Genomic DNA, 65,035 nt, shown 5'->3' with positions numbered 1-65,035 from the left:
TTTCAAAACTTGAGCCTCAATTTTTGTTTAACTGGTGTTGCTCACAATATCACACATGGAGAAAGTATATTAGTATGTGTATGGCAAGTATTTCTTAGAAGAAATTAATATAACAGAATCAAAGTATATTTTGATTGGTCAATTCACTAGCTGAACTGTCATGCAAATTTAATCTTCATTTTACTTTAATGGGTGCATCTAATTGAAAGCGATGTAACATATAACATTGCTAAATTTATCAAAACTTGAAGTTCCCAAATTAGGTTAGCCGGGGTGAACATTATGGAATCCTTTCTGTCATTTAGTGTTTGTTTGGATTGCATGAACTTGTTGATCTCTTGCTGGTCAGTGAGCGTTTGCATTTATGTCGTTTATATTGTTTTGATAGTAATTATAAAAATCATTTTTGGACGTGTAACTAAAGAAGGGGTGTTTGGTTTAGTATGATTGGTTTAAATAGTGTTTTTGTAAAATATACGCCAAAACATAATTGTCTAGAAGAACAACATTTGAAACATAGAACGTTGAGTGGTTAAACTTTATGAATTTTTTTGACTTTTCTGTTTAGTGTACATGAATCTCCAACAATAATATATGTTTTGGTATTGGCGATATGACAAGTACGGGTCCTTTATCTCAACTGTAAATTTAAATCAGCAAAGTTTGAAATTCCCGCCACGATTTCATTGTAATCCTTAAAATTACAAGAGAGTGAAAAAAAACTGGGCATGAATTGTACTGAATAACAACACTTGGATGAATAATTAGAGAAATTTTATAATAAAATAGATTTATTTTGACTAAAACCAATTTTGTAAAATTTGATTTTAGTTAAAAAGTAAATAAATTTATATTTGGATACTTTTATTTATTTAAAAGCAAGTTTGCTATAAAATTTGGGGTAAATTTTTTGAGCTAATGCAAAAGCTACTTTTAATTACTTCTAGTCAAACTGATTTTTGAAGCAAAATTAATTTTATCTAGTTATAACCAAACATTTATAATTTTATAAAATCAAATTTGATTGCAACCAAAATCAATTCTCATTATTCCCACTATGAAATCTAACATACTCTTGCAACATGCTTGGATACATGGTGGAGTGGCAAAAATTGCATAAAAAACATGAAAAAGTATAAGTGATACAATGTAGAAAGATAATTAATTTGCTTTTTATGCACTCCCACTCCAAAGACACACTTAAAAGTTAAAACCTTAGAGATCAGATGATCCTTTATCTCAATTCTCAACTATCAGTTCCCCACTCTCCCAAATGCATGACAAGAAGTAAGCCAAAGTGGCAGCAAAAAACTTAATTTTAACTTGGCAATTCATGTCAGTGTGCATCAAAGTAAACTTGATTGGATGAAGCTCTTTGGTATTCCATCCAAGTTAGACTCAAATTTTTGGCATGAGAGATAAGTGTTCATCAGGTATCTTAAAAAGTCGTGGTCATCACTCATCACTGACGTAATCTGTAAGACTGAGAAGAATCTGGCAAGAGGGGGTGAAAGAGTTAAATATTTTATTATATATATTGAGTTCTGTTTTGTGATATATTTGGAATTGGGTTTCCCAATCTTTGCTCAGAGCAACATTCCAAAAGGGTTGTATCTGGCTACCAGAAACCCGTACTATGATATCACCATATCACATTGTTTGTTTCTCCATGTTTTAACAGGTCCTACTGTTTTTATCTTTTCTCTCTGGTTAGTGGTTGGGTACTTGAAGGATCGTGTGCCAGCTGATTGGTGGAACAGTGAAGTACCATTTTCATTAGTCCATCACAAAGATAAGCTGATAGGCTAGCTAGCTCTTTCACTTTGTTTTTCATTATAAATCACATTCTGCGAATAACCTATATATATTCATTAATCATTAATCAATAGAGTTAATGTAGTAATATGAAGAGCAATTGTGCAGTACGTCGTTTCCTATTGCCGTGATGTTAGCCATGATTTGTTCAAGTCTTATGTACGGTTAGATGCAAAATCATTCATATCTCTTCAACCTTTTGGATTAATTGATTCATGACTTGAATTCATGCACATGGCATATTAAATAAGATTGTGTGGTCACTTCTAAGAAAAAAATTCAATTGAATAGTGTATCTTAGTCCCATTTATTTCTTTCAAAACAAAAAAAAAATCATTCTTTAAAATATGATTATATTTTTAAATGTTAAGAGAAAAATAAAAGCAAAGCAAGAGATAAAACAAAAAAGACGACCTGATCTGGCCTTGGGAATGATATTCTACTGATATCAATACATGTAAGTATAGAAATATTCAGGTTTTACCTTTCCTCAGCAACAACTGATATAACAATATTTATAGTATCAATAATTAATACAAGGGGAAGTGGATGTTTAACAATTATATATTGTAATTGATTCCTTCGAAGTTATTACAATACATTCAATTTCACCTTCCTTTTGAGTACAAATAAAATGGAAGCAAAAAAATAGAGATAAAAAATTAGAAAAGAAAATGGAAGCAAAAAAATAGAGATAAAAAATTAGAAAAGAAAGAAGTTATGTTCATAGAACTCATTAGAAATACACATATATTTCTCAAATTGGCATGAAATGAGAGAGAAATTATACATTTTTTCATTTTTTAATTTCCTAAAAAATCAAATATTTTTTTAACATATTTTATTTTTAAAATAATAAAAATTTTACATCTAAGAAAAATAATGAAGTAAAAGGTTAAATTTTTAATTAATATAATAATATTTTCATATAATTTGTTTATTTTTTTATTCTTCTTTTCACTCATCCAAATAGTAGAATTTTCTTTTACTTATCTTTATGCATTAAAACAACATTTTTATTACTATATTTCTCTTCTTGTTTATATTATAAATATTTTTTATTATTTCTTGACTTCTTATTTTGTCCATCTCTAATTCACTCCTAATAAAAAAAATATATAATATTGACTCTGCAGTCTGCAATGCATAATGTGGAGTAAATCATTTGTTGACGTTCAAATTGTTGGGTCGGGTAGGCAAAAAATACTGAAAAAAAAAAAAAAAAACTCCAGTGTGTAAAACACATGCAAGAGAAATATGGATTCAATGGACTAGTAAGAAATCATACAGTAGCTTTCAGAACACCTAGAGCTGAGTCATTAGGTCTGTGTTTTGCTCTTGCTTTGTCTATTTGTTTTCAACATGAAACTTATTCATCATATAGCAATCATGTGTGATTAAGTTATGTAAATTGCTATTGTATCGGAATATGGGGAGAGTTTTCTCTCATTTTTATATATTTTATATTAGTCAAATGTGATATGATTAGTAGATGCAAGATTTTTACACATACATTCATGCAAGATTAGATATATTATCTTAAAATTTAAGAATTGTCTCGCACTTATGTGAGAAAATTACATGTAAATATTTTTATTTTATATATTTTGTCTCATCTAATTTTGTATATTAATTTAAACCTCTTATTTTTAATTTTTGACACATCTTTATATGTAATATATATATTTAAATAGACTATCCCCTCCTTCGAATCTTGATTCTTGAATCCGCCAGTGTCACTGGTACACTTGGGATCTCCAACAATGTAAGAAATTCTCTATATTTTTTTTATTAATTCAAAAAATAATAAGGTTTCCTCTTTCCTGTTCTTAGCCATAGCACGAGTGCACGACCAGAAAGTACTTCAGAAAGATACCATTCTGCCTATGGTTCATGGTTAAGAGTTGTCCACATTTTTGCAAAGGCAATTAGAGTTTTAGTCTTTAAGCAAACATCGATTCAAACACAAGTTGATGATGTAGCTAGATAATTTACTCTTTTTAATTCTGAAGGAGTGAAAAGGGTTGATTCACTCAACCTTTTCTTTTTTCGTGTTTTCTAAATCCTCTAATCATCGCCACCTCACCTGGCACTTTTTGTGACATAAACGTTGGAAAAGTTCTATTCATGAATTATTAATCTTTCCCTTTAATGGAACTATATAATACGGTGGAGTGGTCCTGACTCTCAAGGTCTAAAATTTGTATAATATGTAGGTTAAGTGAATCGTGAGTGTGTACATTACTCACCAAAAACTAAGGTCCCAGATTCTTGGGGGGTATTAATTATTAAACGTCACAAAAAGGGACTTAGTAATTCACCACTCATACCTGATCCCTGCAATCTCTTGCAAAATTTTCAAAGAGAATCTTAAAGAGATATATAGAGTAAATGCAAAGTAGAGACAATGTTCTTTATACCAAGAGGGCGTAATGGTGATAAGTAGATAAAGGTTCCAATTTTGGGAACCAACCAATTAGAATCATATATATCGACTCACATAGCTCTTGCTTAATAGGTGAAAAATATTTTTCTATGCTAAAAGGGTAGTGGGAAAAGAGGAGCGAGGGAGGTAGTTGTCAAATAAAAAGGTATATAAAGGTGTGTAGGCGTTGATAATGTATTTGGGGCTCAAATTGATTCCTCAAGATATGGTGCTTTTCCACAAGATGCGAGGGTTGAGACATGAAAGTTCAGTCATGCCACTTCATTTGGATGCAAGCACTAGGTGTTGACATTTCAATGCAAGGGCCGGGACTAACGCTACAGTAAAAACTAAAAAGCTCACTATCTTTCCTTTTTTAAAAATATATATATATGATAATGTTTTTTTTTACCTAGATTAAGAAAATTAATTATTCTAAAATAATATATTTATTAGGGACCAATTTTACTAAAACATTTTACTCTATTTTTTAATTTTTATAAATATATTATTAAGTATTTCAAGACAATATTATTTGTTAGGGAGTAAAATTGGAATATAATTTTAATAATCTATTCAAATCTTAAAACATCAATCAATATGATTTTTTTGGTCAATTTGAAATGGGAGGAGGGATATTTTATTTTTTTGTTTTGTTTTGAAAGAAGGATAATTATATTAAATCAAACAGGATCAAAGAGTCCATACATGTAAGACTCTGATCAACTGCGGACAAACAAAAGATCTTGATGTCCTGATTTGTTAATGAACAACTTGATTGTCTTATATATCTGCTCACAAACTGAGCATAACAGTTTTGAAAACAAGATAATTTAGCAACACATCTCCTAATAATGTCTCCACCTTCGTTATTCCTGAACTTTCTTGCAGTGATGGTGTCCACGAGATACTTGCTATGCTGCTGTGATCTCCAGATGATAACCAGTTCAAGGCAAGATGGAGAGTGCTCTGGGCTCTATCTAGCTTCTGCTTCCAAAGGAGATGGGATACCATCGAAACAAGATGGAGAGGAGGGATATTTTTAAGAGATTAATTTAACAATAGTTTTTTAGAAAAAAATTCTTATTATCTCTTTAAGCTATAATTTTATCTTTATTTTTAAATTAAATTTTAATATTTTAAAGATGAATTATCAATAATTTAAAGTAATTTTGTATCATAATATAGATTATTTATTATAAATCTAAAAGCTAATTTATATTTTCAAAAATATTTATTTATTATAAATTATAGTTATATAAATTAAATATTTATTTTGTGTATTGCTGAAACTAAAATACTATAATAGTAGTACTAGTTAATAAAATTGGTATTTAAGGATACTACCAAGTCTAGTCGTGAACTGGTGGATCTTCAAAGAGTAGTATCAAGAAGTCAACTTTAACCAAACCATTATGACAAGTACACTTTCATAATAGGATCCAATGATTTTGTTTGGCCTAATATCGAAAAAAAAGAAGAAAAAAAAAGGTTTTGTTTAGCCCCAATGTAGAAATACTCTCATGCATGAAAAGGATCTCAGTTGCAGCTTGTTTTGTTTTAGTGGGACAAGCATGGGTTCCATTCTTGAGTTGAACTAAGATCTGTCTCAAACCTATCTAAAATGGGCTTTTACTTTAACTTCTTTAGTCCATTAACAACTTTTCTACCACACAATTGTGGCAATTACTTCCTGCACCTCCGTAAATTTTAATTTTTCTTACAAAATCCCGAAACTACCTTTCAGCACATAATATAACTATTATTTAGTTGTTTTTTGGAATAATACAGAATGCTTAAAAATTGTGAAAATTAATTTTTGATAATTATTAATTAAGCAATTCAAAAAACAATATTTTAGTACTAACTGTTGGAGTACAAGGATGAGATGAAGCTCTATATCGAGTAGAAGTGAAAAGGTTGAATATAAGTGAGGAAAAGATCCATAAACATAAGCATTAAGATTTTGGATTAAAGTGTGGTATTAAGTTCTCTTATGTGGTTGCTCATGGCTCATATATTCAATCTTTTTTAAGGTTTTTTTTTTTTTTCTGCTTCACGTAGCTAAGCCATTAAATTAATTAGTGGGAGTAACTTGAAACGTATAGACTCACCAAAGCTCAATTTCTTGACATTCCTCCTAATTTATCAGCTCCTTTGGTTTTGATTTGTCAATAGTAGTGTTACATACAAAGATTATAAAATAACCTTATTAATGTTTCAGAGACAATGAATGATGAACAATAAAGTTGAGTTATCAACAATAAAACACAATTGAAAATATTGAAATTGAAGATAAGATTTTTCTGCTAAAACAACATGAACTTTGAAACTGAGATATTAGTGTAATAAGCAATGATTTAGAGTTTATATTTTATAAATCCTGATCTTCGACTAAGCATATTTTAAATTAATTATAAATTATTTAATATATTATGGGTATTCACAATTTAGATTATGTTGGGTTTGACTAAATTCCTTATCTAACTTGATAAAAAAAAATTGAGTTGGCCTTATGTAAATTTTTTTTACATACCCGATCCAATAGAATCTGATCATAAATAAGTTTGGTTGATCAAATCTCAATATTTAAAAATTATTTTTTATTTTAAAAAATTAAATGTTTTTAGAATATTAATTGATGTTCGTCTAAAGTTTTGTAAGTATATAATGACTAAATGTCTTTAAAAGAGATCAAATTATGATAATATTTGATTAAAAAATTAATGATTTCAATATTAATATGATATTTTATTTTATATAAAAATAAAGTATTATATTAGCATGAGAAAACATAGATAAAATCAAGAAAGAGATAAAAATAACAACTTAAAAAAGAAATAAAAATCATGGGTGATTTAATTTAATAAATTATGTAAACTAAAAATTCATGTATTTTATATTTAATAATTAATTTATATATAATAATAAATTTAATTATATGATATGGGATGAGTCGAGTTGGATTTGATTAAAAAGAATAAAAGCTATTACTTAACCAACATATGATCAAGTCTTAATTGGGTTGGATCAAATTTGATCTAGACACTTAAAAAATTCAATTCAATATAATTGTGTTGGATTGGATCACGGATTGACTTAGATCTATAGACACTCCTAATTTATATGAATATTTTAAATTTAAATAAAATTTATAAATAAAAATGAATAGTAATTTTTTTCATTATTAATAGTTAATATTTTATTTTTATTAAAAATGAATAAATCAAATATATAAAATTTAATATTAAATTATGAAAATAAATCATTTGAATCAGGGTACATCATCTTTATTAAGAATTAAGAATTAAAGACGTCAATTTTAAAAGAATATAAAACTGTCTAATTTAATATACAAAAAAATGCAATCCATAATGTTGCATCTTAAGATAATTTAAGTTAGAATTTCCTTATTTGAACATAAAAATTGATATTATGTATAATGCTATATACAATTATCTCTATTTCTTATTTATTTATTTATGCGTACGCTCTAAAATAAAAGGAGGACATCATTTCGTTGTCATTGTTCACGAAACATTTACCTTTAAGTTATCGTTTTCTGAAATGCTCTAGGTAATGTTTTTATACGTCTTTGTATTACTTCAATTTAAACTCAAAATAGTAGTTTATAATAATATAAAGGAATTGGGAGCGTTCCTTTAAAAAAAAATATTCTTCAAAACGAAACAAACAATAGGACAGAGATAGAGTGACCCCTGCAAGAAGTATCTGATTATTGCACTAGTTCAGTCTGCTGCAATACTGGGCAAATGGAAGATGTCAAAGTAGAAATCTAGTCATGTTAGATTCACTTTGATGCCTAGCTTAGCTAATAGCTAGTGTGAACCAGAGAGGATGGGAGATAGGATATATACCTTTCTATGCCTTAATCATTTCATGCTCCTCAAAAAATTCATTAAAGCCTTCTGGACTCTGATATCCAATGTACACATGACCTTTCCATCGTCTTTTCTAACAATCACTTCAAAAATGAATAAGCATCTAATATCTAATATTGAGAACAATTCCAACATTGGGAGTGGTGTACAGACCCTATCTATCTATTCCCATATGTTACAATATTAATATACTTGATAAAATTAAATGTTCAACACCAAAGTACAGCTGGCCCTCGGAAAATCATATTGCCTTTGCTTACAGCTAACCAGGCGTAATCATATTATTGAATGACTTTATTTATTCCCCCACCATCTTTTACTCTCAAGTACACATATTTCAATAGTTCCTTCCCACATCCTCAATAATGTGTCCTAGAGGGTTCTCGGCAGCAGAATTCTACATAACCTTAAAAATTTTGGGGGGTACTACTATTGTGTCATGAACGTGAATTTTGCATTTTCAATTTCAATTTATCATATCAATCCAAGTCATCATTTAATTGTAACTCAAGGGGAGGATGTCGTTTCTCTTACACGGTAACACCTACACTGTGTGGACCCCACACACACACATACACATATATATGGATATCGATCATATCACTGATTTATTTATTTATCTATCCTTGGCTCTGAGGACTATCAACTTAATTACTTGTTGTCGTCCAATTACTCAAGGTACATAGTTGAGACAACGGTTTTGGAAGGGAAATGGAACATTACATGTGTGTTTGTTGGAGATGGGGTCCAATAGAAGGAAGGGAGTTGCGATCTAACAACAGCAAAAGTAAAAAAAATTGAGGAAATCGATTAATGAATGACTTGAAGGGAGACATGCTTAACAATCATAAGTCAATTAACCATTCGGGTTTGATTATGATGGCTGGCCAGCTTACATGTGCATCTTCGTGACGTTTTCGATAGGGGGTGATTGGTCTCAGCATGATGTTCTTTTTCAAACATTAGAATATGGAACAAAAAGAAGTTCGATAAAGTAGCTCGCTCGATCACTTCGAACTGCTACTTGTCCATTTATTTAATCCACACGGAACATTTGCTAACATAGTAGATAACAATAATATATAACAACAATAACTGGTCATCATTTATGTTAGTGCATTTATATTGAGAGAAACAAAGTCTCATATAGCTTGGAACCTATTAACATATCCCTTTAGTAGGTAGACTAGGGGTTTTGAGAGAAACAAACGCATAATGAGTTGGTTCGCATATAAAAACTAGTCGAAATACAACGAAACGGGCAAAGTTTTGTGCCTACAAGAGATGGGAACAAGCCCATATGCCATGTTAATTTAATGTAGCAAAGATACTGTATACACATCCTTGAGATCTCATGGTCCCTCCAGTCCCAGTCACAATTGTTGCTATTTGGTCCATTATCTTCTCAAGAGTCCCTCCCTCATTTTCCTGACTAAAAAACTCTATCTTTTCAAACATATGGCATACTCCTCGGACTTTCATGTCTTTGTTCTCAATGATTCATCCAAAACCTTCATGTGGTATTGTCTCTATTCCTCCATTCATATATCCGTATATTTCTCCAGTTGTGTTCTCAAGCTATATGGGTTTCCTTCTTCCATGTATCTGATTTTGGAAGCATTAATACATTAAAGTAGTATATATATGATAAGAGTGTCACTCTAGAATATGTGAATTTGAAAGAGGTTGATATGAGAAATGTCATTGTTAATTAATATGGAAACATCTTTTGAGATAATAAAAAATTGGGATATGAGTGTCTTTTTCAAGGTTCCACGTATCAACTAAGCCACTTTAAGTGATGTTAATTAACTGGGAGGTCAACTCCCTGGCTAGCTAGAATAATTGGAATCTAAGGATGAATTATGCATTCTATGATAAAAGCCAAAGCAATTTCTTTATTGCAAGTCGATATACCAATGCATCTTAGAGATGTTAAGATTTGAATAATGAAGATATACTATATGCAAAGGCAAAACTGAAAATATCTGACGGTCGTCAAATCTTGTCACCATCATGCCTTGAACTGTTAATGTATATGTTCTGAAACTGTTTATTTATTGAATCCAGCATGCATTCATTATACACAAAGCTTAATTTACTGCTTTGCAGTGACCCTTTTCAGTTTGGTTCAGCCTCCTCCCTCAGATAGCAGACATTGTGCCAGGTATATCACGTTGAAGCTGCAGCAACACTGCTATAGCAATTGATTGTTTGGGATTTCTCCACTTGAAAATTGTAAATTGAATTAGTCTCTAAAATAGTTATAACATAGGAATGCCCAATTAGCATTACAGTTAAAAAGACTATCGAAAGGGACAACAATATAACTAAGTTGTCGGAACTTGGCTTGGTGATTCGGCTAGGATCTGCATTCAGCACATTGAACAGTTTAAATGTGGTCCAATACTGAACCTCGTTGAAACATTTTTGCCAGTATTCTACCAACAGATTCTCTGATATACTATTTATTAGTAGAATAAATTTGTATAAATTTGCTAAATAATAAATGAAACTCGTTAAATAAAAATGAGACAAGTTATTGAATAGTAGGTGTTACTAAAATTTTATTCAATATATTGTTGAAAAAAGTGTACTAAAAAATGTGTGTGTGAGGATATATCTATGAAATGACATGGTGAATCCATGTAGCGTCCTTATAGGATTATGCCCTGCAGGTGGAACTGAACTCCTGGACAGAACTAGATTTATAAGGTACCATAACAAATCCAATGGGCCCTGTTGAAGCACAGGTTGATGATCTTTCTTGCAGAGTAATTCAAATGTTAGTTAATTCTATTAGCCAGGTAGTTAATTCTGTTAGAGTTCTTAGCGAGAGATGTATCTGTTTTTGTTTTATTATTCATAGGAATCAAACTGTATATTTATAATAATCTTGCATATTATTTAACCTGAGTTAGACCTTTTTATAGTGGATTGTTGCATATATGACAGAGTTGGGGGGAAGGGGTGTATGAATGACTTCGAATTGCAAGGCATGACATGAGGTGGTGGTTAAGAGTGTCAATTGATGCGACAGGAGTTTCTTCCCTACATTTAATTTTTTTGTAATTATGTTTCTTTGGGCTTAGGCCCCTTTGAATAAAAAAGAAGAAGAAGAAGCACTTGGTGGATGGCAGTTTACTACTTTATAATTATTCGACAAGTTAGGCATTTTTAATTTGCATGCACCAACTTGGGAAGAGGGTAATGAAATAATTATGGTCACAAGCCATATCAGTTCACATTATCCACATTTAAGTTATAGCATCAATGAGATAAGAGAAATTTTAGTAATATACTTTTTGACAAACTTTTTGTATATTATTTTTATTGGTTAATATTTATTAAAGTTTAAAAAATTATGAGTAAAATTCATTAAATAAGAAATAAAATCCACAAAAATTTAATTATAATTTATAATAATTTCAGTCAATAATAAAGAGTCTAATAAAAAAATGTTACATGCTGTGTTGCTATCATTTCTTTCTCGTGAGATAATTACCATATTTGTCCATATCAGTCCAAATTTTCAAAAATAATTTCAACTTGATTATATCTGCACAAATATACTTTGATTATTTTATATAATTTTTAAGCACATTTGTAAAAACATTTTATGAGTTAATTGGTGGAACCTTTATATATTTTAATGCAACATAAATTTTCACATGTGTATTAATTTTTATATGAATCAATTAGTAAAAATGGTAAGGACAATATCAGGGTAGTGTATATGAATTTTGGGACCCTAGGCACCATTTTTAAAGAGACTTAATATTACATAAATATATTAACTTTCTACTTTTTTAATTTTAAAATTATTTATTAAAATTTTATAATCTAGTAATTCTATTATTTTATTCTCAATAGATACAATAACTAATTCATTCAATTTTATCTTATAATATTATCAATTTTAGATAAGAGTTAAATAATTTCAAAAAAAATCATTTAATTAATTTTTTTGCCGTGGTAACAATGGTTACAGGTGAAAAAAGTTTTCAAGTCTATAAGAAATTATTTTAAACATTATTGTTACTATTTATACATTTACTTGCATGTGAAACAAAATGGCACGCACAAAATCACAACATTAAACACAGACAATAGGAAGATAAATTAGGTTAGTTTTTTTATTCTATCATTTTTTATTAATGAATAACTTTCATCATGTAAAAAATTAAATTGATATTGGATATTTTTAACAATATAAATAAATTAACAAAATTTCCAATATAACTTTTTATGTATGAAAAAGTTTATTATCTAATTATATATAAAACAAACAATTAAAAAATTTGAAACCTGCAGCCACCTAGATGGCCTAACCTTGTACACGGTCTAGACAATAACGGTCAAATTTAAATTTACACGCAAGGCAGCAACACCAACACAGAAAGCTTTAAAAATATCTATGAATCCAAAACTGACTGTTGTACAAGTTACTTTTGGTGAAATTATGGTTTTTTAATTGGTGGGTGTTTTTATATATTCCATGTGTAATGGGTCAAAAGGAAAAAAAGATGGAAATATATAATAGAATGGCTTCCAAACGCGTGTGAGATATATTGTGTTCGAATGCTTTGCTATCACAAAGAAAGATACCTTTCCATCATTTTCATTGCTCCTACTAGCTGGGGACACTGATTGTGCCTACTTCAACTTCTCACATCAGAAATAAATAAAGGGATTGAGACCCTCTTCACCATGCATAACACATTATGTATGTCTTAATTTAATTAACTCCCTTCTAGTCTCCACTGGTAATTAAATTGGACTCCAAATAAGCATACCTGTTATCTTATTTTCTTTTTAATTATGACTTACAAGTCTTATTACACTTCTATTTTGAGTATAGTATAATGGGGTGAAATGAAAGCTAAAAATAAGCAATTCCAGTAATTAAGGAAATCATGCTATACATAATAGATAGGACTATCAATATTTAAACATTATATGCAGTAAAAAAATTAAACATTATCTTAAATATCTAACTAAATTGAGTCGAGATGAGTAAAACAACTATGAGAACTAAAGTTTTTCTTTTAATTTTTTTATTACAAATGTGATTGAAACTCAAAAACCTTAATTAAACTAAAACAATCTCCCGTTCATTAGTCTATGTGCTTGGTGGTCCACGTGATGTACATACATAAAGGTGACAAAAATTAACGAAGCAAAAAGTTTAATTCTATCCTTAAAATATTTCATAATTTTCTTTTATTGCAAACTAAAAGGAGGACTCAAGACGCACGAGTTTGGAATTGAGGAAGAGTCAATTTTTTTTCATTTTTATTACTGATTTATTTATTCAGTGGAGATAATAAAATTATAACTTCCAAGTCAAGGATATTATTTTCACTCACGCAGATGAGATATTACTCTTTTTTTTTATATAAGGCTTGAAATTTAGTTAATTAACCTTTAATTATCGTCATTGAATAAATACAATGACACTGACACAAGTGATGATTTTATAATAGTTTTTGCAATTCATTTAAATCCATCTAATAATGTAAACATTTCATCTAAAAAATGAAGATATTTTATGAAAATAACGTGTAACTATTCTATATACTTATTGAATTAAATGCTTATGATAGAAGTTATTATATTATATTTTTTATCAAATAAAAACTTAATTAAAGTAATTTACCAAACGCACTTTAAAGAACTTGCTGGTTTTATTACAAGGTCCCAATGTCCAACCATTTCAGATGTCAAGCTAGAAACACTTTAACTAATAAATTTGAATTACTTACACAATCTTAAATCCATAACTTTTAATTTTTTTTCTTATATAAAATTGAATTATGGTTCGTATCATTGTCAGATATTTATGATAAAAAGTAAGATCAAGTCATTTTAATGAGTAGAGAGGGATTGTTTGGTGAAGGCGTTGAGCATGTTTGTGCATTAAATAAGAGAAGGAAGCCCATAGCACCCATCTGTATGATGATTATTTCAAGCTTGCAAGTGGACTAATGGAGTACTAAAACATAAAAATACTTATTTTTTTTCATCTAAAAAATAAAAAGATATTTTAAAAAAATTAAATTATTGTATATTTAATAGGGAGGAGGGGCCTGCATGCAAGAACTAGGATTCCCTGTACATTGGATCTGCTGCTCTCTTCCATTGCTTCCTCCCTCAATTATTAATTTGATTCGTATAGTATATACATACATATCAGCTGGATAAGATAAGAAGCTATCCTTTCCAATTATTTTCCCAATATATTAGCAGGTGCCAGGTGAGACATTTTATGAATATTTTTAAATATGCGTGAGCCATGAAAGGGGCAAAAACAATAAAAGATGCATATAGAGATACTTATTATTCTACAGTAGAAAACGAAATGAGTAGAAAAACAACTTCTACATTAATATACCTCAAACTGTCATGCTGTATTGTTATATTGTTGCATGAAATTACACAACTTAAGGCAGTGATATCTTCATCATTTGCATAACAACTTCTTACACTAAAATACTAATGAATTGTAGTTAAACTAAAATTTTAAGTTAAAATAAAAGTAGAATTATGCAAAATTTTAGAGATTAATGATGAATGACATTTTGAGGGGAAAAAAGCGGGAGAAAGAATCAGTCCAAGAATAAAGCAATTAAAATTTAACCTTAGGCCCATCAATAAAAAAAATATTTTTTTTATTAATTTTTATAAAGTAAAAAACCAATAAGGCCTCATATCTAGACAAAAAGTTTATGTATGTTGGCAAAAAAAGACCTATTTTATATATAATAATCTCATTTAAAGTAAAATATTTTTAAAAAAAATTATTTTAGGTTACACTGTCATGCATGAAGAATATGGCATTTGCCAAATTGACTATAAAGTTTAGACAGGGTGTAAGGTACTACTACATGCCTTGATGATAAATGCACTCAGTCTATAGTGTGTACAGAGAGTTAGTCAAAGAGAATATAGGATGGAAAGCACTTGAGAAACCAAAAAGAAAGACTCACTAGAAAAACAGAGGGAGGGGGGGACATAGTTTTTGTGTTGATGTATACCACAAAGAAAGTGATAGAGGAAATGAGATCGAGAAAGGAGGGCCCATTTTGCCTTTAGCTATGGTATTGGGTCATTTTGAAGTGTATATATGCAACTGGGTAGATAGGAAGAGGGGACCTAGAGAGAGATAGAGTTGAAAGTGACTTGAACTAAAAATAAAGTTAGAGAGAGAGAGAGATTGGGAAGTCTAGTGAGGGCCCATTTTGGTGATAATGGAAGTTGCCTTCATCCTCTCTGGACTTGTTCCTACCAATCTCAAAATTATATATATTTGGTCACCTTTTACCTTCCGATATTGCTTCAAGCTTCAAATCGCAGCACAATTTTGCAAGCAAAGCATGATTTAGACAACAGTGTTAATGTCAAGTGGCTGCTGCATCGTGGAAATTATGACACTCTTGCTAAGCCTTGTCCTAATACTTGGGATTTTACCCAACAACAAAATTGTATCATTAAGATTGCATCAACATATTATTATAGCATAAGGTGTGGTTTCTTGACTGCTTAATTTGTCCCATTACAATAACTAATTAATATCCCTGATAAGTCACTAAAACCAAAAAATCTGTTTTGTTTAGCAACTAAGTAGAAGGTCAATTATGTTATGTAGACAGGCTATTCTTTGTAACCTTGTTAATCCATCAATCCCTTTCTTTAAAGTCTAACCTCAAATGTATATGTAGACTTCGTGGTTGCTTAATCAAACATGAGTAACTTGTTGGAATAGACCTTTATATTCATAATTCAACATTAGTATGTCCTAGAACTTTCTCATCTGTTGGAATGAAAAACAAGCACATCATTTAGGTGTTTCTATAGCTAATTTCACTTGAGTTATGCTATTCATATAATAATTTTTGTAATATTATTTTTCTCAATCACATCAATTATTTTATCATACATTTCTCTTTTTATTGTACACTTTTTTGTAAAAGAATTTTATAAATACAAACTTTTATTTTACTTACCTTTGACGTGAGATGCAAATAAAATATGAAAGCTAGGCACAAAGATTAATTGACTCTGGACAAATCAATACATTCTTTGACGATACTAACACCAAAAGTATTTGTATGAAGAATAACAGAGATTAGAAAGCAACAATCATTATGAAAGTACTATTATTATAGAATTCTATTAATTAGAAAGTTGATTGAGAAGGTTAGTTCAAGGAAGAAAGGGATTGCTACATTTAGAAGGGGCCGAGGACAAGACCTTGAACCATTATAGAAGAGAATCTTAGGCTAATAATATATTTAATAGCATAACATATATGCTTTAATTTTAGAATATTTATTTTTTAATGATTTCAATTTGTTCATATCTTAAGATTCTAGGAAATCCTAGAATCCCTTCAGAACTCAAGAAATCCTAAAAAAGACCTTAAAAAAATCTTAAAGCCAGATTAGAACCCAATAAATCCTAAAAACCTCTATTAAGTGCAATTTGGTGTAACCTAAGGGTCACACTTGTAATTAGGTTCAGAGGTTAAAAGCTCACCCATTTTAAGTAGTCATCAATCGAGTAATTTATAGTCCCTAAAACATTGATCAACAGAAAGACATGAATACCCTATTATACTTGGTCAGTCTATCCAATCAAGTTTCTTTCATTATTATTACCCTTTCAAAAAACATGCTTTGTATTTTTTAAATTACTTATCACCTCAATTCACCACAAGTTAATACATGTTTTAATTATCCAAACCATTACTACCTTAATTGGTTAGACAGCCTATTTTGATTTTCACACCTTTATTTTAGGGTGCCACAGCCAATGGCCCAATACCAACCAATGCAATAAGCAAAATAAAAAAAAAAAAGAAAAAGAAAAAGAAAAGTAAAAGTAAAACGCTGCCGTTTTTGAAGTGTTGGACACGCCCACGTGGCGGTCATATCAGTGGGGCCCAAAGCCCACAGCCTTGGTTATGGAGGGCCCTCTCTCTCTCTCTCTCTCTCTCTTAATTATTCCGGCCAGATTCCGTCGATCTGCGGCCATATTTATTTATTATTATTCAAAACGAAACAAATATAATATAATCTTCCCACGTTTATATATACCCACTCCTATCCCTCTCCTCATCCTTAACAACATTTCACGCTTCCTCCTCCTCTGTTTCTCTCGCACACTCTGACCCTACGTCGTTTTTTCTTTTTGTTTTCCAAACACACACACACCGCGTACTACAACTACAACAACGCCGTGCCTAATCCTTAAGAATAACAAACAACAGCCAACCATGTTGCATTGTCTCAACACTTCGGGGAATCTAGGAGCCACCTGTTCGGACATGACAGTGTTGGAAAGACAACGGGAAGCAACCATCAAGTGGCAGCAACACCTCCAGAACAACCAACCACCCTACTTAACGGACTTTAACGTTAACGTTAACGCCGTCTTCTCTTCTTCTTCTTCTTCTTCTCAGAGTCAGGGCCTGGTCATGAATATTTGCGCTGATTCCGCGCTCGGCGAGGTCCTAACTCACTCCGTCAAACCCGACCCGGGTGTCTGGCCCGAATTCGACGCCGGATTCGGATCCTCTTCCGGTTTTCTACCCACCATTTCGCCAACTTGTAGCAGAGGCGGAGACTTGGTTTCACCCAAGGAAAACATGGCCAGTGCGAAAGAAAACACTAAGAAGAGAAAACCTCAGAACTCCAAGGTAGTAGTACTTTTTTTTTTATTTTAGATGTCAATGTTAGCTGTTACTTTTCCAGATAAAAAAAAAAATGCTAACCATCGAGGTTATGTTATGAGTATGCTATGGACTACGGTAAAGTAACGGTGAGGTTTTGTTTTGTTTAGGTTGTTGCGGCGAGTGATAATAAACAGGACAAGAGAGTCAAAGCAAGTGGTGAAGAAGGAGAATCCAAAGTAACAGAGCAAACCAGCAACAAGAATGGCAAATCCAACGCAAATAAAAACAACAACAGAGAAACAACCTCTGCGGAGACTTCCAAGGATAATTCGAAAGGCTCCGAGGTTCAAAATCAGAAGCCAGAGTACATTCATGTCCGAGCGCGTCGTGGACAAGCCACGGATAGTCATAGCTTAGCTGAAAGAGTGAGTAAAAATTAATTAATATACTATAGCTTATTTCTTATAAAAAGGAATGGAGATAGTATATTGTATAATTTTCTTAAAGCGTTTTTGTTTTGTTTTGATTCTCTCTACTTAATGCAAATGTTTTGTTTGGTGCAGGTTAGGAGGGAGAAGATTAGTGAGAGAATGAAGTATTTGCAAGATTTAGTACCGGGTTGCAACAAAGTTGCAGGGAAAGCTGGAATGCTTGATGAAATTATTAACTATGTTCAGTCTCTTCAACGCCAAGTTGAGGTTAGAGTTAGTTAGTTACTCCCTCCAACTTCATTCCTATTCGTTAGTTAAATATTATTGCTCCATACCAAATTAATTTACTAGTCTACTGTTGGAATATGCTTTCAACTTTTGAAGTTCACGTGACTTATTTTATTGTATTTATTGGCACATACAGTTCTTGTCAATGAAATTAGCGGCTGTAAACCCAAGGCTTGACTTCAACCTTGACGAACTATTTACCAAAGAGGTAAGGTCATTGCTGATAACACAATTTTTTCACTTTTTTCTTCTATTAGTCCGATTAAATAATGGTTGTGGTTTCCTAGTGTCCTTTGATATTATGAGAAATTACGGATAAATGCTGCCAGTATAATTATAATTAAAAAAAAAAGCCTTGATGTTACAACAAAAAAAAAAAAATACTGGGTGGTGGATTGTTTTTTAAAACCTTGGTCGAATTATATTCAAATAGTGAAAAGATTAGAATTTTGAACTTGTTTATGCATTCTTGTTATTTTTAATGACATAACTCTTATGTTTGATTTGATTCAATTCCCACAGGTGTTTCCTTCTTGTGCTCAAAGTTTTCCAAACATTGGGATGCCATTAGATATGAGTATGAGTAACAACCCTTCGTATCTACCATTTAATTCAGCGCAGCAACTTGTATCGTGCTGTGGTGGACTAATAAACAACATGGGGATAAGCCCTCCAAACATGGGACTCCGAAGGAACATTAGTACTAGCCCTGTACCTTTGCCCGAAACGTTTCTTGACTCGTCCTGTTTCACTGTAGGTTTTTTTACCCTCTCTTGTGTATGTAATGTTCTTCTAATGATTAGTCTTGTCCAAATATTGATCTGAATTTTTTTGCACTGCAGCAAATTCTACCCTCCTCAAATTGGGAAGGTGGTGATTTCCAAAGCCTTTACAACGTTGCTTTTGATCAAGGGCGAACAGCATCTTTTCCTTCTCAGCCATTTACAGGTAGCTACAAATTTGTGACTTGTCAAAATCACTTTTTTCCTTAGCCTGATATCCTAAAAGTAGAAAGTAGAAGCAAAGCAGAGTGGATTTTCATGGGTGATAGAGACCCGAGAGCCCCACAGATTACTGATAAGTCCTTTTTCCATCAAAATGAAGGAATTTTTTTTAAAAGGGATCTTTTAATCATTCACCCATCAAGCCAGTTGTCTATTTTATTTGCTTCTTATTACGTCCCTTTCTTTCCCCCAACTTTCACTCCTACAAAGTGGCGGTAAAGGTTTTAGCTGCTTGACTCAATGCATCATTCACGGACATATATCATATAACAAAAATAATAATAAAAAAAAATAAACGGTTCGAATTGCTATATATAACAAGTTGTTAAGTTGTTTGTGATACAAGACAAATTTTACTTGTGAGGTTGGAAATGTATTTAGTGAAATAAAATAGGTATAAAGAGCAGGAAGCTTCTCTTTTTGAAATTCTTCTAATTAAGGTCTTTGGATGATGAGCCAAGGATCAATCGTTTTCTTGAGACTTTTTGGCCATTACTACACAATCACCCTTAATTTAAGCAATACAAAAATATTGGTGATATAGAAAGTTGTTGAACTGGGCTACTTCTGAATGTGAATTCTAAAACAATGTGTTGTTTTATGTCTCTTGCAGGTCTAGTTGAAGCTAGCAATCTAAAGATGGAGATGTAAACCAGATCGATCATCCATTATAATTTGTTGGTGGATTAGGTCACTCGGAGTGCCTTTGTCATGATTTTTTCTTTTTTCTTTTTTCGAGTACATAACATATATTGGTTGTATACTGCTCCGTAGAATAAATAAGATCATATTAATACCTGTTAACTTCAATCACCTGCATTTGCACGTTTAAAGTACTATATAGATGATAATAAAAAGAAAAATAAAATAAAAATGAAAAGGTTGATCGCGATGGTCACATGTGTGACCAGCCACCTAATCCAATGGGCATAAGGGTGTTGATGGCAACCTACCACTGCTTTTTCCCCTCTCTCTATAATACGATTTTTGGTAAAACAAACGAAACACTAACTGGAATAATAATAATAATAATAATAATAATAATAATAATAATAATAATAATAATAATAATAATAATCACGTAATTCTTCGGTTGTCAATTTTTTACAAATAATGTTGGGGGTATCTTTTATCCATAGTTGGTTGATAGAATTGGGGTGACTAACAGTAATGTTTTAATTCTTTTTTGAGGAAAATAGATGCTAATAAATTTTTAAGTAGGCAACCTAACTCAAACCAACTTCGCTGCAGCAATGGTGGTAAATTAAATAAAATGTTGAGATTAATATCAACCTTTAGGTTAAATAATCTTCTTTTTTTACTGATAAGATTAAATAGAAATAGATAAATAGGATTTGGTATCAAAGTTTATTGAAACAGCTGGATGATAATAAAATCAATGAGCGTAAAACTTTTAGAGTTGGACTTACATTAGTGTAATTTAAAATGGTGTTTGTATTATTCTCCAATTATAATTGGAGTTTTATCTTGATAATCTAAGTAGTTAAATTTTTTTGTAAATTATCGAGATGAAATTTCATTAGTTCTAGTTGAAGAAACAACAAAAACAACACATGAGATATTATATTTGTTTTTTAATCAAATAATTTTCACAAGTAATTCACGTTTAACTAGTAGATTTAAAGGAAGTGAAAGGTGAGATTGAAGATTAACTTATACATAAAATAAGGACTTTACTTTTCTAAGGTGACCATCTATCTAAACATAACATCTATGAAATGGGTCTTCGAAAGCATCCTTCTCCTTACCAGATGAACATGTCATTCGTCAGGATTGTAGAACTCAACTCTTAAGTAATAGAATCTAAATTCCGAAATATACTGGGCAAAAGTACGTTCTGGAAAGGGGTATTTTTGGAAGAAAAAAATATCAAATATATCAGCAGGGTATTTAGTGTTTTAGGGAGATCCAGTTAGCAATTTGCCTCTTCTTCGGTACGAGGTTCGTGAGGCCTGGTGACCCAATCTGGCCAAACCTATTCGCTTTGTGTTGGACTTGGGTCCTTCACTCCTTAAAACTACCGGACCCAGGAAGACACAGTTCCTCTTACAACTTGGATCAAATCTGAATTAAAATTACATTATTGTATAGCTAAGTGATTGATGCATTTGTTTAAAACTTTGGTACTTCATGTATTTACTTTAAAGATATTTATTTAGTTTAAATATTATTTAAATTTAACTAGAATAAAAAAAAAAATAGTAGAAACAGTCCTGAAGATACTAAGGAGATTGTGAAGTCTATCCTAGGAGTTTCTGAGTGCCTTGGAACAGGCAAGTATCTGGGGATGCCCTCTATGGTTGGGAGGAGGAAGCGGGCTGTCTTCAACTATCTAAAAGACAGAGTTTGGAGTAAGATAAATCATTGGTCAGTATAGGAAATTCAGATAATGATCAACTCATTTTGGTGGGGCAGTAACAGGAGTTCAGGAAAGTGGATAAATTGGTTGGGGTGGGATCGGTTAGCAGTGCAGAAAGAAAATGGAAATTTGTTTTTGATCAAGATGCTATGGTGTCTAGAGTCTTCAAAGCCAAATATTTACCCAAAAGGGGTCTTTTTGGATGCCAATTTAGGCCATAATCCAAGTCTTGTGTGGCATAGCATCCACGCTTCTCAGGTACTGAACATTTTTGTGTAGCTGATCTTGTTGATGATAGGACCAAACATTGGAATCTGGAGCTTGCTGGTAATTTGCTTCAGCAGCGTGATCTGGGGGATGATGCTCTAGTGTGGAGTTTGGCCAAGGATGGGAGATTCTCAGTAAGGTCAGCATATTTTTATATTATGGAAGTTCTTATGGAAATTGCACATCCCGAATAAAGTAAAGGTAAGTTTGTAGCAGGCCTTTACTTGAGGGATGATTCTAGTTGTTTTATTAGTGCAAAGTCAGCACTTTTCCTAAGTTCTCTAAAACCAGTAGAGGCAGAAGCAATGGCTTTTCTTGAAGCTATTAATTGGCTGACTGAAATGGGGTATGACAAAGCTATTTTAGAGTCTGATTGTCAAGATATGGTAGAAGGAATCCTAGCAAATTGTATAGCAAACATTGAATTAGGGGCCATTATCAGGTTGTGCAAACACAGGTTATATTTTTGTCCAAACTTTGAAATAAGTTTCGTTAGGAGGCAAGCTAATTAATTATATTGTTCATCCTTTAGCAAAGGCGGCACAATTTATTATCAATGAAACGAATTGAACTGTTTTACTAAAACAAAAAAGTTAGAATTGTTATAATTAAAAATTAACTTTTATAATAATTAGTTAAAACATATATTTAGAGTGTTTTTTAATTAGTTGATAATATGAAAATCTCTATATTGATGGTAAATCGAACATTAAACCCACACTTAAGAAACTAGTGATATATTGTCATTTTTATAGTGTGCAGTTTTAGTATAGATGTAACACATACATGTAGAGTTATTATTATTATTATTATTTTACTTCATTAAATCAGTGTTCACCATTAAAGTCAGCTAGATTTACTAACAGGTAATTAGTTTAAGTAGTACATACAACATTTTCCTCAGACAGTTTTCGATTTAAGCTATGAAAAAGACTTTATTATATTATGAATTTTTTTACTTAAATATAATTGTCTCACTTGAAAAATATGTGGTCCTAAACTTAAAATAATTATTTTCTCACATATTTTTAGAAAGATGGAAAAAATATTTTTTTCAAAATAAAGTCTGCAATCTAAATACACATTAATTTTTATAATAAATAGGTTTTTTTACATGCTCTTAGATATGTAAATTACACATATCTTTTTCTTTTCTTTTTTCTTTTTGAAAATGCGAATTTCTTGAAACTGCATTTCTTTCCGGTGCAATTAGTCATTACTTAATATAGTACATGGTAAATATCTCAACAACCAAAGTGCAGAAAACAACCAGCTCCATGCTAAATTTCTATCCTGCTCCACTATTGTACAATGTAAGATTCTAGCTAATTTTGTGCCAACCAGTCTGACACTTGTAGCCAATTTCAGGATAATAAGGAAGTCAAGAAGCAGGCAAGAAACCGAGCAGGGTATTGCATTATTAATTTGTTCAACACAGTCATACATTCTTAAGTTGTGTTTAGAAAAATATAAAGGAAACACAACATAGAAAGAATGCAAATTCTCAACTCAAGAATATGTGCACTGCGCACTTCCCCGACATTCCCAAACAAAGTCTAAACTAGTGTGTCTAAGAATTCGCTTATTGTGGTATATTTCAGATGTGGATACAGTTGTGTACCATTCACGCCAGAGGATGACTCAATATCAAAGTATGTGTGATCTCCCTTTACGAAAGCAGAATATATAAAGAGCATTTCAAAGTTGGCAGGGAAAGATGTCCCTGCAATGCCATAAAAGAAATGCAGGCGTATATGTTAGCATTTTTCCTCACTTTTTCTTTTTAAAATGAGATGTTGTATACATATATTTAAGAAAAGACATTCATATCCACAGAAACTATTATATATAGTGATTACTATGGTTCTGACCAGTCTCCACTTAACATGTAATCAAATGTTATTAACTCTTTTCCGTAATTCCGTAAATTGAAAATCTCAATTATATGTCATGTAAAGATTGGTCAAGACTATAGACATGTGATGATCCCATACCATATAATAATAATTATTGTACGAGATGATTGTTCAAGCCTCCTATATTCTTGACAATAAGTTGTGAAGTTGCCGATACTACTATAATACCTTTGATTTTCTGGAGCAACTCTCCTTCAGAGACATGCAATTTCTCAAGCTTCTTGCCAATCTTAATCTCCCACATCTATACCAGCTCATTCAAAGAACAAACATTTCCTGGGGGTCTCAAATACAACACTTTGTTTAACGTGCGAGGGTCGTCAACTGCATTGATAGTGAATGCAGAACATCACTTTCCTTCATGAAGACACCTGCAAAGAAACCATTCGTGAATAAGCAAAAGAGCACCAAGTGAAAGAATAACAAACAATGGTCTTGATTGATAATGATGGAGCAGACCCTTTGTATTCCCATCACCAAAAATGTTGACATTGTCCCTTGGAGGAGCATCTGAGCCTGGCTGAGCAAGAGAAGGAAGCAAAACTCTCATAAAGAAATTGCATGAAATGAAAGTGTATGGAATGCCTTCAGCCTCCACAAGTCTACGAATTTCAACTTTGGGTGCATAGAAATTATAGCCATCTCCAAGCTCAGATACTCGAACCTTGGTAGGATCTGATCCAAATTCAGATGGAATGAACCTCTGAGAACCACAATTAATTAATAACAGATTATTGAACACATTTAACAACTCAAATAACTTAAGGAAATGATGCTTCACCAATACACAGATGGATAGTGAGAACACTGGCTACATATATCTTAATGATGCTACGAGGGATGAAGGATAATCCTTCTCAACAACAGTTCATCTATCAACAAGGTCGGAAATCAACATTTTAAAGAAATTATTTTATGATCCGAGACCGTCTGAGCTAATCCTCACTTAGTCCAGGTTTTATTAACTTTTTCTTGTAGATTAAAAAATTTGATTACATTTCAAGTGAAGATTAACCAAAATCATGAGTACTTAGTAATCCCAAACCATATAATAATTTCTATGTTTGAAGGCAAGGTCAGCAGTTAAAGTATTTATTTTAATTAATATAATTAGCATTTATTTCACTAATAAGCTTCGTTAGTTTATTATTGATTAAAAAAAATAGATTGAATTAGGTTGAATTCGTCTAGGTAGAGTTAAAAAATCCAACACAAATTTGGTGAGTTGCGGGTTGGGTTGAAACAAAAAAAAAAAAAGACTTACCAGATCCACCAAATAAAAAAGAATAAAGAAATGTATATATATATATATATATATATATATATATATATATATAATCTAAATATAATGTCACAATTATAAGAATAATATCCTAGTAAATTGTCTTAGCTCAAATATTCTTTAAAAGCTATCACCATAAGTTAAATAATTTAGTAAGAAGTAACAAAATAACATTAAATTCAAAGTCCACAAAACATTATGCTCAACAAAACAAAATTCAACTAATAATAAATCACAAGATCCAAAGAGAGAATTACTCAATCCAACTCACTCCTTAACATGTTAGGATGGCGGTTATGTGGGTTGGATTATACAGATTAAATCACATAACCAAATCTAACATATTTTAGCAGGTTAAATAATTATATATCCTCTTAGAGTGGTCACATGTCAATATGTCACATCATTATTAGGTTGAATGATTAATTTGGTCCCTAAAAATGTATGTGGTATCAAGTTAATCCCTCAATTCAAATAAATCAAAAAGAGTCCTTAAAAGTATCTTTTATCTTTTATATTTATCTTATTTTTATTTATAGGAATCAAAGAATAAATCAGAAAATTTATAACTTTCAATGACATTTTTTAGTTTATTAACTTTCAATGACCAACTTGGAACAGTTGTATACTTTTAGGGACCAAATTCATCAAATAAGAAGTGAGACAAAAAAATGTGACTTCTAATATATTTCAATTGTGTTAAAAAAACATGTTAGAGAATATTGTTAAAAGTTAAAAAATGTAAGCAGGCACAAAAGTGCTCTCTTTCCACTATAATTTTAAAAGCCTTCTTTGAAATAAACCATAGGGATTTGATGGGTTATGCTTCCAAGGTTCACCACTAAAAGGGTGGGAAAAAAATTCCCATTCCCATTCCCATTTGACATTGACCAAACCCTCTTGTAATTTATTCTCAAAAAACAAGGTTTAACGCAAAAAGACAAGAAAGAAATAGAGAAACAAAATTGCATGGATGACCTTGATAGAGCCAGCTTGTTTGATAACTCGGATAAGAAGCTTTTGATGCAGAGTCTGTTTGGCTGAAACGGCACAAATGACCACATCTACTAACCTCACAGCCTCAGCAATGCTGGCCTCGTCTTCCAGCGAACCCTGACCATGAACAAAATTTGAACCATAAGAATAAGAACTTGAAACAATAAATTAAATTACAGAAAAATGAAGAGAGAGAGATGAAGTACTTTGAGAATGGTAGCTCCGGCTTGAGAAAGTGAATGAAGCTTTTGTGCTTTGATGGGGTCAGAGAAAGAAGAGTCTCTAACAAGAGCAAATGTTGGATGACAAAACATGAGGCTTGCTTCCGCTAAATTGTATCCCAGGTTTCCTGTCGCCCCAATTACCAAAATTTTGCTCTTTTCCATATCTCACACTTTTCACTCATTACTCATTATGTAACTGTTGAAATAATTTAATGAATGAAAATATACGAAAAATAAATATCAATCGAAGAAATAATAACTCAATTGATTCAACAGCAACTCTAAATTTTTGTTATTATAAAAATAAATAAATTTATTACATATAATTTGTGTTTAGTTATAACTGTAAAAAAAATTACAATGTCAATATATTTAAATTAAATCCACATTTTAATCCCATATATTTTAATATTTTTAAGATCATCAACTTAATAATTTCATGTATTTAGCAATTAAAAATGCTTATTGGCTCTCCTACTACCTTTAATTTTACATATAAATTATAATTGTAGGTTTATATTTCATATTATTATAATTATGAATATGTTAATTTTACTTTTTGTTATAAATACAAACGAACTAAAATTATCGATAAAATTAAGTTTCAACCATTGATAAATAATGTATTAAAAATTAACTTTTTTATTCATAGAAATCAAATATTAAAAAATTCACTTAAACTGCTAAAAAGTGTTACAAATATTTCTCATAAAAATTTATGAAGTAGAGATGGACTAAATTCTCCAAACACTAACAAATAATCAAAGAACTTGTCACGTTTCAGTTTATACCCATGACAATTATTATTTTGATTACAACACATGTTCTCTTGAACTTGAAAGGGTCATTTAAACTATTGTAAGATAATATACTTTTCTCGTATGTGATAAAGACATCAAATTTAAACCACCACTAAGTTTCCATAGTGGGTTAAGGATAATCTACTTCCAAACACTTAAAAAAAATATAAAAAAAAAAAGCCACTGCAACAAGCCTACAGCGAAAGATAAAATTCACGTACGTATGACATACATTTTGACGTAAAAAAAATAACAAACACGTTTTAGTTTATATTTATAATTCAACCAAGTTTATATACGTACGTGAATCACATCTAATGATTTAAAACCAATTTTATAAAATTAATTCTACAGAACTCTAATCGAGCACTGAAAGATACCGTTGTCCATAATCAATTTCTAAATTAACTTTATTAGCTGCTGATTAAGACAAAATTCATTTAAACTAAGATTTGCCTCTGAAGAACAAAACAGATCAATTCAATAATTTCTAATATCAATTGCACAATAAAAAGCCGGAAAAAAAATGAACAAACAAAATTCGGGCACAGAAAATAAGAAAAAGCCCATGATTTTGAACTTCGACGATCTTCACGTATCAACCTATTTTCATTTAGTTCTCTGTTTCCCTTTCTTAGCAGAGGCCTTTGAAGATCCTTTGCCCTTTGGAGCCTTGCCCTTCGTCTTAGAACCTCCTTTTCCAGCCTTACCCATTCCATGTTTCCTAGCATCCTTCTTCATTCTGCGATCAACAAGGACTTTTCCCTTGCCAGCCCTTACCTGGACACCTTTCTTTGCAACTACATACTCCTTTTTAGGCCTCTTGGGAACAGCCCTTTTATATAGTTGTTCAATTTGCTTCCTCTTCGAACTATCAGATATCTCTGTCTGATCTGATATGGCATTGGCCTTCTTCCGTACCTTCTCAAGCTTCCTCATTGCAACACGCTTCTTCCGTGCTTTGGCCTCTGCCACCTTCTTCGCAGGTCGAGCATCAATTTCTTTAAACTGTGCTTTCATTGCAGCAATTTCCTCTTTGGTAATAGGCTTTATTGGTTGGCGATGTCTCCTCTCCTCATCTAGAAACCACTTGGGCAGTCCTTCATCATCAAACATGTACTTGTTGTATGCATCATCCAGCATCTGCTCCCGTTGCTTTTTCCTCATCATCTTCTTAGCATAAGCCAATATCTCAGCTTTTGCTTCAGTATCTTCTTCCCATTCATCAGAGGATGAATCATCACTTGAATCAGTATCAGGTGCAGGAACTATTTCAAAGTCATCCGCTGCTTTGGATGGTTGAGGCTGAGGGTGAGCTACCACTGCTGGAGCTGCTGTTTTATTTTCTTTGACCTTTTTGGCAATGGATATCTTCTCCTTAGGCTCATCTATATCCATTTCATCTTTACTCTCATCCTTCTCAAAGTCTCCTTCCTCTGCAGCTTCAGCAAAGACATCCTGACTAAACCACTTATTCATGACCTCCTCTTGGGTGAGCTCTGCCCCATCATTAAGTGGCACCATTAATGGATTTGCTTCTTGATCACCCTGATCTTCATCTGAATCATACTTGGATTGAACAATATCATCATCCTCACCACCCTGCACAGCCAAAAGGTCATAATATAAATGTAAAAAAATTCATTTTGCACCCCCCAGGAAAAGAAAAAAGAAAAATAAGCATCCTTCCATAACAACATATTTGACATAACAAAAATACCAATCCTAAAGAGATTGAACAAGGAACTTGAGGGCAAGTTGGTTAAACAAGCAGATAAACATAAAAACATATGCTTATATTAGCAGTGAGCTTCATAGTTGGGACACTGAAGTTTTGTTTGGATGCAAGGGTCAGGGGAATAAATTTATGAAACTTGTAAGAGATTGTGGATTAAATAATGGTGTTTCTTCCCTCCAAATGTTTAAATATTAAGACCCTAAATATTTTGGGAGAACTTCAAAAAAATTCAGAAAAGTAAACATGGGAGGATTTTCAAGAATCACATTATAATCTCTCATTTTCTTAATCTCCTTTTATATAAACCTCAAACAGGGTGAAGGTCTAAGTATACCACCATCAATAAAAAAACAATCCATACCTCCAAAAGTTGGTCCTTTGCATCATAAGATTTTTTAATTCGCTTCCTCTGTTTTGCACTTCCTTCCTTTCTGATCACAAACCGCTCATAAGCTTTATCCATTAAATCTTCCATTTGTTCGTTGTATCTGATATCAGTATAACATTGATTAGAAATCGTATGACTTATTAAGGCATAATTTATGTAATAAGTGATAACATAACAGAACATGAGCAATTATCAAAAGAATGTGTCAATCACCTTTTACGTTCCTCATCAGAATCTTCTAAGTCACCGGATGAATGCTCTGGGCTTTCATGGGTTTCTTCATTCTCACTGTCTTCTAGTTCTCCTTCATCACCTTCATACTCAGTGTTGTCAACAGCTACCAGATCCTTCTTACCCTGAAACCCAAAGAAAAATGACCAAGAAACAAAATAAATGGCAAGTTGAAAATGTTTCAACCATGTAAAGATGACTGGCTATTAAAATTCAACCATGAACCCATGGTTACATAGTTCACAATATATACCATTAAATGAATAGAAAGAATAAAGCCAATTCAAAATGTAGAGATGCCTCAGCCTGGTTCTCTTATGAAGGAAAGGCTACAGAGGACATTTGCAAACATAAAAAACAAATATGTAACTCTCTAAAAAGTCTGTTTGCTGTGCATGGGTCCAGTTAGAGATAAAAGATTAGTAAGGTGCTCGCTAAATGTTGCCCAACATGAGTAATCTAACATTATATTCTAGACCTCCAAGTTACAAAGGAAAAGTAGTTTCTGGGAAATACATCAAACAAAACAAACCTGTACTTTGGCAGTTTTAAAGAGGCAAAAAAGAGTTCACGATGAAAAGGCAGTTGATGCACTTCAACAGGTTATATCATTTTCCAAACCAAGAGAAGTTGAAAAGATTAAAGCAAACCTTGATAGAGGAAAGAGCAAACAACTCCTGATCTACATAACCATCATCTATTGCATCCATTTGCATCCCTGTTGCTTTTCGTGCCTTGTCCTATAAGATTCAAATAATTAAAGCAATGGATCAGCTTGATCTCATCAACATCCACTTAAACAGGAACGGACAGAATTAACCTAAGAATGTCATGACACATAGAGGGTAAAAATATGTTTTGATACAGTACGGTTCCTAAGACTATTTGTTGAAGCAAACATCATGTATAATTTTTTAAGCATGTGATCCTATCATAGTCTGCAAATAAATATTAAGAATAATGTTACACAAACTCCAAACTTATTCATGTGACCAATCCCAACTAAATAAGTAGCAGCTAAGAAGCTAAAAACCTTGGCTCTTCTTTTTGCAAGAAGCTTCTTTGCACGTTTCTTCTTGCGGTCCATTACATAAGTCAATTCCTCCATTTCATTGAGTATTCTATCTTCTTCATCCACCTTAGGCTCATTTCCCATCTGTTCTGTGGTGGTAGAATCAGGCTTTTGAGTTGGTGAAAGAGCTTTTCTAATTTGAATCCTCCACCTACACATAACCAATAGATATGACACCAAACCAACACACACACACGAGAGAGAGAGAGAGAGAGAGAAAATCAGTATTGAGCTTTTTTTAATAAGCCAAAAATCACAAAGTGAGACTCAAGCTATGTAGTTACTTTAGAAGATGCTTGAAGTCTTGCTTCCCCAGAACCCTTAAATCATCGCAGAGAGATTTTACCTGCAAAACAATCACATTGATTGTTGCTCAAACCCCCACTGATTACCAAAAAGATGCACAATCACATAATTTAGACAAAAAATACCTCTTCAGTAGTTAGGTCATGATCCTTGATTGGTGAATCAGCTGGATCAGTAAAGGTTATGGAAGTGACTGAACCAAGGATCTCCAGAGGAGAATTTGACCAAATGAAATTTGCAGCTGAAGACAGCTTCCTCAAAGTTGTGTCTCCATCTTCATAGCTGAAGTCACAAAGCAGTTAGCAACACAAGTACCATATGTTTGGAACAGAAAACCACAATGAAAGGGTAAGCAATTAAGGGGGAAGGGAATGGGAAACAATAAGTCTGCTATTCATAGCAATAAATCAGCTCAAGCAGTTGAACTGCCAACTATTTTGCATTCTTAATGTTTTCAGTTTTTCAGGATATCTTGACAATCTTGGTAATTAGTTTGTTATGCAATATTGCTTGTGATGAATATAGCAGATAAAAATTAAGATTATCCATTCCATTGCAAGATGATGACCAGAATAATTTGAGAAAGCATGCCACAGAAAAGCTAATACAGATCAAAAGTCAAACCAAGCCTTTAAAAGAAGCAGTAATTACCCATCACGGTGCCTTTTTTGCTTACTATCTCTAAGTACATCCACCACCTGCATCAATGATTCGCCAATCACCACCCAAGAAAACGGAACCAGATGAACCAAAAAAACGAACAAAACCAAAATTTCCAGCTCAGCATCCCCGAAAACAAACTGGATTATTATTACCTTAGGCTGCGGTTCCACAGATCCCTGAAAGAGATGCTTCACATCAAGAAGCCGCGGATCAATTTTGGCAGGGGCCTTATATTTAAGCCCCAAAACATATATCTCAGCTGATTCAGAACGACTAGCCGCAGGCTTATCCACCTCAACCTTCTCAAACAACTACAACACAAAAAAATTCAAAGACAAAATTCAACAACCCCACCAAAAAAAACCACACAAAAAACACAAACACAATAATTCTTATATAAATCATCACATCACCTGCTTCAAGCAATACACCACAGAACTGTAATCTTGCGACCTGAAAATCTATCTCACAGCAAAGCAGTACAATCACAATCATCAGAATCAGAATAAGAAACAATAACATTATTAGAGCATAAATAGGTTAAAGTAAAATGAGATTATTATGATTACTTTGGTTACAAAGATGCCCTTGGGGGCTAAGAACTGAGTGGCCAACTTGACAGCATCAATAACGAGAGCGTTCTGGCTGGTGGCTTCCTGGGCCCAGGCGCCGCCGACGTTGGGGGAACCGTCGTGAAGGATGACGTCGAAAGCGCGGCAGCCGTGGTCGTTCATGAGCTTCTTGATGCGGGACTTGCACTCGGGCCTGGTGATGTCTTCCTGGATGGCGATGGCGCCGCGGACGGGGGCGATGGGGGAGAGGTCCACGCCGATCACAAGGTGGTTCACGGGCATGCTCTTGACCGCCACCTGCATCCACCCTCCGGGGGCGGCGCAGAGGTCGAGAACGGCGCGCGCCGATTCCAGGAAGTGGAACTTGTTGTTGAGCTGGACCAGCTTCCATGAGGCTCGAGACCTGTAACCGTGCTCTTTCGCTAGGTGGTAGTACTTGTCCAAACGGTGCTTCCCCTTCGCCTTCCCCATTGATGCAACGCACTGCAACTACCAAGCTTCTTCTCCCCCCCTACGGGTTTTTGTTAGGGTTTTCGGACACCAGTTAACCTTGCTTTTTTATATTGGGCTCAAATTTAACGAGAATGAGCCCGAGAACATTTTTTTATGGACCCAACAAATTTGTGCTTAGGTTGTTTTTTAGGAAAAAAAATTGTGTTATTTTAATGGATAACCTATAGGAAAAGAAACACAGGTCATATATGCTCGATGTGCATTACAAATAAAAGTCGGAGCTACATCAAAAATTCGAAACTAATTCAAATAATTCATAGCATGATCTGCTAACAAGTCTGCCAATTGATTTGCCTCCCAGTAAACGATAACTCTCCCATCAAATAATTTATAGATTGCAACGATTTTTTGATAACATTGTTTCTAATCAATTTTTTAACCTAAGGTTTAGGCCATTTTTTACCCTTATATGAACAATCTGACTTATTTTATTATAATTATTTTATCACTCTTAATTTTGTCTTCCTCGTAACTTAATAATTCTCCTACAAATTATCCACCCTAATCACTCACTTTTAGTATATGTTTATTATTGTATTACATTTAAACATGTCATTAGATTTATTATAAAATAATAATAATAACTTAAAAGAAAAATAATTAGAAAATCAATGTATAAATTTAAATTTATTATTTAAATCCAAAAATGAGAATGAGAAAATGCTATTACAAAAAAGTTTAATATAAGAGAATCTAAAGCTATAATTATTTTAGTTATTAAAAGATAAAAAATATTAGTTTTACTTTTTTATCCAAACCTCATTTTATTATTTTTTTTATTAACTCTTATAATTTTAAATATATTTTTTTAATTTTACAGAATGGATAAAAAAGATGTAAGTTTTGTTAGATTCATATGATTTGTTTGTCATATTTAACCATTTGAAGCCATAACTCATTGCGTCCCTTATGAATGGGCTATTGTGTCCATTTCAATATGCTGTCTTTTCTAATTTGACTACTTCTATCTTGCATTTATTGTCCATCAGTTTAGTGTAGAGTGTTGAAAATTAATATTTATCACATTCAAGTTCTTAGAAGCACGACTCTATAAAAATATCACGCTTCTAAAAATTATGGTAATTATTACAAGAAATCTTTTGTACCACAAAAATCCTTTTAATTTTTAAATAATTATAAAAATGATATACTGAAGGAGATAAAAGATTTTAAAAAACCCATAAAAGCTCTATTGTTGAAGAAGCACACTTAAAAATGTTCTCATTAATAGTTTTTTTAATATTCTCATCTATAATCTATATAATTTTATTGTAATAGTTCCTTAGTCTCTACTTTTACTTTTCGTTTCTACCCTTAATTTACACTTAATAATCTATACAATTTCTTATAAGTGCTTTGGTCTCTATTTTTATCTTTTGTTTAAAATCAGTAACATATTACAAAGAGTCAAAAGTGTTCCCACTATTTTAGCCTTCAAAGGTATTTGTCGAGATTTCACTAGTGACAACAAAACAAACAATATCCAAGGAGTCTTCTTCCTATTCAAGATAACTTATGGAGATGGAAGTAGGACGGAGTCAAAGGAGAAGCTTTGAATATGATATATTTTCATCTTTGTGATTATCTCTGCACAAAATGCAATGTATTTTTTTCACCCAAATGGACATTTTTCCATTCATCACCCTTTTGGCTTTACTTCTTCTCCTCTTTTTTAAGTTCCTCATTCATGGTTGTGTGGCCAAATTTTGACAGTGACGGTGGCCGTTGTAAATCAGGGAATATCAAAGTTGAATTTGTTCAGAAAATGACGACACATACTGCTCAAGGAAATTTCATGGCTTTCAGAGAATCCTTGCATACGTTTAGATTTTACCCTTTAACCATTCACGAATTCACCATAACCAACTCATTCAGTGAGTGGATTTTCTTCATTTGTCACATTCGTGTATGCAACATTTATATATTTTTTATTTTTTAATAATTTTGATCTAATTTTTATTTCATATAATACTTTGTTGTTGCTAATGCTGAAAAAAATATTTAATTTCTCTCGTTCTTACTACATGTGTAAACAATTGATTTGGTGAGTCCAATCCCAAGTTTAAAGAAAAAGATTGGTTTTTCTGCCAAAGTTATGAAAGCCTTGTATTTAAGGGAAGATTTGGGATTTTGTGATGACAATAAAGACATGAAAAATAAACTCAATAAGGATTGAGTTAGTGACAGACATACAAATATGCATTCAGTTTGAAATTCTTTAGTTTTTCCATTTTTTTTATTTCCACACACTTGCAACTTTTATTCTTTTCTTTCTCCGGATCCGTCTTTGGGATCATTTTCTTTCCATTTTTTCTTTCTCTATGCCTGATCATTTTGTTATCAATGTTGATCTAAATAAAATGGATAGTTACACCATACAAAACTTACTTGGCACAATTAAATATGGAAATAATAAAGGGATAGTTTTAAAATTATATTCACTTTTAATATTAAATTTATTAAGTTTGTTAAATGTGAGACTATTCTCAACATTTAAAATCAAAATTAACTACTGCCCCTTGTCTGTTACTCTCCTTTTAACTTATCGCAACAAATGAATAAGGTTGTTGTTGGTTTTTCTTTTTTCAGTTTATCTGAGTTAAAGTTTTAAAAATGAAAAAAAAAATTAAATAACAAACTATATTCAATTAGGTATTGCTCTATGATTTCCTTTTTAAAACTATTTAAAATATGTTATTAAACTTATTAAATATAATTAATCAATCTCTTTGATTTCTCTATATTTTCCCCATTTTTAATATAATTATTTTTGTTATGTTTTTTTATTTATTAAAAAGGCGTGTATTTCATATTAGATTAAAGTATACTTATAAAATAAATGAGAAATTATTTCCGTTGATATTTTTAATTAAATATAAAAAGTATATCTTAAAAAAATTATACGATAAAATTAAAAGGAAATGTATCTTAGTTGAAGTTAGATAAAACTAATGATAAATAGTATTAACTTATTTCAGTTGAGATTCTCAAATTTAAAAAGAATAAAAAATATTAGAAACTTATTGATAAGTATAATCAATTGAAAAAATCTTTAGAAGACAAACATCTAAAACTATTCAAGTTTATTATTTTTATTTTATTGATTCTTTTTTTATAGTTAACTAAAAATAATTATCAATTACACATGTTTTTTTATTTGTAAGGAATAAAAATGTTTATGAGATTCAGTAAAAAAAAATATGAGATATAATTATTATTTTATTTCTCAATTAATGGCAGTTTTAAAGATGACAAAACCATTCATATTTCTAAAAAAATAATATTAAATGTTTCAAGAAGTAAAAAATACTTATAGGTAAACATATATTTCATGTGATGGAATAGATAAACAAATGTTCAAAAAATGTTCCAGTAAAACTAAAACTAATATACATGTTCGTAATAATAGAAAATATTACAATATATTAAATCTAGCTCAATAAAAAATACAAACACAGGCACAATAATAATTTATTATTACGTATTAAAATGAGGGTGAAGTAGTCACACTTAAAATTAAACTAAAATATTTTAGAATGCGATACACTTAATCGTATGTATTTAAAAATAAAATATTAAACCAAAGTTAATAGATATGTCAATTAGAATGTATATTAATTTCAGAGCAAAAAAATTGTGCACATAAACATGTACAGAAAACATCTTAAACAAAAATTAACATGTACATCTATATATAATAAGAGAAATTGTTAAAATGTATAAATTTTACCACAATAAATATAATATTGAAATAGAAATTTTGCTAGTTTAAAATAACAATTAATTTTAATTTATATACATTTTGTTAAATGGAGTTAGATCTCTTTATAATTTAATTATAATTTATATACGAATAAACAAGTTAACTTAAATATCAGGTGTTTGCAATTAAGTTTTTAAGGTAATTACCGGAAAGTACATAAATTTTTTAGTCCCACTGATATAGATCGCTGTATTTTGCACCAAAATATCCAAATATTAAAGTAAAATACTTTTGAGCCAATGCTAATAACAAGGCCGACAAAATTATTTAAGCCACAACATGTGTGTTCTCGAGAGATATGATTGATGTGAATAATTCACATGATAGCATGATTGGAGATTTATCATTTCAGTATTTTTTTAAAATTACGAAAAAAAAAATTAAAAAAATGTTTAACATTTAATTTTACCAATATTCAATCATAAATAAAATGATTTAAGTTGTATAAGAAATATTTTTTTAACCACCCCTGATGAGACCCCAAAATATTATTAGAAATTTACAACAAATTATAAGATTAATTATACTTAAAGTTTTTTATTTTTTTAAAAATATAATTTATGAGAATTAAATTTAAATTATTTTTCATAAATTTAATATATTTTATTAACTGAGATGCACTCATTGGATGGAATAAAGATGATTGAATAAGAAATTGTAAATTTTATTTTATTTTAAGATAAATACCAATAATAAAAAGAAAAAATAGACTCTTTTTTTTCTTTAAGGTCCCCTTTTTGTTTTTAATGAAAATGAGTACAAAAATGTAAAAATAAAAAAGAGAGTAAAGATAAATATGACAAACTTAATTTTTTTAAATCTTAATTAGAAAAATAAGAGAGGAAAATATTAGATTTTTTTGTACAAGCTATAGTTATAAGCAAAATAAGAGAGAGGAAAATATTAGATGTTTTGTACAAGCTAAAGGTATCATTGAGATATTATTATGTTTGAGTTTAAAATTATTATAAATGACAACAAAAATTCTGTTGAAATTTAATATAATTAAGTACCAAAATTCAAATTCTAGAGAACTAATTATACTAGAAGAACCTATACCTATCGATCTACGTGTTGGGTGTTATAAAAAAAATAGTGTTGTCTTCTAGTATTTTTACAATTCCAACTATTATCTCTTTCTCATCTTTTAAATTATTTTTTATCAGGTTATTGTTTTTATTGACCGATAAAAACCATTGCAACTAATAAAAAAAGTTACAATTATCAAAAAGAAATTTCAATTTTTGGTGATAGAAATAGTCAGAATTGTAAAAGGCGAACTAAATTAAATATAACAAAAAAAAACGAAATAAAAAAGTAAATTAAAACAATCAGAATTCTAATTTTATGTACGTAAAAATCTTAAAACTACTTTATTAAATTTTATTTTCTGTCAGAATTCCTTTTAATTTAATTTTTTTTGCTTTATTTATTCAAAGAATATTTTTTCCTTTTTAATTTGTTTATTTTTTATTCTATTTCCTCTTCCTTAGTTTGTGTTTGGTTGCGATGAATGAAAAAAAATGACTAATAAAAATGAAAATATAAGAAAATATGTTTTTTATTATTATTATGGAAGATAAAAAAGAATGCTCAGCATAAGGTTAAAGAATTCTCATGGGTGTTATTATTATTATTTTAGTATAAAAAAAGTACACTAAATATGCACTTACACGTGACCGGCATGAAAATGACAGAATCATGTCATCGTAACAACGTAACGTTTGTTACTTACAGAATCCATGTTAAAAAGAATTACGTACGTAGTATTACATAATTAGTTAGAGAAAAAGGAAATCACATCATAACTTTATAATTAGCATAAAGCAAAAGTGAAAATAGCTTTTTTTTCATACATAAACAATACCGCTTAATTAAGTGCATATTTAGTTTTTTTTATTTTATTTTAAAGATAAAATATATTTTTAATTTTCATACATTGTTAAATCTCATTTTTAGTTTCAAACTTTTATATCGTGTAATTTAATCTAAATTTTATAAAAAAAATGTTTTTGATTTTTTCTCATAATCTGAAATAAAAAAAATATAAAATTGTGGAGTAAGTCGAGAGACTAAAAATACTTGATAAATATTTTTTTAAAAAAAATTTAAATGAACCACCATCCTTTTGTCATAATCTATCTAAAAAAAAAAAAAAACTCTGAAACAATATATTGTAACATTTTTGGAATTCTCCGATAATATATATTCCATTTATTGCAAAAATGACACTTTTTTGTTTTATATTTAAAAAAAATAGAAAAGTTATTAAATTTTAAATATTAATTACAGAAGTATAGATATTACGTAGATACCAAAAATTTGTTCGAATGATTGATACGCAAAGTTGAAACATTCTTTCTAGTTCAACTTGTTGTGTAGATAGAGTCCAAAAACTGAACTTATTATGTAGATATTTTCCTTAGAAACATAAAGCAAACTATTTTCTTTTTTCTTATTTAGCTTAAAAGGCAGATTAATATCGTTTAGTTTGGTATCCAAGACGATTAAGATCATTTCACCACAACCAATAAATTATTTGTTCTGAACGCTATTAAACTTTATTCCTTTAATCAAACTCTCACATTCAAGTTTTATCGTAAAAAAATATAATTAAAAAAAATCCTATAAAAAATTATATATCAATAACATAATAATAAAAAATCTTTCACATAAAAGAAAAATAAAAAAACTATATATTTATAAAATATTTATATAAACTTAATGTTTATGCACTAACGGTACAAAATATTATTTAAATTATTTTATAAGTCAAAAAATTTATTATATATAATAAATTATGATTGAATGAGTGTAAATTTTTTTTACATTACATATAATATTTTTTATCTATTTATATTTACCTCATTTTTAGTTATCTAATTAAAATTTGTTCGAGTAAATGATACCCAAAGTTGAGACATTCTTGCTAGTTCAACTTGTTGTGGAGATACTGACCAAAAAAAAGGACTTATTATTGTGTAGAGTGTAGATATTTTCATTACAAAAGGAGTAGTGGAGTATTTTCTTTTTTTATTTAACTTAAGGCAGATTCATATCTTTAAGCACAAAAACAAAAAAGAACTATAGAAGGCGATTATTTTATTAATTTGGCGCGGAGTTTTAAAGTGGTCACAATAATTACGCGTAATTCGAAACATACGAGAAATGAAAAAAGGCCCAAAAAAATATAGGAAAGAACCCATGGGAAGAAAGGAAAAGTGTTGATGGGTGGGTGCCACTGGTTTCAGTCCAATTCGTGTGGCTGAGGCAAAACAAACCAAGATTTTTTTCGTCATATATACTATTTATAGTGTAAATTTAAACTATGATTTTGAAAAAAAATTAGTTTTTTACGTTGAGAATTTAAGTTTCCTAATCTGAATTTTTAACGTGTTTTTTTATAAATATTTTTTAGAAATATATGTAAAGAAAATTAATAAAATTAAAGAAATATATATAAATAAAATCAAAGAAATTTAACCTGAATTTATATTGCCAATAGTAACTACGTATATTTGTGTAAATATAGAGGAGAGTTATATGTTTTTGGTTAAAAAAAAATTATATATGGGAAAAAAAATCAACAAACCAACGCCAAGGTAATCCTTCCCGTACAAAAAATCAACAGTTAGATTGATCATACAAGTGGGACCCACGTACGACGAACATCTGACTGTTGATTTTAGGCAGTTGCACACTTTCCTTCATCTTAAGGTTTTCCTTTGTCGTTCATTTCTCTTCATATTTCATTTCTCAACTCTCTGTTTCCCATCGCTCTTCTGCGTTTCTGAATTTTGAAGGTAACTTTCAATTAAGTTCTTCGTTTTTGGCGAATTCCGTGGAAGTTCGATTTGCTACTTTTGTAGTTCATTTTTTGTAAATTTCATTCACACAGAAAAATGGTTTCAATTTTGAATTGACACCAAAAGATAAAGTTACTGATCTAAATTCGATTGTATAGTAGTGATTTTCTGTATCAAGTTGGCGAAAATTGGATTCTGCTTTCTTCGTGTGATGATGTTGAGTTCCGAATCTTCAAATCATATGATCTAGTTTTGTTCATTTTTCTGTATCTGCATGCGATGGATTTTTAATTATTTTTCACAGTTAGTTAGTTATTAACTTACAGTTAGCTGTTAAATTACCGAGAATCAGTCAATGAAAGCTGAACGTGTGAGTTCCCGGAGAAAGTCAATCAGTCTATCAATCATGATGCCTGATGATGTTGCTGCACAAGCATTTCATGATGGTGATAGGGTTGAAGCTCAGGCAATGCATAGGAATCAATCGGCGTGGATGGCTCATTGGAAGCAAACAAGTTATAAATCAGCAACCCCTGCTTGCAAGAATTTAGGGGTTGATTCTGAGGTGAGAAAAGAGAAAGAAGACAGCGGTGCTGAGCAGCATGATTTACTTGGTGGGTTAGATAGTTCCATGCGTGCTGGAGCAGTTGGAGAAGCAGCTAGGGCCACAAGTGTTACCTTCAGCAACGAGGCAGACGATGAAAAATCTAAGAAAGCAGGCTGTGATCCCAAACCATTTCCTACATTCAAATTTTCTCGAAAGTTAGATGGAAGATTGTCTCTGCAGAGGGAACAGCACGACGGGGAAGGTGGAAAATCTGAAACCGAACCCTGCTCTGGAGATGGCAATGTTTCTCTCAACAGAGCTGGGACTTCTGGAGTAGGCTTATCATTAGCATCTGCACATGCTCCTCCTAAAATAGAAGCACTAGCAAAAGAGTGCCAAGTATTGTCTCAAGAAGTTTTACCGACAGCTCTGGTGATGAAATCTCCTTGGGATGTTGAACAGAAGAACCTAGCTGTTTCAACATCACCATGGAATGACTTTGCAAAATCAGCTTCTGACATAGTGCCAAATGGACGTGACAAAGGGAAAACTGTGATGCCCCAGTTCACCCATGAACCTTTTGAAATTTGTCAATCAAGCTACCATTTAGCATCCAGAGGGCAGTTCACAAGTACCAAATATCATACCTTTTCATCTCTTTTAATCAGCGAGAAGAAAATGAGTAGCCTCTTAGATCCTCAAAAATCTTCTTTTTCAAGATGGATGCAAGGTGGTATTGCTCATTTACCGCATGATTCCATGGCTGGTAGTGATGATAGATTATACTTTATTCGTGGTCAGCACCATGAGATTGAAAAATATGTTGCTAATCCAAATATTACATGCCAGACTGAATCCTCAAAGTCAGCTAAACCACAAAACCTTTATGGACTAAGCTCTTTGGTTGCACAAGTGCCTTGTTCTATTCGTGATGTGGGGTCTATGAAGATATACACCAGTATAGATTCGGTTGAAGAATCGTCAAGAGGTCATCCCAAAATTTCCCAGACAACTCACCATTTTCTAATGTCGAAAAAAACTGATGTTAACTTCTCTGACAGAGGTCAGTTCTTTAGAGAGCCAATAGCACCTATCAAATCCAAGGGAAGTGCTTTCAATGAGATCCTTGATTTCTCTCCACCCACGAGTGGCCATGCTCTGAAAGGTCTGAAGCTGGAAGATCTAGGGAGCCCCATAAAGAGTGAAGGAAAGGAAAATGTCCAAGATTTCAAATATCCAACATGCCTGAAGAATGAGTCATCTGCTGAAACAGATACTATGGACATGGATGCTTTACATAAGAATAATCCTCCCGGTATGTATGCACACTCTTGAAGGATATACCTATCATGCTATAATTAAGGCTTCATTTATTTATTTTTTTCCTGATATTCTTAGTTTGATTAATTACTTACAAAATGTTCAATTTTCAATATTTTGAGTTAACTTAAGTCCTAGTTTTAGTTTTTGGAGGATGATGTTGTGTCTGCAATTTGGTGGCTTTAATGTTGTTTTCTGGCCAAACTGCTGATGCTTCTTTCTGTTGTCTGTTGCAGGTGATGTTCCATTTCAAACAAATAAGGTAATGTTTCTAAATACTATTGCTTGATCTTCTTGATACCATGGCATTTAATTTTCAATCACCACCTTCTTTCTCAAGCATTTAGATAATTTTAATTGTGACATAGTCTGGCTTTTGGATCATTAATTTATACATTCACATTGATTATGATGAATGCTGAATGGCGTCATGCAGAGAAGCAGCTAATTTGAGTGGCACTGTTTCTTCACACTTAGATTTTGAATAAGCACATGTGCTCACATGTACCAACACATATTCATATGTCTTCGCATTTGTAATTGGTTTTTAAATTTAACAACCATGTGCCTTGTAAAATCTGTTACTATATTAAACTTTGAGAGGCTAATTACGTAAGAGTTGTCAAATTTTGAATTTTGTAGTGCTCCAAGGATAGTCAAAACTCGCTTACGTCTCAAGGTGCAACAATTTCTGCTAGAGAGAAAACCATAGCAAAATCAGTGAATACAACAATACCAGATATAAACCAAGAGCCTCAGGAGCTTCTTACTGAGGAAAGTCCTGTGGTTGACAGGGAGACTAGCACATCAAGAACCCACAGCCTTGATTTGGATCACTTTCTTTCTCATGCAGATGAGCATGCTAGGTCAAGTTCTGGCAATAGTTCTTTAAGAACAGACCCAAGCAGCAGATGGGTCAAAAGACTCAAGTTGTGCACATTGGGCTCTGCTAATGGTACTGAGAGTACAAAAATTGGAGAAACGTCTTCACATGAAAAAGTTAACAATATACTTGGCAAAATTCTGAAAGATAGCAAAACTAGTTTGGAACCCAAAATGGTACATCATGCTGAAGGACAGATGGTACCGGATCTATCTACAACAGTATCAACAAATGGCAAGTCCTCTTTGACTGCAGCGAAGAAAACTGTAGAAATTACCCTTTCACATCCCTGGATTCAGAGATGGAGTCATGATCGTTCTGCATCTTCCCAAAAGAGGCATGAAATAGGGGAGCTTCATGAACCAAAGTCTTCAACTGCTGTGCTAAAAGAGTTAAAAAAAAAACAGTTTCCGAGCATTGCTGCCATGGCCCTGATGGGAAAAGCAATGAACAATTTGAATCCCTCTGAGCTGATAAAAAAGGGACCTGTGATAGTTTGGAATATGAAGGGATTTTGATATTGTTGGCCATTGGTGATATCAATTTCTCATGAAGTTTATGGTGGGAGATTCTCAGGATTAGTTTTAGAGGAATTAGGAATACATGTTATGGCATTATTATGGCTGCTTACTTCTGTACTCAGTCATGCGGAGAAGTGAGATATGCTTAGGTCATGTGTATGTCACAATCATGTTGAATAGCTGCTTATCCTAATTCCTTGTTCTCCTCAGATTTGGCTTAATTGAAACAAAGCGGTGCATGCATCTGAAGAAGTTATGTATCGGAGCTTGCATTTTTTGTATGCAATGTACTGAATATACTCATGCAATAACTCAGGAAGTGGGAAATGTCTCAAGACGGGTTGAATCCTGTCTTACCACCCAAGTCATATTGCCAAGTTTAGCATATATTAACAGCGTTGATAGTACAGGTTTGATGGAATATCATGTTGAATGAGTTTCATATACGATTGTGCACCTTTTGGTTGAATTTTTCATTCGTGAAAAATAGCTTCCTCATTGTGATTACTTCTGCTACTTTTTTGAGCTGAAAGTTATTTAAGACTATAAATAGCAAAACTTTGTCTACTTGTTTAATACCTTGTTCTCGGGTTTGTAATTGTTGTTTATGAAACGGCTAACAACCTCACAAGTAAACTTTCGAAGAATTAAAACAAGTGAAACAAATAAGTTCTCCACATAATATTACACATAATATTTTCGAAGAATTAAAACAAGTGAAACAAATAAGTTCTCCAGAAAATATTACACATAATTAAAGGTTTTAATTTTTTAAAGAATTTAGTTATAATGTACGTATAAAGGTTTTTTTTATAATATAAAAAGTTTTACTATGTGCTTTTTAACTGGATTATCTGCTGGGGAAAAGAGCAGGGTTTGCACTTTGCAGAAAGTTTATTTGCATAGTGTGGACAAGTTGTTTCGATCAGAGTGGTTTTTGACATGATTTAATTTACTATTGTCTAGGGAGGACCAAGCAAAAGTGACAAGCACAAAGTATCCCTAATCCCAAAGGAGATAACTATGAAATAAATAGAAGACATAAAGGCAACGGAAGGAAAAGAGGGGAACATTTGTTTGTCGAATCTGAGGAATTTGGTCCAGGATATAAAAAGCCATTCACACGCCAATTGAAAATAATTGGCATTTGCATCCGTCTTTTTCGTACAATATACGAATTTCATCCCTAGAGTGTCCCCACAATATAACCTAAGATAGAAGAATCATAAGCGTATTCATGCGAGTATCCATTTTTTTTAAACAACAAAAATTGCTAAGAATTATGAACATGCCACGTGAATTTTTTATGCTGACATTGAATTAAATTTAATTAATGTGTGTGTGATCAATAATTTGTTGAAAGACATCGTCAGAATCAATCTACACACTTCTGATAATTGCCATTGAGGCTTGAAGAGTTGAAGTGAAGGTGTTTTTCTGACAAGTGACAACTCATTTTCCTAGACACCAATTTACTCAACTTCCACATTGAGCCTATTCTGTTACTGTTTTGCACCTCTTCAATTTCACAAAACCAAAGTTCTACGGGTCAATTAGGTAGTCAATTACCCTGTTCTTAATACGTTGCATTTTCCAAAGGATTCCAAGTATGCAATCTTCCAGACTTAAACATGTGCTTCAATGCTTGTGCTAGTTTCTTGTTATTGCACATTGCTAACAGTTCTATTTTCACAAGTACTCTTTTAAATTTAGATTAATTAATTACGAGCTATACTTTAGTGCCCTTAATAATAATACTTCAGTGATACTAAAGGACAAAATAGTTGGCAGTTCACAATCACATTCACATTTTCATTTTATTTACGTTTATGCATCTTGATTTCATACACTGTTTATTCATTTTATTTTTACATGCAGTGGGAGAGCCTTATGTGTTGCATATATAGCAAAAGGGGAGTGCTGATTTTTCAATTGGATCCTTCTGTCCCCAAAGTTCCTTGGAATGCTTCTTCGAGCTAGTACTGCTAGCCACTACACCAGTCCATGAAATAAGTACTTCCACCCATTTATTTATATGACAGTGCCATCTTCTATTGTTGCCTTCTCTAATATGACTGTGATTCCTGATCGAATGTAAAATCCATCTTCTGGTCTATCTGCTTCTTGAACGCCCTACAGATAAATAATTTGCCTGTTAATAGTCTTATAGATAACAACATGATACTAATGACTTGTGCTACACAATTATCTAAGACTATAAAACTATTAACTAACAAAATTGGCTCAAATGTAAAAACAAGATAAGGCAATCATGCTCACATCTTTGTTCATGATGATGACATCTTTCCCGATCTTTGCATTCTTGTCAATTATGCAGTTCCTTCAACAAGGACAACAAATAACAAAGATCAGATGAATATTTTAGGTACATGTTAAGCTAATTCTCTATCATGATAAAGACACATTTGTAGTTAGTGTTAACTTTTAAAACCAACATATTGAAATCTTAGGGTGAGATTACCTAATTTTTGTGTTCCTTCCAATCCCAATGGGAACCTTCCCCTCTGCCAGCAGAGAAGCAATTTCGGATTCAGTTTGGTAATAGTCAGCTCCCATCATTACAGTGTCCTGTAAAAGATGATTTTAGAATTTTAGATGGTAGGAAGTAGGAACCTTAAACAGAATGGTCTAGCATCCTTTGTCTAGAAATTATGGTAGTTTACCTGGAGTTCAACACCATAATCCAAACGTGAACGTTCGCCCACAATGGAATGTTGGACAGTGCATTCTCTCAGGAAACATCCATGGGAGATTATTGCATCCACAATCTATGGATCAACGCAAACATGATAAGTGAAACATCTCATGAAACTAAGAGCAAACTTTTAAGATAGATGGTCACGGTCATACCCGGCATTTGTCAATCTTTGTTGGTGGTAGGAATCTTGGAGATGTGTAAATGGGTGTCTTGGGGTCATAAAATTTGAACATTGGATTCTGCAAGAGAGTAGCATAGCATAAAATAGATGTTAGTTTCAGGTCAATGACAATGTGCTACTTTCTAGCAGCTATTTGAGCTGTGAGTTTAATTGTAATTAGGCATATGGATCTCGAACATGTTGCAAAGTGCATGCCTTTCCTCATAATCCAAGCTTCCATATATAAGGAACCATTACTGGTTATACACTTGCTCTATGTTGATTCATTCTCCTCCGATTTAGTATGCCACAAATTGCAACATACTATGTTTTGATTTATTCATGGTTTCCTAATGCTAAATGACCACCGGTCTATATTACACTGAAGGAAAAAAAAAGGGAAACTAAATAACTATGCATCTTTGATATTGTGGCTTGTAACTAGAGCACGGTTCTATAGTGCCTATACCTACAAAATACAAAGACCATTAAACAAGAAATTTGGGAATAGTGAATATCTTGAACCCACCTCTTCAGTAAGAGCCAAGTTAGCATCGTAAAATGATTTTATTGTTCCAATGTCTTCCCAATAGTCAATGAAAAAATACGCCTGAAAGAGGGCAATAGACATTCAACTTGTATTGTTACCTCATTAAAGGAGTGATTAGTTCCTTGTAAATGCAAGATAAGACTACTTCTAGAATAGATCAACACATTTGAAAGGAGATATGTTTAGTGTTATTTCTCTTACTTGGACATTGTTTTCCCTCACAGCTGCAGGAATGATTTCAGATCCAAAGTCATTGGATGTAGGATATCTCCATTTCAGAAGCCTGAGTAAAACATCTGTCTTGAATACATAAACCCCCATAGATGCAATATATGGTGACCTTTTTGCTTCATGGAGTGGCAACCCGAGCACAGAGGTATCTACTTGCTGCAGAGAAGCAACAGGAAAACATGATTAGACTGAGAGTAGAGATAAATATGTGATGATCACATTATTATGCCACAATACAGCATACAATTTCAAATATTTGGACCTGCAAGTTTGCAGGACTATTTCATATTCGTAGAAAGGTAGAAATGTAGAATAAGAGCCTAAGAGGCAACTTTAGGATTCAAATGTAGAAGTTTGCAAATTGAGCCTATATAAGATGTATGTTTTAAATATATATATATATATATATATATATATATCTGCACATTCTTCATATGTTTAGCACATCAATTTGTGATGTTATCCTATGATGTATTATAACTTGATAAGTCATTCTGGATAAATATATGAATTTCACAGGGATTTCTGTAGTGCTAGGATGCTCGGTTGCTCACTGAGAAAAATGAGGGAAGACTGTTGAAATTGAGTAATTTTTTTTTTGTTTCTTTCTTTCTGATATTGACCAATAACCAATTTTAGTTGTTGAACATTGACTGGTCTTTGGACTTACCATTGCTTTCAGATCAGCTCCGTTGGGTTTTTCTGAAAATTGGATGATGCGACCTCTGGCATCTGCCTTGACCAATCCATAATCTGATGCACGGCTGAAAAACAGGCAATTGGAAATGAAACTTAAATAAGACTGTACTCAGTCTCGGCAAACCTCCATACTCGGAAAGACTAAACTTAAAATGTTTTGTGTTGAGGAGGTTAGTGTGTCTTTACTCTTTTTCTATAATGACTCTTTTCTTCTCAATGAAAGAGAATATATTCTCCAAGCAGCACAGTGATACCAAACAAACAAAAGCACAATAAAAAGAAACACATGTAAAAAGAAGACCGAGCACACCTTTCACCTACAGCAGCACATGATACTGTAATATCTGCATTTCTGTCAACGTGACTCTGCATATTTATTATAAAAGATAGATAATCAGAAAAAATTGTGAAAATAAAATTAAGAAGCACTCCATTTATGAACTTGGTGTGTCTAAAAACTTTGGAACCTTTGGCAAAATTATTCAAAAGACTTAGTGTATGAACATAAGAATGGTAAGAGATAAGAAACACAGAACTAGTTTTTTTTTTTTTTTTTGTGAATTAATTGCCTTGATTCTGTGAATGATACAAAATATTCACAGAATACAATTAGTAATAAATTTCAATAACAACTAGTCAGAAGAACTTAAAGCCTAATATAATTGCCTTAGTTGTCTTGATAATTACACACCTCTGATACAAAACAATTAACATCTTTACCTGCACAAGGTCCATGTAATTCATTCGGTATAGATGATCTCCGGCCAAGATCAATACATTCTCAATGTTTGCGTGCTTGGCATCCTACAACATTCAATCTATTACTGTCCAATTCAACTTGAGAAAAGAAAAAAAAAGAGGAGGAACATGTAGTAATGTATACACAGAAATCTGGTATGTACTAAAGATAATGTTCCCACCTCAAATACCCATGTAAATTGCCTCACAGCATCTGCTGTTCCTTGGAACCAGTTGTTTCCAGCTTCTCCTTGTGTTTGAGTAGCCGCCAGAACCTGTTCAGTGTTTGACTTGTTTTTATCATATTAAATTATAATAAACGAAAACAGTAATTGCTCAACAATCCTTGCCCTGGAGCCCCCTCTTCCCAAAATATAGTAAAATCATTCATGTGGCTTATACTTCTCTACCAATCACAGCCATAACTGTATCTCTAGTAGTAATATAATACAATTTTTTTTTGAATATTTTATCATTTTATAAGTTCCACAAATATATCTTATCTTAACACAAAATAACAACCAGAGAATGATGTATGAGTTATTTAAGACCTCTAACAATCACCATCGATCACATTCTGTGATACCATACCTCCACACATCCATCCCCAAAGTTGATTCCGTTTCCAAAATAGGTGCGGGAGATGTGACGGTTGAGGGATGCAGAGTTGAATTGTGTCAGTACAAATATTTTGTTAAGGCCACTGTTGATGCAGTTGCTCATTGGGATGTCTATAAGCCTGTAGCATCCACCAACAGGAACCTGCAAACGAATACAGTACCTTCTTAACATGGAACTCCAAAAAACTTCAAGTCTTTCTTTTCGTGACAAAACTTAGATACAGGTCCTTAGGTGCTTTTAGTGTTGCTTACAATCAAAAGTAGAGTTTCACCTCAGTAATTTGCTTTAAAGGTCAATATAGATTACCAAGTTAAAACTTTAATTTTGGTAGGAGAACGACATCAAAAGCACCTTAAAAATGTGTTTTGTTCATCTTTCTATTCTCCAAAAAGACAATGATTTACTCACAGCAGGTGTGGCAGCTCGTTTGGTAAGAGGAAAGAGTTGAATTCCAGGGCCCCCTCCCAATATGACGGAAACAACATTTTTTGGATCAGCCTTTCTTCTGAGAAACGATGGCATTTGAAAGGCCTGAAAACGAAAATACGACCATTTATCAAATAATGACATAAAATGTTAGCCACAGAAACAAAGGACCTAGTCTTACAACAACCATAAAAAAAGTTTAAGGTTAGGAAGTAGAAAATGGATCCAACAACAGAATTGAACCTACCACTGATTCTTTGATGTTACTTGATGTAAGAACAGCAGAAACAACACCAGGTTTGGCCTTATTCACCTTCTCCTGGGTTCTCAAACTTGAAGTTGAGGCCAATTGGTTAATGATCCAGGGACTGTAATTCAGACCCCCTTTGATTCTCTCACCCAAAAAACCACCATCTTGACGAAAAGTATTGTCTTTTCTCGATTTTACTAAATGGGTATTGGCTTTCAAGGTCACACAGGCAGACACCATTGTGTTGGTCTCAAAAGCTTGTACTTCGAAGTTCCAAACTGTAAGCAAACCAAATGAAGTATACATTACTTTAAAATAGTACAACACAAAGCAGGAGACAGAGACACACAGTTAATTGTTTCAGAAACTTAAAGTGGCCACTAAAATAATAGCAATGAACCGAAAGAAAAAAACTTACTTTAAACTACCCCAAATGAAGTAGGAATATGAAAAGTAAAACCAAGGAAGGTGAAGAAATAAAAAACTCTACACCAATACCACCCAAGTTACATGGACAGGAATTTTAAGGTGAACAGTTAGAGTATGAAGTATGAACTATGAAGAATACCAGAATTAAACTAACTTGTGAGTGTGATGCAAATGGGAATCCTGAGAACTGATTAGAGTGAGGTTTAGATTATTGGAAACGGGAAATGAAGGTGGATCACTATTCGCTAGACAGTGAATTTGTTCAAGTGGTGTTGAAGTTGAAGGTTGTGGATGCCTTTATTGGCTTGTGAGCCAGAAGAACTATCACGAGAAAGATGGGAAAAATCTCAGGGCTTTGGTATATATCAATTTCCAAAAACTATAAGGGGAGCATGCGAAGTATAATTAAATACTAGTAATGTTGGTTTTTTTGCTTTCTATGATCATGTCTCTCGTTTCCCGTAGTCCAAGTTTTATAGGCTCCTCTTATAGAAGGAAAAGTCATTAGGAAACAAATAACTGTCAATTTGAGGCACTAGCCGTACGTGAAATGAAATCAAAGAAAAAGTTTTGATAATTTTTTTAAAAATGAATGAGTATATAAAAATTAATCAACAAATTAATGTGAATTTCTACGACTGTCATTTGATAATGGGGCTTTAATTTCATTGTGCAAGACACTACTTGACATTTTGCAAGATGTGTTTGGTTTATTATGAGCATGGCTTATTGGCTAATCTGCGTAGACATGATTATTGTTCAACTTGATTGAGTTTGATATAGGATTGTTTTCGTGCTCGCCATTGCCAACTGGCATTTCCCCATCCAATTATATAGCAAAGGCTAAATCAACCAAAATGGACCAAGTGAATGATTAAATCTACTTGTTCCATTTTTATAGATGTAGGATTGGTTTGTTTGAATTTATTTGTTAAAAAAATGTTTATTTTAATAAAATAAATATATTTTTATTTGTTTAAGAAGTAAATCTTATATATTTTTAACAAATACTTATTTTAAAATTATTTTTTAAAATTTTAGCAAACTCACACGTAGTGTTAGATGATAACTACGTAAGATTTTATTAAAATAATTATTATAAAGGTAATAAATTTATCATGTATGTTGATTTATTATTAAATAATAATATAAAAAATCTTTACATTTTTAGTGTGTAAAATTTATTTTAGTTAAAAGTAATAGTTGGTCAACAAATAAAAAAATTTAGTTGTATTTTTTTTCTGTAAACGTGCTAATTCTTAATTTAAGTGATTTCTTTTTTTGAAGAAAATTAAAGTGATTTTGTTCCACTAGATATCAAAATTATTTCAACGAATGATCAAAATAGATTTCACTTTGACAGTCTATGGTCAAAATACAGATTTAAGGAATTAAGATCACAAGTCATTTACACTGAAGAATGAAAAAAAATATATATATTAACAAGGATGATTGTTTTTATTTTAAAAAAAAGTAACAATGATGATTGTTAAAAATTATTAGAAGTTACTAATATTATTATTTGTCTATATATACTCATTTGTACAATGTAACAAGAGTTGAATCTCTATAACTGAAACTTGTATAAAACCTTGCAAATCTACCTTATACATCTACTGCTCATCAAAAGATTAAATGAGTCTCAATCAAGTTCCCAATCACTTTATTTCTAACCATTTCAATCTCAATTATTTCAATTCCAACCTCAATTTTATTTTATTTTCTTTCACCTTTCTTTTCAATGACAACATAAAAAATCAGTATCTCGATGATGAAACCTTAGTAAAACTAGTAAACAAATTATGACGGACACAATGAGTAAATGGAAGTGAATATGCGAGTTTATTGAAATCACTTGTTCCTATTTTAGGCCCTCTATCTCGTCTTTTTTAATTAGAAAGTAAGACATGGTTAAAAAAATAATCTTTTCCTTTTTCATAATTGCCATTTATTTCTATTTTCACATGCTACTTTTTAATTGAAGTGATTTGATTCCATAATTGCAGCTATGTATTTGTCCAGTATATTCATTTTCATAATCAAAATGAATTTTCTTAACAATCCCCCCCTCCCCCCTCAAAATTATTACGAATAACGCAACACAACAAAATGAGTATCATGTCGATGAAATCGAGGTAAAACTAGTAAACAAATCATGATGGGCATATAAAGCAAATTATTAAAAGAGAGATTTTTTCCCATTCAAATATTCCAACTCAATTAAAATGTCCATAGAAAAAACAAAAAAAAAATACTTAAATATGTTTTATTAAGTAAAATATTATTTTACTACCTGATCTTTTTTTTTAATTTAGTATTTATTATTATCCGTTAAATGATAATATGATACTTTATTAGTATGTCACTTCATTATTTAATTAATGATGTTTAATTAATGATGTGATACTTTATTAATCTATTAAAAATTATAAAAAAATATGAATTGTAATATCATTATAATAAAAATTAACAAATTTATTATACATATAAATTTATAATTAGATTTCAGTGTAATAATATTTTATACTAACACATTTTTTAAGGAAACTTAAATTTATTTATTTTACTAAAATATACACATAAATATTTTTTTTCCGATGAATATATTAAATATCACATATGAAATAAAATATTAATCCAAATTATAATATTATTCAATCACAATCATATATATATATATAAACTAAATTTATTAACTTTAACTATTGTTATCTTATAAGTAACATCTATAATGCATTTTTATTAATTGATAATGTAATTTTCTTACACAGTTTTTTTTTTATACAAACCAAGTTTTTTCTTTGATTGTGAGTTGTGACTTGATATAAGTAAGTTTCTTCTTTTTCAATCCAAAAAAATGTGTTGCTTGGTGGATTTAGTGGGACCCATGAAGGTACAAGTTACAAGTGGATTGTTAAATGGTGGGCCACAGAGCTCTCCTCCAGATTTTGGACATAGAGCCCAGCCAGCAGCATTCACGGTTCTCGATTTCTCATATGTGGGCCCATTTGGCCCACCATCAAATTCTGTGTATGTAGTTGTGGATCATCTGGCAAGCAATCGCGCTTAATTAAGCAAATATAGCTAAACCATAAGAGTACAACATTTTAGCTACGACCAAACATAATTGACAAATGAGGATAAACTATTCCCAAAGTACCTAACTCTTGCTTGGTGTTTATCTGATCTTCACTTATTTATGATAATTTTATGTTTTTCCTTTTCCTTTTATTCTAACTATGCTTTTGTGTTCTTCATTTGCCAAAACTGTTTTTTAATGTGATATTAATTATTGCAAATACTTTAAAACGTACGTATAATTCAAAATATCATCTATACTGTTTGGTGTATTAAACTGTAATTTACATTTTCGTAAAAAGATTGTCTACCTTAATACGGTTCATAGGAGAAGGAGAACCACAAAAAATGCATAAAGTATAAAAAAAATAAGTTGTTGGCTTAAAATTTTGTTTTTTTAATGGATATTATAAATGTCTTATGATGAACAAATAGGATATAATTTTTTTTGTCCTGTGTTTTTTGCGGGCCATTGTCTCTGAATTTTCAGGTTGCTATCAAATTTGATAGACTACTTGATTTTGCACGAGATGTATTGTAGTTTTTAAATAAAAATCTCATTTCAATCAAATATAAAAATAATATGATTTGTCTTGTTTGGTTTGAATAAAATATCAATTCCGAACCAAGTTAAACTAATTCTCTATTGTTTTAGTTGAATCAATAAGTTATTCAGACTTGAATACAATATCAAATCTGAACCAAAATAAACTGATACAATACATAATTTAACAATCACTTGAAATAATAAATAGAACAACAAAAGATCACATGTGATTATAATGATATATATATATATATATATATATATATATATATATATATATATATATATATATATATATATATATATATATATATATATATATATATATATCATTGAAACTATCTATAATGGAGACCTTAATTTACGTACATAGCTAAAACTATCCATCTAGAGAAAAAAATGCATTTTATATGGAATATAATTATAATATAATAGGAAAAAATACAAATATATTAAAAATAAAATTCAGTTACTTTAGTTCAATTTTAACAATATAAATAAAAAATTAACATAAACCAGACATAAAAAAATATGCTTTTGTAATTATAATTTCAATCCATTTTTATTTTTAATCGATTTAGCGGTTTAAAATGATCCAGTTCCTTTTTGAAAGTAAATGACATTGAATTTCAGAATCCATTACCAAAAAATAAAATAAAAATCACAATCCAACTCGTGTACCTCTCAAGTAACTTAATATTGACAAAAAATTAGGGTACAAAACAATTTGATATTTATTCTAAAAACAAAGAGTTTTGTTGTGGGGGTCGGAAAAAAATAAATGAACAGATTAGTACAATACAATATAGGGATCAACTTGAAGCCTTGAAGGGTACATCATACTTAGCAGATAAGGATTACAGGAGTATTGAGAGAGATTGATGGAGCACTACAACTTGTGTTTGTGCATTTGGGCCAATAAGAAATCAGTGATGAGAGAGGGCAATAACATTTTGCAAGAAAGAAACAAGCACATGTTAAAGGTATCTTCCTTAACAAACAAATCTTAATTCGAGGTTGGACATTAATATACATTTTTTTAACAGAGATTACATTATAAAAGACTGATTTCTGCCCTTAGATCCAACTAATGCTGGTTGTTTTCTTATTGATTCATAGTGTGCATGATAGTAATCATAGGTTAGGTTCCCTCCCATTGCCAAGTTTTATTTGGCTCTTTACCTCAACCGTACACGTGTCCAGCAATAGTTATCCAGGGTGTTTTGTCCACCAAGTGCCCTAAAATATCGGGCCATAAGCTTTGTCCTCCTCAGCTCAGTCAGCTGGGAAAATGACCAGAGGTGGGAGCCTCCACAATCTTATTTTGGAGCTTTAGTATTGACACTCACAAAAAAAATATAAGAAAAAAGGATTGAATTGATATGATATGAAATCATAATATTATTTATCAATCAAAATTATTTAATTGGTTAAAATTATACTTCTATTTCATAACAACGTAAATTTGAATCTCCACATCAATTTTGTTAGTAAATTGATATATAATTATGCCGTGAATTTTGAAACATATTTTAATTCGGATAAATCTTTTAGAATCTAATTTATCTAAACTTTTGGGTGCCAAAAAAATAATAAAATTATCTAGTCTCAACTAATATAATTATTTTAACTTAAATTAATTGTCTCAAATTTAAATCATTGAATATACTTACCTTAAGTATTAGAAAAATCATTAAATCTTATCTGACTTCTTTCTCGAGTAAAAAAAAAATCGTGAAAGGTGATAATGATATGTAATATAATAATTATTGTTATTAGATGTTAAATGTGAACATTTTCAATTACAATTTAGGTTAAGATTATAGTTATGTTTGGTAATATATTTTAGTTAATTTTTAATTTTTTTATTAGTTGAAAAATTTGTTTGATTGGTTGATATATATATTTTTTAATAATTTTTAAAATGATATTTAACATTTTTTTAAACACTAGCTTCTAGTTTGTTATACTTTATATCTTTTATCTTTAATATATTTATCAAATTTTTTGATTATTTTGTTTTAAAATAAATCATGATTTAATTACTTTTCTGTCTTATAATTTAGCCACTTTAATAATTAGTTTTATCAATCACTTATAATTTAGTGAGTTTGTTTTCTAGCTTACCGGTTAAAATTCTTTAACTATTTTAATAATTAGTTTTATCAAACATCTAAGTTAGTTTTCTATCTTTCTGGTTATTAGTTCCCAACTAACTTTTTTAGTGGTCTTATAGTCTATGTTCGACAAGATATTTTAATTAACTTTTAATTTGTTTAAGTTTAAATTATTCATTTGGTCCCTATAGTATCACGATTCTTATATTTTTTGTGCCTGTAGTTTGAAAATAATTTTTTTAGTTGTTATAGTTTACATTTTAATTCTCTTTTAATCCCTATAGTTTTGAAAGTGGTTTTTTTAGTTCTTATACTTTATATTTTAATTCCATTTTAATCTTTACCATCAAAATATGAGTAATATTATCAATTATAATTAATTACAAAAATATTAACAAGTAATTCATAACTAATTTATCATAAGATAATTTGTAATAAAAAATAATTGATAATTTATAACTAATTTATAGCTAATTATTTTTATATATTATTTTATAGTAAAGACTAAAAGATAATTAAAATACAAATTATAGGGACTAAAAATATCACTTTCAAACTATAAAGACTAAAAAAAATACTTTTAAACTACATGGACTAAAAATGTAAGAATTATAAAACTATAAGGACCAAATAAAAAATTTAACTTTTTTTTATTAGTTAAAAACTTGTTTAATGGTTTGGTAAACAAATTTTTAATAATTTCTAACGTTTTTTAAAATTTCATTTGAAGTAATATTTCTTAAAACACTACCTCCAGCGTTTTTATATTCATCTGTTATCAAGTTATTCATATCATATATAATGATTTTTAAAAAAAAAAATCAAAATTAAAATTAAAAAAACTCTTCATAAGATAAAAAAATGCAAAATAAAATTAATAGCACATTTATGATAATATTAAGATTCACTAAATCAGATTATAAAAAAGTATTGTGATAAAAGTACACTAAATAATAAAATGACTCATAAAAATCAATTTTTTTAGAATTATTTCAAAATACTTGATTTTCAATAAAGGAAAAAAAAAGCTATTAAAAATTGTTCAAAATAGAACGAATCATTATTGATGCTATTTTTTTAATCAAGATCGTTATTTCATTTGAATAATCATGACCAATTTAAATTATTTGCCAAATATTTTGAGATTTTTTGAAAAATATTATTTCTTGTATTTTAATATGATAAATTGAATAGAATTTAATTACAACATACTAACAATATTTTTTTATATTGTTATCTAATATAAATTAACAAGTTTAGTAAATTTGTTGATTTTATAATAATTACTTTAATTGGTTAATAATGTAATTTTTTTTACATTAATAGTTTATAAAAAATAATTTATAAAGTTCAATTTATAATTTTTTTTACTTTTATTACGTTAACTAATATATTTAAAGTTCTACCAAATAAAAACTAATATCATTAACATACTTGTTAAAATTTGCCAAATGAATCAGTAAAAAAAAAATTTGCCAAATGGTTAAAAATAAAAACATTTGCCAAAAGCCATTAGAGTGGGTGTGCAACAAAGAAAAGAACAACATACAAAGTGACAAAATTCACGAGGCATGCTAGTGCTATGCTGTTAAATGGTAATCAGTGGATCATGATCAACAGTTATTTTAGCTGTGAAGGATATCGATTATCGACCACAAAAATTATATAACTAAAAAAGATCATAAACATAAATATATAAATATTAATTAACTATTGGATGCTGCTGTTTTCTTAATGAATTCTTTATTTCTTCGATAAATTGCAGAAGAATAATTTTTTTTATTCACGCAATATAAACACAGTACCTTGATATTGATAACATACAATTTTTAACGTATTTTTCTTATATTTTAGTATTTTTGTTTTCGGAGTTCTGTAAATGAAGTTTCTTGAACTTCAAATCATTTTTACGTCGATAATATTCTAAGATAGATTAAAACAAGAAAACAAAAATGAAGCACACACGCTTTTCCCTATGTTACGAGGGTGTTTTTACAATTTCACTTAATCATTTGATACGTGAGAGAAATGTTAGGAACGGAATCTTTAGGATACTTTTAAATGCACGATCATTTATTAATTAAAATTCATTAAAAACTACGAATAAGAGAATGAGTCATTAAATAGAATATGAGACCTATAAAATTTTATGATTTTATATAAGAGTGTGTTGCTGGTATGTATGGTATTTATTTTTATTCTCACACATTTTTAACTATAACATGTATTAGTTTCACCTGTTCAATTTCATCTATACATTAAAACAAGAGAACGAGTTATTAAATAGAATATAAAACCTATAAAATTTGATGATTTTGTAGAAGAGAGTGTGTTGCCAGTACGTATGGTATTTATCTTTATTCTCACACACATTTTTAACTATAACATTAGTTTCACCTGTTTAATTTCGTCTTTGCATTAAAACGTATATGGCTGATACAATTTATTAAAACGTATATATATAGTGTACGCTAACAAGAACCAGAAGCTGTACTTGCATTTTGCAATAGAAGCTGAGCCAAGGCATAGACTATATGACACTGTTGCAAAATTTGCCCCTCATCACGTCTCCCATTGTTGATCAATGACATTGCTTTTGATTTTTATAAGCTAACCAAATTTATTATATGCTGCACTATCCGTAGGCCAAATAGAACTAGGTGCTGATACCAAACCACATACAGAACCAGTCATGCTAACAAATGACCAATCTGAGCTATCCAACATTTGACCATAAAGCCAGCATTCCAGATTTAAAGTTACTACCGATACAGCCACTTAGCATCATTCCCTATTATAGCAATTGATCTTCAAATCTTTTCTGACAAGAGCCTATGCGATATACCGATCACTTATTTTTTTCATTACAAGCGTAGAAGAAACAAGGTAAAAACTACTTGCCTAACTACTCTGATTTCCTTTCCCAGTTATGTTGATGTGAGGCGGAAAGATTATATGTCTATATGTTATACTACAAGAAAAACGTAAATCACCCATGGCCAAAATCTGTCGGTATATATTTATATTTCCAACATCCAAAATTCCGTCGGTAATTTGGTCGTTAAAAAAAATTCATCGGTAATTTTATTATCTGTCAGTAATTTCTGACAGATTATCCGTACCATGTGAGTGTGAAATTAATCATTTGACTATCAGTGAAGTATGATCCAGTTCTTACATTTTGATCTTAGTTATAATGTTTAAAATTATTCTACACTTTCTATTTTTCTGGTTCAAATATTTAATTTAGATGATAGGAGCAGAGCTCATGCCTCACGTTTATTAAAACATCCATTAGAAATACTGTATTAAACGAGAGGCAATAATGTCACAAAAGCTCATGCTCCACCTCACCTCGATCCCCTTTTCTCTCACACGTAGTTAGCTTTTATTTTAATGCATGGGACAAGTTACGCGATTCTTGTTTCTACAAGAGAGACATGCCCAACAGAACTGCACTCATTGTCTTAGCCATCAGAATTTGTCCCATACGTGCACATGATTAAGTTATTCAATGCAAGTTTTTGATCTTAAATGATTCTGCATTGAAAATGTCATAATCATGGAAGTGGGAGAGGAAAATATAGCAAAGTATTAGTTGGAGAGTTTCCATGTGGGAGACACTTATCTTACAATTGTGTGATAATGTTTAGATCCAAATCTTGATTAGTTAGCACTCGATGATATTAGTTTAAGATGAGATTCCTTTTGTCTCCAACACCCTAATATATATTGAGCAGATGGCATTGACAAGAAGGTAGATCCAAAAACTGAATTCTATTCTCAACATCAAGGCTTCTCTTCATCTAAGATAAAAAATGGAAGCCTCTCAATCTCATTTCCATGTTCGTTCAAACAGCTTGCCCTCTAGACCACACCCTCTCATCCTACAATGCAACGAGCACTTGGACAGGTTAAGGTCTTCCAATGAAACCTCCTCTTCCTCTTCATCCCTTAGCCATAAGCTAGGAGGGTTGCAAGATCTGCATGAATGTGTCGAAAAATTGTTCCATCTTTCCCTCTCCCAAGAAGCACTTCACCATGAGTGTCAAGAAAACCGGGTAGATGAGCTTCTGAATGGATCCTTAAGGCTCTTGGATGTGTGCACAGCCGCTAAAGACTCTCTATTGCACACAAAAGAGTGCATGCGAGAACTTCAATCAGTTATGAGAAGGAGAAAGGGAGGTGAAGTGGAGCTCAAGGCAGAGGTTAAGAAGTTCTTGATTTCAAGGAAGGTGGTGAAAAAGGCCATCTCAAAAGCCTTGGCAAATTTGAAGGGTACTAGAAAAAATTGCAACATCTCATCTGCAAACAAAGACAATCAATTGGTTAGCTTATTAGAGAGCGTGGAAGTGATCACTCTATCAACATTTCAGTCACTACTTCAATTGATCTCAGGGACTACACAATCAAAGTCAAACAGCTGGAGTTTGGTTTCCAAGCTAATGCAGACCAAGAAAGTAGGTTGCTCACAATTGGCAGATGAAAGTGAATTTGCCCAACTTGATGAAGAATTGCAATCATGCATGTTTGCCCAGACAAGCAAATTTGAAAACACGAATAATCTGCAAACCCAATTGGAGAAAGTGGAGTCTCTTTCTCAAGATCTTGAAGAAGGGCTTGAATTTCTCTTTAGGCGTTTGATCAAGACTAGAGTTGCCCTTCTTAACATTCTCAATCACTAGTTAAGATTAACTGAGTCATCCAAATTTTGTAATGGCATAGATATAACTTTACATGTAGATTGCAAATGTAAATATCTAGTTATATAATATATTGAAACTTTTAAAGTTTTGGTTGCAGTATCATCCTTGTGCATTCATCCTATCCTCCCGACTTTTTTGTTTATTTTTTTTTATTATCATATTAGTGGTATAAAATATTAATCGATTTTAGTTGATTTTTTTTCTCTTAATTACTTTTTTTTATCTGTAAGGCTCGAATTCGAGATCTTTTCTGTATAAGCAAGTTATTTTAAATCATTAATATGAATAATGTTAATTTATTACTTTACACGTTTTCGTCATTATGAGAAGTAAAATCCTTTAAGCTCTGCCAAATATTTCATTCATTACAAAAATATATTTTCACGATCAAAGACAGAGTACATCACATGTTTTAGCGATGAAAGGGATCTGTTGTTTCCTCTGGTACAACTCAATTGATTCTAATACGAACAATAATTTTTTTAAAAGAAATAATAGTAAACACGAGTGCACAGATCTTATTATCCCGATTTATTTAATCTTCTAGATATTTTTACAAATAAAAAAACAAGCACTTGACTCGATATACAAACTAATGAATTATGAGAATTAATTGATCAAATCAAGCAAAATAGACTTGGGTATGAAAATAGACTTGGAAAATGTAGCTTATTTTTAAATTTTCTTCTCTTGAGAAATTGTGCTAAATAGTAAAGGATTTAATTGGTATACACCGGCAATCAGAAGATCTTTATATCGTTAGTCTAGCTCTTTCTTGTTTTTGTTTTTTGAAGGGTTAATTTCTTGTTCTAATTACACTAAAAGTCACATATCATGGATTATAATTGATTGACAACATAATTTACTCAGAAAATGTATAACAATTAAACTCAACAATAAATACTTTTTAGGCTAAAATATCATTTTGGTGATTTGGTCCATTAAGTTTTCACGTTAACTTTATGATAATATAATTAATTTAAACACTGTATAAAAGTTAACGGTGCTAACGTGAAACTAATCATAGGATGAATCTGGTTTATTTTTAAAATTTAAAAGGACCAAAATAAGTCCACTAGTAAACATAAATGACGAAATTGAGAGTTTTAAAACATTTTTTTATTGACGATAGTTTTTATTAGAATATTTGTAGGGATTTAAACCCACAACCTCTTTCTTAATCTATCTTTTCAATCATTAAGCTAACTTTATAACTTTCAAAAAAATTTAAAACATAAAGGACCAAATTAAAAAAGTGTAAAAACATAATGGAACAAAATGATATTTTAACCTGCTTTTATATAAAAAATCCTCTAAGAATTTAAGTAGCTTATTTCTTAGAAGAAATCATGACAGTAAATAACTTTTAAAAAAAGTAAATTAGATGAATTTTGGAGAACTTGTGTAGAGCATTTTTGGGCAGAACCTCACTTTTTTTATTACTTTGTTTTTTTTTTAAAGCCAAACATTTTTTATTACTTTGTTGTGCAACTGTGAAGCTGGTCTCAAAGTGGTACTGTATGGCCATAGAAAATTATAAGTTAGGTTAATGCTCAAAGTATTGCCATGAAATAACTCAAGTCACAAAATGATCCGTGCTCAATGATGATACTACAACTAAAATTTGAGTTAACAGTTTCAATGTATTAATAGATATTTGGCTGAGCTTAAAGGATTTTACTTCTCATAATTAAGAAAATGTGTAAAGTAATAAATTAACATTATTCATATTAATGATTTAAAATAAGTTACTTTTACATACAAGATCTCAAATTACTTATAGATAAAAAAAAAGTAATTAAGAGAAAAAAAAATCAGCTAAAATCGATTAATATTTTATACCACTAATATGATAATAAAAAAAAATAAACAAAAAAGTCGGGAGGATAGGATGAATGCACAAGGATGATACTGCAACCAAAACTTTAAAAGTTTCAATATATTATATAACTAGATATTTACATTTGCAATCTACATGTAAAGTTATATCTATGCCATTACAAAATTTGGATGACTCAGTTAATCTTAACTAGTGATTGAGAATGTTAAGAAGGGCAACTCTAGTCTTGATCAAACGCCTAAAGAGAAATTCAAGCCCTTCTTCAAGATCTTGAGAAAGAGACTCCACTTTCTCCAATTGGGTTTGCAGATTATTCGTGTTTTCAAATTTGCTTGTCTGGGCAAACATGCATGATTGCAATTCTTCATCAAGTTGGGCAAATTCACTTTCATCTGCCAATTGTGAGCAACCTACTTTCTTGGTCTGCATTAGCTTGGAAACCAAACTCCAGCTGTTTGACTTTGATTGTGTAGTCCCTGAGATCAATTGAAGTAGTGACTGAAATGTTGATAGAGTGATCACTTCCACGCTCTCTAATAAGCTAACCAATTGATTGTCTTTGTTTGCAGATGAGATGTTGCAATTTTTTCTAGTACCCTTCAAATTTGCCAAGGCTTTTGAGATGGCCTTTTTCACCACCTTCCTTGAAATCAAGAACTTCTTAACCTCTGCCTTGAGCTCCACTTCACCTCCCTTTCTCCTTCTCATAACTGATTGAAGTTCTCGCATGCACTCTTTTGTGTGCAATAGAGAGTCTTTAGCGGCTGTGCACACATCCAAGAGCCTTAAGGATCCATTCAGAAGCTCATCTACCCGGTTTTCTTGACACTCATGGTGAAGTGCTTCTTGGGAGAGGGAAAGATGGAACAATTTTTCGACACATTCATGCAGATCTTGCAACCCTCCTAGCTTATGGCTAAGGGATGAAGAGGAAGAGGAGGTTTCATTGGAAGACCTTAACCTGTCCAAGTGCTCGTTGCATTGTAGGATGAGAGGGTGTGGTCTAGAGGGCAAGCTGTTTGAACGAACATGGAAATGAGATTGAGAGGCTTCCATTTTTTATCTTAGATGAAGAGAAGCCTTGATGTTGAGAATAGAATTCAGTTTTTGGATCTACCTTCTTGTCAATGCCATCTGCTCAATATATATTAGGGTGTTGGAGACAAAAGGAATCTCATCTTAAACTAATATCATCGAGTGCTAACTAATCAAGATTTGGATCTAAACATTATCACACAATTGTAAGATAAGTGTCTCCCACATGGAAACTCTCCAACTAATACTTTGCTATATTTTCCTCTCCCACTTCCATGATTATCATGTTTTGATTGTAAATCATTTACTATAAAAAAAAACTCGTGTTCAATAATGTAATTCATCTGCACGCGTAGACTTGCTCTGATGGCTGAAACAATGGCTGCAGTAGTGTTGGACATGTCTCTCTTTGCTGAAACAAGAATCGCGCATTACTTGTTCTCGTGCACATGAAAAATAAAGCTACCGACTTGTTAGTGAAAAGAAGCAGAGAGGTAAGGTGGTGTCTTTGTTGCGTCTCATATAATATAGAACTTTCTAATGGTTAATGAACATAAGGTCTGAACTTCGAGCCTACAATCAAAATTAAATATTGACTTAGAAACAAAGAAGACATTGGATAATTTTTAACTTATATATTACTAAGATCAAAATATAGGATCGATGCTTACATGCACTTATACTTAAATGATATTAAACCACACTTACATGGTTTTTCTTTATTGCTTGAAACATACAGACATATAACTTTTTCCGTATCAAGAGATATCAAGTAAGGGACAACAGCTATCAGCTATGGCAACATAAAATAGGAGTGTAGGTGAACCCGCCAACAATCTGTTTTGTATTTTATGCCAGAACCAAGCGTTTAGAGGTGCATTATCATTTTACTAGAAAAAATATGTTGCGAGTGACATAAAGTATCAAGTGTGGAGAATATAGAAATTCACCGAAAAAAAAAGTGTGAAGAATTTAGAATGTCAAATTACAAATATATATACAGATGACTTGATACATGGTCCAAATTTGGAGAATTTAGAATATAACAGTCTAACAGGGTATGAATCATTGAAAGTGTTAAAAAAATGCAATAACTATTTTCTACACAATTTCACGGTCACTCATGGCAAGTGGCCAAGTTGGAAAATTGCTACCACAGG

General features: G+C 31.1%; 6 protein-coding genes and 1 pseudogene across 10 annotated transcripts; 3 read left to right on the top strand and 4 right to left on the bottom strand.

Annotated features, from left to right (window-relative positions):
* Window positions 1-17,247: 17,247 nt before the first annotated feature.
* LOC114373950 (transcription factor HBI1-like) lies at window positions 17,248-20,351 on the top strand. Of its 2 annotated transcripts, none has more exons than XM_028331531.1 (7): window positions 17,248-17,842; window positions 17,986-18,243; window positions 18,382-18,516; window positions 18,674-18,745; window positions 19,060-19,290; window positions 19,380-19,485; window positions 20,155-20,351. In XM_028331531.1, exons 1-7 carry the CDS (start codon window positions 17,420-17,422, stop codon window positions 20,190-20,192), a joined length of 1,263 nt encoding a protein of 420 aa, XP_028187332.1. In that variant the 5' UTR covers window positions 17,248-17,419; the 3' UTR covers window positions 20,193-20,351. The 2 variants fall into 2 exon arrangements, with proteins under 2 accessions (XP_028187332.1, XP_028187331.1); XM_028331530.1 differs by having other exon boundaries at window positions 17,257-17,845.
* A 3,229-nt stretch (window positions 20,352-23,580) lies between these two features.
* Window positions 23,581-26,777, bottom strand: LOC114375228 (annotated as a pseudogene).
* A 1,018-nt stretch (window positions 26,778-27,795) lies between these two features.
* Window positions 27,796-32,921, bottom strand: LOC114375858 (adoMet-dependent rRNA methyltransferase spb1-like). Its single transcript, XM_028333725.1, has 11 exons — window positions 32,374-32,921; window positions 32,218-32,265; window positions 31,957-32,115; window positions 31,793-31,839; window positions 31,267-31,423; window positions 31,120-31,181; window positions 30,797-30,986; window positions 30,414-30,503; window positions 29,746-29,888; window positions 29,506-29,632; window positions 27,796-29,008 (listed from the first exon to the last, which is right to left on the bottom strand). The coding sequence occupies exons 1-11, from the start codon at window positions 32,845-32,847 to the stop codon at window positions 28,016-28,018; spliced, it is 2,490 nt and encodes an 829-aa protein (XP_028189526.1). The 5' UTR covers window positions 32,848-32,921; the 3' UTR covers window positions 27,796-28,015.
* Window positions 32,922-40,339: 7,418 nt separating this feature from the next.
* LOC114377457 (F-box protein At2g16365-like) lies at window positions 40,340-44,287 on the top strand. 2 transcript variants are annotated; one of them, XM_028335969.1, is made up of 4 exons: window positions 40,340-40,455; window positions 40,785-42,320; window positions 42,562-42,587; window positions 42,968-44,287. In XM_028335969.1, the coding sequence occupies exons 2-4, from the start codon at window positions 40,814-40,816 to the stop codon at window positions 43,724-43,726; spliced, it is 2,292 nt and encodes a 763-aa protein (XP_028191770.1). In that variant the 5' UTR covers window positions 40,340-40,455; window positions 40,785-40,813; the 3' UTR covers window positions 43,727-44,287. The 2 variants fall into 2 exon arrangements, with proteins under 2 accessions (XP_028191770.1, XP_028191771.1); XM_028335970.1 differs by having other exon boundaries at window positions 40,342-40,455; window positions 40,811-42,320.
* Window positions 44,288-45,513: 1,226 nt separating this feature from the next.
* Window positions 45,514-51,000, bottom strand: LOC114377458 (glucose-1-phosphate adenylyltransferase large subunit 1-like). 3 transcript variants are annotated; one of them, XR_003659083.1, is made up of 16 exons: window positions 50,692-51,000; window positions 50,121-50,401; window positions 49,856-49,978; window positions 49,418-49,588; window positions 49,009-49,101; window positions 48,809-48,892; window positions 48,399-48,454; window positions 48,060-48,153; window positions 47,360-47,545; window positions 47,138-47,218; window positions 46,601-46,687; window positions 46,414-46,518; window positions 46,212-46,318; window positions 46,010-46,070; window positions 45,645-45,862; window positions 45,514-45,611 (listed from the first exon to the last, which is right to left on the bottom strand). XR_003659083.1 is itself a non-coding variant. In XM_028335971.1 (15 exons), the coding sequence occupies exons 2-15, from the start codon at window positions 50,361-50,363 to the stop codon at window positions 45,761-45,763; spliced, it is 1,593 nt and encodes a 530-aa protein (XP_028191772.1). In that variant the 5' UTR covers window positions 50,364-50,401; window positions 50,692-51,000; the 3' UTR covers window positions 45,514-45,760. The 3 variants fall into 3 exon arrangements, 1 of the variants encoding a protein (XP_028191772.1); XR_003659084.1 differs by having other exon boundaries at window positions 50,707-51,000; XM_028335971.1 differs by having other exon boundaries at window positions 45,514-45,862.
* A 9,064-nt stretch (window positions 51,001-60,064) lies between these two features.
* On the top strand, window positions 60,065-61,102 carry LOC114375903. Its single transcript, XM_028333763.1, has one exon. The coding sequence runs from the start codon at window positions 60,113-60,115 to the stop codon at window positions 60,977-60,979; it is 867 nt and encodes a 288-aa protein (XP_028189564.1). The 5' UTR covers window positions 60,065-60,112; the 3' UTR covers window positions 60,980-61,102.
* Window positions 61,103-62,906: 1,804 nt separating this feature from the next.
* LOC114375902 lies at window positions 62,907-63,944 on the bottom strand. Its single transcript, XM_028333762.1, has one exon. The coding sequence runs from the start codon at window positions 63,894-63,896 to the stop codon at window positions 63,030-63,032; it is 867 nt and encodes a 288-aa protein (XP_028189563.1). The 5' UTR covers window positions 63,897-63,944; the 3' UTR covers window positions 62,907-63,029.
* Window positions 63,945-65,035: the final 1,091 nt, after the last annotated feature.

Source organism: Glycine soja, chromosome 11 (genome assembly GCF_004193775.1).
Source record: "Glycine soja cultivar W05 chromosome 11, ASM419377v2, whole genome shotgun sequence".
In the NCBI taxonomy this organism is placed as follows: Eukaryota; Viridiplantae; Streptophyta; class Magnoliopsida; order Fabales; family Fabaceae; genus Glycine; species Glycine soja.
This window is presented reverse-complemented; position numbering and strand designations above follow the sequence as displayed.

What these genes read in the sequence shown, in the direction of transcription:
- LOC114373950 (XM_028331530.1), top strand. Translation starts at nt 17,420, where the DNA reads ATGTTGCATTGTCTCAACACTTCGGGGAATCTAGGAGCCACCTGTTCG. An exon ending in GTCATAGCTTAGCTGAAAGA is followed by an intron (nt 18,244 to 18,381) that starts GTGAGTAAAAAT and finishes TGTTTGGTGCAG; the next exon opens with GTTAGGAGGGAGAAGATTAG. An exon ending in CTCTTCAACGCCAAGTTGAG is followed by an intron (nt 18,517 to 18,673) that starts GTTAGAGTTAGT and finishes TGGCACATACAG; the next exon opens with TTCTTGTCAATGAAATTAGC.
- LOC114375902 (XM_028333762.1), bottom strand. Translation starts at nt 63,896, where the DNA reads ATGGAAGCCTCTCAATCTCATTTCCATGTTCGTTCAAACAGCTTGCCC.
- LOC114375903 (XM_028333763.1), top strand. Translation starts at nt 60,113, where the DNA reads ATGGAAGCCTCTCAATCTCATTTCCATGTTCGTTCAAACAGCTTGCCC.
- LOC114375858 (XM_028333725.1), bottom strand. Translation starts at nt 32,847, where the DNA reads ATGGGGAAGGCGAAGGGGAAGCACCGTTTGGACAAGTACTACCACCTA. An exon ending in ATGACCTAACTACTGAAGAG is followed by an intron (nt 31,182 to 31,266) that starts GTATTTTTTGTC and finishes ATTGTTTTGCAG; the next exon opens with GTAAAATCTCTCTGCGATGA. An exon ending in TCTGATGAGGAACGTAAAAG is followed by an intron (nt 29,633 to 29,745) that starts GTGATTGACACA and finishes TACTGATATCAG; the next exon opens with ATACAACGAACAAATGGAAG.
- LOC114377458 (XM_028335971.1), bottom strand. Translation starts at nt 50,363, where the DNA reads ATGGTGTCTGCCTGTGTGACCTTGAAAGCCAATACCCATTTAGTAAAA. An exon ending in AATTTACATGGGTATTTGAG is followed by an intron (nt 48,893 to 49,008) that starts GTGGGAACATTA and finishes TGAATGTTGTAG; the next exon opens with GATGCCAAGCACGCAAACAT. An exon ending in ATTATGGTGTTGAACTCCAG is followed by an intron (nt 46,319 to 46,413) that starts GTAAACTACCAT and finishes CATCTTTTACAG; the next exon opens with GACACTGTAATGATGGGAGC.
- LOC114377457 (XM_028335969.1), top strand. Translation starts at nt 40,814, where the DNA reads ATGAAAGCTGAACGTGTGAGTTCCCGGAGAAAGTCAATCAGTCTATCA. An exon ending in ACATAAGAATAATCCTCCCG is followed by an intron (nt 42,321 to 42,561) that starts GTATGTATGCAC and finishes TGTCTGTTGCAG; the next exon opens with GTGATGTTCCATTTCAAACA. An exon ending in TTCCATTTCAAACAAATAAG is followed by an intron (nt 42,588 to 42,967) that starts GTAATGTTTCTA and finishes TGAATTTTGTAG; the next exon opens with TGCTCCAAGGATAGTCAAAA.